At 51.6% G+C, this 64,926-nt stretch overlaps 2 protein-coding genes across 7 annotated transcripts; one reads left to right on the top strand and one right to left on the bottom strand.

Moving 5' to 3' along the window:
• Positions 1 to 21,151: 21,151 nt before the first annotated feature.
• Smarcd3 (SWI/SNF related, matrix associated, actin dependent regulator of chromatin, subfamily d, member 3) lies at positions 21,152 to 53,269 on the top strand. Of its 6 annotated transcripts, none has more exons than XM_028879536.2 (14): positions 21,152 to 21,239; positions 22,955 to 23,095; positions 47,063 to 47,274; positions 49,086 to 49,128; positions 49,767 to 49,889; positions 50,007 to 50,129; positions 50,368 to 50,463; positions 50,586 to 50,687; positions 50,811 to 50,972; positions 51,843 to 51,940; positions 52,080 to 52,215; positions 52,489 to 52,611; positions 52,720 to 52,821; positions 53,046 to 53,269. In XM_028879536.2, exons 2-14 carry the CDS (start codon positions 23,057 to 23,059, stop codon positions 53,097 to 53,099), a joined length of 1,413 nt encoding a protein of 470 aa, XP_028735369.1. In that variant the 5' UTR covers positions 21,152 to 21,239; positions 22,955 to 23,056; the 3' UTR covers positions 53,100 to 53,269. The 6 variants fall into 6 exon arrangements, with proteins under 6 accessions (XP_028735369.1, XP_028735367.1, XP_028735368.1 ...); XM_028879534.2 differs by having other exon boundaries at positions 50,007 to 50,165; XM_028879535.2 differs by lacking the exons at positions 21,152 to 21,239; positions 22,955 to 23,095 and adding an exon at positions 39,433 to 39,531 and having other exon boundaries at positions 50,007 to 50,165.
• Positions 53,270 to 53,372: 103 nt separating this feature from the next.
• Positions 53,373 to 59,009, bottom strand: Chpf2 (chondroitin polymerizing factor 2). The gene is made up of 4 exons (XM_028879529.2): positions 57,408 to 59,009; positions 56,419 to 56,983; positions 55,624 to 55,806; positions 53,373 to 54,798 (listed from the first exon to the last, which is right to left on the bottom strand). Exons 1-4 carry the CDS (start codon positions 57,668 to 57,670, stop codon positions 53,497 to 53,499), a joined length of 2,313 nt encoding a protein of 770 aa, XP_028735362.1. The 5' UTR covers positions 57,671 to 59,009; the 3' UTR covers positions 53,373 to 53,496.
• Between the last annotated feature and the right edge of the window lie 5,917 nt (positions 59,010 to 64,926).

Below are 64,926 nucleotides of genomic sequence, written 5' to 3'. Positions count from 1 at the left end.
TAGACATACCAAAAAGTGAATTAAATCAATTAATAAACAAAAATATAATAACTGAAATTGACTCTAGAAAGAGAGATGCATAATGGACTAGAGGCACAAATAAGAGAATTTGTTCACCAACAGTAGGTCAGTATGAAACTCCTAGTCACTCCAAAGATGCAGAGAAGATGGCTGTTGAAGTTGGGTGGTGGTGGTGCACGCCTTTAATCCCAGCACTCGGGAGGCAGAGCCAGGTGGATCTCTGTGAGTTCAAGGCCAGCTTGTCTACAGAGCAAGATCCAGAGAAACCCTGTTTCAAAAAAGCAAAAAAGAAAGAAAGAAAGAAAGAAAGAAAGAAAGAAAGAAAGAAAGAAAGAAAGAAAGAAAGAAAGAAAGATGGGTGTCGAGCTGTCTGAGCAGGTGGAAAGCCCTCCCTAATGCAAGGCTGATGTCCTGAGCTCCATCTCTAGTATCACACGGCAGAGGATCAGCTCCTGAGAGTTGTCGCCTGACCTCCACATGACTGTGTAAGCACATGCATGTATTCACACATATGCAATAAATAAATAAATAATATGCAGAAAAGGGCTCAAGAGATGGATGGAGCCCACGGAAGTCTGGTCTCATGGCGTTGGTGTCCCTGACAGAGCAGAAGGGCAATGAAGGGGTGATACATAAAGAGAGAGTGGCCAAGGATCTTCAAAACATGGGGCTGGGAAGACAACGGCTCAGCTGGTCAAGGGCCTGCCATGCAAGCCTGAGGACCTGAGGGTGGATTGCCGGTGTCCACATAAAAGCTGGCTGGAGAGGTATGCATCGGGACCCCCTGTAAGTGCTGGGGAGCAGACATGGAGTCCCTGGAGCCCACTGGCCAGCAAGTCTACCCAGTCACTGAGCCTGGGTTCAGCGAGAGACTCTGTTTTCAAAAACCAAGGTAGTGATGACTGAGAAAGACAGCCAAAATTGATCTCTAACATCTACACACATGCACCTGAGTGTGCACACACACACACACACACACACACACACGCACGCACGCACGCACGCACGCACGCACACACACACACACCTACCTTTGCACACTCACAGTAAGAGAGGGAGAGAACTTTTTTTTTTTTTTTTGGTTTTTTTTTTTTTTTTTTTTACATTTTTTTTTCCATCACAGGCAATTTATTTTGTTCTATTCATTCACAGTTAATACAGAAAATACTTGGAAACATTTCCATATAATGTTTGACACAGAAATCATCAAATAGAAGTATACAATGTTGACAGGAGGCAGTACATTTATAATTTATAACCCCAAATGTATTTATAAATTAGAAATGGAAAGATCTACAAATGAAATTATGAAGGTTCACCAAAGTCATTTAATCTGTCAATTTCTCATTCATTTTTATGTCTTAATAATATTCTATTGTATGAATAAGCCACATTTTATTTCTCTCCAGTATTTGATAGCTATTTGAGTTGTTTTAACTTTTTTACTATTAGCAACACACTGCTGTAAACCTTCATGTACATGTTTCATAGGTGCACATTTTCAGTAGTTTGAGGATATATTCCTAAGGGTAGAATTGTTGAGTAACAGAGTAACAATGTTTTGCATTTTGACCAGCCACCAAACTGTTTTGCCAAAGTGGCACACCATTTTACAATCTCACCAAATCCTTGTTTTTAAGGCTCTGATTTTTGTACAAAAGCATTCAATCATTCTGTCAGACCAAACCAGGAAAAGTAAGCTATAGTTCAGAGCTGTTCTATTCCATTTACTATGCAAAGCCATTCTTGGCGTTTGCAACTCTCAGCCCTTTTGAGTATTCTTGCAGTGTTCACCTTTTCCTCCACCACTTTTTTTTCTTCTTTTTTTCTAGTTTATTCCTATCTATTACAAATGTATAAAAAATCCTCCATCAACGTTGCTGATAGCAGCAGAACCTTGAGAAATATACCTTTGGTTTGCCTCAGAAAAGGAACACATATTGTACTGTAAAGTTTATAAAATTGGCGCAAAACATTGTAATAATGTTACAATACCAGTTTTAAGAGTTCAGTGACTAATGGGGAGCCGATGGGATACATGCAGAACTGTGAAAGCGATCTCACTTAGCCAGCTGTACACGTAGACTGTAAATCTACATTCAGATCATTTCTGATCTAAGACTATCATCTCAGTTTATCTGTTGAGGTCAACCAGGAAACCCTAGAATATACCTTGATTTTTGCAAAAAACAAAATAGGGGGAGGGGTTTCTTCAGCATTTCAGTCCACGAGTAACAGTATCCTAACAGGCAAAGTGTTCTCTCACTGTCAACATAGAATGAACTGCTGCTGGAGGTCAACTTGGGCTTTAATTTGCATTAGCACTTACATGCATAGTAGTCCAAGTTGTTGACCTCATGACTTTAAAAAGTAACTCTAAAAAAGTAAAATGGCCCTTCTTGGAAGACTAAAGAAAGACATCCAGCCATAGTTGTAAAAAGTCTCATCAAAACAATATACCCTTTTATGAATTATGCCCCAATTAAAAAAAAAAAAGTAGCCCCAAATAAGAAGCAGTTCTGAAAAAGAAAATATAACTTAAGATATTTGAAAAAAACAAGGTGAATACATGTTCAGAAATAATTAAGATACATTTTCTTAAGGCTACCTAGAATTAGGCTTTAAGGAATTCTACCATTTCAAGTTTACCACTAGTTACTAGATACCTATTTACAAACAAGATGTTCACCTTTTTTGTTCCTTTATCAAAAGAAAAATCTACCTTCAGATTATGAGGGTGGTGATGGGGAGGGACTAGAAAACAAGATTCAAACAATCCCATGTAAATATCACATTTTTCAAATGGAAGAACTCCAAACTGCACTAGAAGATCCAATCACTAAGACACTTTCCATTGAAATGATTTAAGTACAACTACATGGCACCAAGGTTTAGGCCTAATATAGGCCTGACAACCAAGTCCTTGTTTTCTGGAAGAAAGGCCTCAAAAGTCCCACTCAATTCCACATAACAATACTTCAAAGATCAATTAAGTTTTCCTTTCCTTAATATTTTTGTTTTTGACTTCTAATCTTAAAGACTAGATTAAAACTTAGCTCATTTCCCAGAAGGCATTGCTTCCCTTTGCTCTATGAAAGAGTCCACCAAGACCTCTTCCTCAAAACCATCTAGCCCCCAGCCTCCAGCCTGTGCTTTCTCAACATCCTGAAAAAGTAATGTAGGTAAAATATGCTCATGAACATTAAAACTAGTTGTTAGAAAGACGTAACTAGCTTTATAATTTAAGTTTTAGAACATAAATACTTGCAGCTTAATCTGCACTGACAATGATTGTCGAAGCCTAGAATTCAACATTTACAAATTCTCATTCACACACACACAAACCACACTATTATCACACAACTTATGTCTTGAGAGAATCTTCTGCTTTTTAAATCTTTGGCCTCCCAGTCAATCCCAAGTTCAACCAACTTTTCCGAGTTCTGGTAGTTACCTGGACCACTGAGGCATTGCCACAAGACTTCTTCTCTTTTGAAACATCCTTTTTCTCTAGATATTAGGATAGCTACGCCAGCTTGTTTCTTCTGTGGTGTATGTTGGTGTGGGATTATCTATTGCTTGATTTTTCATGGATGTGTTTAGCTTCTTTGGGTTGAATTTTCCCTTCTAGTGCTTTCTGTAGGGCTGGGTTTGTAGACAGGTATTGATTAAATCTGGTTTTATCCTGGAATATTTTGTTTATTCCGCCTATGGTGATTAAGAGTTTTGATGGGTATAATAGTCTGGGTTGGCATCCGTGGTCTCTTAGTGTCTGCATGAGATTTGTCCATGATCTTCTCGCTTTCATAGTCTCTATTGAGTAGTCTGGTGTTATTCTGATGGGTTTACCTTTATATGTTACTTGGTCTTTTTCCTTTGCGGCTCTTAATATTTTTTCTTTGTTCTGTGTGTTTAGTGTTTTGATTATTATGTGGCGAGAGGACTTTTTTTTTGGATCCAGCCTATTTGGTGTTCTGTAAGCTTCTTGTATCTTCATAGGTATTTCTTTCTTTAGGTTAGGAAAGTTTTCTTCTATGATTTTGTTGAATATATTTTCTGTGCCTTTGAGTTGGTATTCTTCTCCTTCTTCTATCCCTATTATTCTTAGGTTTGGTCTTTTCATGGTGTCCCAAATTTCCTGGACGTTTTGTGTTACGACTTTTTTGTCTTTAGTATTTTCTTTGACTGACGAATCTATTTTCTCTATCGTGTCTTCAGTGTCAGAGATTCTCTGTTCCATCTCTTGCAATCGGTTGGTTATGCTTGTTTCTGTAGTTCCTGTTCGTTTAGTCAGGATTTCTATTTGCAGCATTCCCTCAGCATGTGTTTTCTTTATTGTCTCAAATTCATTTTTCAGATCTTGGAATGTTTCTTTCATCTGTTTAATTGCTTTTTCTTGGCTTTCTTTGATTTCTTCCCATTTTTTGTTCGTTTTTTCTTTCATTTCTTTAAGGGAGTTTTTTATTTCCTCTTTAATGGAGTTTTTCATTTCCTCTTTAAGGGAAGTTCTTATTTCCTCTTTAAGAGAGTGTTTCATTTCCTCTTTAAGGAAAGTTTTTATTTCCTCTTTAAGGTAGTTTTTCATTTCCTCTTTAAGGAAAGTTTTTATTTCCTCATTGAGGGAATGTTTTATTTCTTCTTTAAGGGCCTCTATCATCTTCTTAAAGTCATTTTTAGGGTTGATCTCTTCTGTTTCTTCTGTCATGGTATGTTTAGGTCTTGCAGGTGTAGAATCACTAGGTTCTGATGTTGCCATATAGGTCTTTATGTTGTTGCCTGTATTTTTGCACTGGCGTCTACTCATCTTTTCCTCTGTGCAGTGCAGGTGGTGTCTGTGTCTGAGAGTGCCTCTCTTGTTCTAATTTTTAGTCTTGGTTTAGTAGGGGTTCTTGGTTAAATTGGTGCTATTGGGCTGTTTCTTCAGGGACAGCTGATTTCAGTCGGTGAATTATATACTTATTGTTCTGGTGATCTGGTTTAGTGGCTGGGTAGCGCCTTCTTCTGTGTTCCCAGGTCACGTTTTGTTCATTTGTCAACTCCTCAGCTGATCTTGTTTCTTCAGACTTCAAACTGTAGGCATCTGAATCCTCTCCCAGATGGGTTTCAGCTGAGCAGGGTAGCCTCACCAACACCTCCAAGTTGTTGGGTTTCACAGGATCAGCAGTTGGGCCCTGGGTTGTCCCCAAACGGAGTGCCCAGACTCGCCCTGGTTCTGACCCACGGAGATAACCTCTTCCCCAGGTGTTGGGGCTAGGGGCGTCCCCGTTCCAAGCTGCGTCCGCCCCTCTCCATCCCCGGGCCTGTCCACCCCTGTGGCCCGCGGCCACAGGCCCACCTGTGTCCACTTGTCTCCGCCGCCGGGCCTGTATGTCCCTGTCAGCTGTCGCTGGGTCTGTCTGCCTCTGCGGGTGGCCAACGGGCCTGTATGTCTCTGCCGGCTGCCACCGCGGGCCTACCTACCCCTGCCCGTCACTGCTGCCGGGCCCATCCACCTCTGCGAACTGCCACCAGGCGAGTATGTCTCTGCCGGTTGCCGCTGGGCCTGTATGTCCCTGTCGGCCGCTGCCACCGGGCCCTTCCACCTCCGCGCGGCCCTTCCACCTCCGCGAGTCGCCGCCGCGGACCCACCTGCGTCTGCCCGTTTCCGCCCAGTGGCCTGTCTACTTCTGTGGGCCGCTGCCGCCAGGCCTGAATGTCTCTGTAGGCCGCTGCCGCCGGTCCTGTCCACCTCTGTCTGCTTATTTCCTGCAGGGCCTGTCCACCTCTGTGGGCCGCCGCTGGACCTGAATGTCTCGGCCGGCTACCGCCGGGCCTAAATGTCCCTGTCGGCCGCTGCCACCTGACCCATCTACCTCCGCGGGCCGCTGCCACAGGCCTACCTGCGTCTGCTTGTCTCCGCCATCTTGAATCTCTCCAAAGTGTCTTTTTTTTGGTTTTTTGAGACAGGGTTTCTCTGTGTAGTTTTGGAGCCCGTCCTGGATCTCGATCTGTAGATCATGATGACCTCGAATTCACAGAGATCCACCTGCCTCTGCCTCTCAGGTGCTGGGATTAAAGGTGTGTGCCAATGCCGCCCGCCTTTGGAAAGAACTTTTAAATCAAAGAAAGATACGAAGCCACAGAGAGATAGAAGTCCTACATGACCTCTAAGTAGAATACATACAGTGGAAGCCACGCCTGTTGCTCTGTAGCATACAGTCAAGAGGCAAAGTCAAAGAGATCTTAACACAGCCCGAGGAGAGGAAACACGGGCATGCAAAAATAAAAGGTAAGTCAAAAATGAAAATACATAAATAAAAAAGACCAGATATGGTGGCCCTAATTCCAGCACACTCTGATCTCTGTGAGTTCAAGGCCAGTCTGGCCTACATAACAAGCTCTCGGTCAACCAGGGATACATGGTGAGACCCTGTAGCAATAATTAAATTAACTAATTTAAGAAATTTTTAAGAGAAAATCTCATTATATTGTTCCCAATGGCCTCAGACTCTTGGGCTCAGACAATCTTCCTGCCTCAGCCTCCAGAGTTACTAAGAGTATAGACTGGTGCCACCATACCCATGAAGATTTTAAATAAAAACAAACAGGCCAGGAGGTGGTAGTACACGTTTTTAATCCCAGCACTTGGGAGGCAGAGGCAAGAGGATCTCTGTGAGTTTGAGGCCAGCCTGGTCAACAGAGCAAAATCCAGGATGGGCTCCAAAACTACACAGAGAAACCCTGTCTCAGAAAAAACCAAAACCAAAACCAAAAAAAACCCAGAATTTTTACAAACAAATCAGTATCCAAGAAGATAATGGGGTAGTTTGTTTGGGGGAAGGGAAAGTGGAGCCTTGGAAAGGCTAAATCAGTGGGGGAAATCTGAGCCCAGACCCCATAAGAGCGAAGGGTTTTGGGGGTTACAAGTACCAGCAGGGCAGGACTGCCCGACAAGCACCAACAGTCTATCTGGTCCTCTGAACCACAGAGTGGGATGGGCACAGTTTTCACGGCCTCGGTGGAGGCAACTGTTCCAGGGAGAACAAATGCAAGAGAGTCTAAAAGGCACAGAGAAATGGCCTGGGACAGTGGTTCCGACTCTGACGATGCCTGCCTCTTCCTCCACTCACAGCCAGGCTTCTTGGGGAGTTCCCACTCAGCGGAGGAGGAAACCCAACAGTTTCGCAGCGGACAATCACTGGATGGAGCTGCACGCCCGCAGGGAAGGGCTCCCCGGAAACTGCGGTGACGAACCTGCCGCAACTGTGATAGTTTGCTTTAGGGACAAGAAGGCTTGGGGAGTAACTCCACGCTGATGAGTAGTGGGCAGCGGTTTGCCATGATGGCCAGGAACTTTGAGGCCAGATGGCTGCAGACAGCGAGGGGTGGGCATGGCATGTCAACAGAGATGTCCTATGGAAGCACCTGGATGCTATGTCAGTTTCCATGGGGGCACCCATTTGCAGGAAAGATCTCTGAAGCCGGTAGTCAGGCTCATGAGAACACAGTTTTGTCCTGTGGCTGTTCTCTGTCACCGGGAGCTTTCCAGGCGTGGCCCTTTCACTAAGGTTTACGGAGGCATCACTGTTAAGTTCTCAGATTGCTACAGGTGAGCAGAGGTCAGCACCGAGCCCTGATGTTGCATCTTCTACATGGGGAGAGGCTAGCTCGCCACCCAGGACAGGCTGATTGGGACGGCATCGTTCCCTCATGAAGGCAGCTGGCATCCTCACCCTCCCTACTTATACAGTTTCTGCCAGCACCACCATCTGAAGATTTTCAGATGCCCTATATGTTGTCATGGTAACCCACACATCGTTTCCAACTCCTGATGGGAAAATGCATGTGGCAATGAGACCCATGGAATCCACTGGTCTTACACTGCCCATCTACTAGGGGATGAATAGAAACCTTAGGGCAGTGGTCAAGGAGCTTGGCTGCTTCTCCCACAGCAGAGTTCCCAGTCTGTTCATGGACAGGGTTTCCCAGGAGACATGCATTCCATTGCTCTGAGATTAAGCACGGGTAGAGATGTTAGTGATTAGAAGAGGGGAGGCCAGAAGCATCCAGAGGGAGCCAAGGGTTGAGGCTAGACGTAGGAACGCCTCATTTCAGCATTTCTACATTATAACCGTCTTACGAATGCTTGCCCCCTCCCCAGAACTAGGGCTCTGCTTGTTGGACGAGAGGGGCACTTTCCCAGAAAATGCAGCCTCTTGTGTGAGTGCGCATGCCAGTGGTCTGTCCTATTGTGCTGTAGAATAGTCTCCACGGCACAGCAGGCCAGTGTCATCCTCTCTCCTGTCCAGGGATGTCCGGGCTAAAAAACACACTGTTGCTTCCTACCTTGCCGGCTGTCACAACTTCTGTGTCCAACTGGGCAGTTCTGTGTCAATTTCTGTGTCGAATGGGCAGATCTCCACTTCTGAACAGATTCAAGGATCCCCCAACTAAACTCACTTGACACTGTGTCCTGGTTAGATTTTTGTCAACTTGACTCAAGCTGAGTCATCTGAGAAATGGGAACTTCAATGACATGGGCCTTTAAACAAGCCTCTGGGGCATTTTCTTGATAGATGATTGATGTGTCAGGGCCCAGCCCACAGTGGACAGTGCCAGCCCCAGTCAGGGATCCTGGACGGCAAACTGAGCAAGACCGGAGGAACAGACCAGCGGGCAGCACTCTTCCATGGCCTCGGCATCAGATCGTGCCCCAGGTTCCTACCTGAAGTTCCTGCCCTGATTTCTTCCCATGATGGACTATAAACTGTAAATTGAAATAGACTCTTTCCTCCTCCAGGTTGCTCTCTGTTTTTATCATAGCAACAGGAAGCAAATACACACTATCTGCCAGGAGACAGTGTCAGAGGTCGCAGCTGGAGGGGTCAGTCCCACGAGACTGTCCTACTTTAGCGGCTGACCGGAAGTTCCAGGCCGTCACTTTCTTCTGAGCTCAACTGACCAGCTACAGATCATCCTTCCTCTGCCCTGCCCCATTGGGGATTTTCTAGGACAGCTTACAGAACTCGGGGGAAATTCTCTGCTTACACCTGCCTATTTGTACAAGAGACCTGGCTGAAACTGGCATCCTAGTCCTTGGCAGTAAGGTGATGAGTTCAAGGCTAACCTGAACTATATAGCAAGACCCTGACTCGAATCAACAAACAAAGATGGATATGGATGGATAGCCAGGAAAAGAGCTGATCACTACAAGGGCTGGGAGAGGTCTGGAGGGGCTTGCACACTCCTGTGCATACCACACCTCCAACACCTAGAAGCTTCAGGATCTCTGGGTTCCAGAGTTTGGCCTCCAGTCCCCTGCCTCTTGAAGGCAGGAGCATCAGGCAGGCAGGCTGGAAGCGCTGACCTTGGACTCCTCCAGTTCTTTGGGCTTTCTGGCGAGTGGCCTATGCTGAGGCGTCTCAGTCGTCTCAGTGAAAATGCAGGCGCTGTGGAAGAGGCCCATAGGAGTGACGGAAGACACAGTTCCCACTCAGGAACTCAGGACAGCGAGCGCTCCAGTGTATTTCTCGGGCGATAGAGCTCTTCCTATGCTGTGTTTCTACAGAGTTTTGTAGGCACATTCCCTGAGGGGTCTTGGTAAATACCCAGGGGTAGGAATGCCTGTGTCATGAGTCAGAGGCAGGTGCCTGCTGTGAGGTTGCCTGACTATTTTCTAAAGATGCTGATCCCTTCTGCTTCCCATCAGCTGTGTGCAGGGCTGTACTAACCCATCCTCCATTGGAACTCTTGTTCTGACTTTCTATTGTTAGTCCATATATGAGGTAGAGCTGTGGTGTTTTTTCCAGATTTTATTGTGTGATGATGTAGGTAAAATACATTCATTTACTATCTTTCTCTCTCTCTCTCTCTCTCCTTTCTTTTCTCTGACAGAATTTCATGTAGCCCAGGCTGGTCTGGGATTTCCTAAAGCAGTCAAGGATGGCCTTGATCTTTTGACTGTTCTGCCTCTTTGGTGGTGTGATTATGAGTGTACTCTCCCATGCCTGGTTTATTCGGTGCTTGGAACCAAACCCAAATACACGTGTTAAGCATTTTAACGATGCTCTAGAGTGAACACACTCTTGGCCTCATCTGATTGACAGGTCTTCTACTGGCCAAATCAGACTTTTCCTGCAGCTAGAATAGTCACAGCCTAGACATTCCTTGGACTGGCAGGTTGATGGGTCCCAATTTCTTTTTATTTTTTATTTTTTTGATTTTTCAAGACAAGGTTTCTCTGTGTAGCTTTGCACCTTCCCTGGAACTCACTTGATAGCCCAGGCTGGCCTCGAACTCACAGAGATCCACCTGACTCCCGAGTGCTGGGATTAAAGGCGTGCACCACCACTGCCCGGCTTCTTTTTTTTTTTTTTCTTTTCTTTTTTTGGGGGGAGGGGTTGTAGGGGGGGGTCCCAATTTCAGAGGAATGGCTTCTGAAGCTGAATAGGGGTTGGAAGACTCGTGTTCTCCTTTTCCAATAACAATGGCCAGGAAGAAAATGTGGTAGATCCCAAAAGGACAGGACCGTCAACAGCTTGTGAACATGAAGACCTGGGCTGCTATGGAGGTACAGGCAAACTGTGGACTCTGACGAAAGAGTGGAGAAGCCAGCTAGGTGGCCAGCAGCACTAACATTTCCTAATAAATTCTCCACAGCGACATTGCTCACTAATGTCAATCCTCACAGAGGGAAGGGCTGGGGAAATGACTCACAGGGGTCCAAAGGCTGAGGGGACATGGTGTTTGTTCCTTGCCACTCTCTCTCATTATTGTCCTCTCCCTTCCCCCTCCTCCCCTGCCTGTCACCTCCCCATGGTCCACACCCACACCCCAGCCTTCTCCTGCTGTGTGCTGCCGGAAGTAGACCTCCACAGGTCCCATCTTGCCTTGCTTGGCCACTCCTGTTTTCTGGCTTCTAGTTGGATTTGGCCAATGACAACATCATCAGGAGACAGGAGATAGGGAAGAAAGGTGTGTCTGGGAACATATGGTGACCTTGGCTGTGGCCACATGCTCCTGCTGGGTATATCTTACCCCAGGTCCTGACCCTAATTTGGCCAGCCAAAGTTACATGATGAGACCCTGTCTAAAAAGGAGGAGAAAGATCCTCCTCTCCCTTCCTCACTCTATAAATTATTTGCCCCTTCTTACCTTTTAAACAGACTGATTGATGTAGATGTGCGTGTGTGTACAGGTATGGGGGCAGAGATGGTGTCACGCGCCTTCTCTGCCACTTCCCACCTATTCCTTTGAGGCAAGGTCTCTCCCTAAACCCGAGGCTCCTCCCATTTCTCCTCTAGACAGGAAGCCCGTCTACCCTGTCTACTCAGCTGTCCTGTCTCTGTCACCGTGGAGCTGAGGTTTCAGGCATATATGGGATGCCCAATTTGTTACATTAGTGTTGGGATCTGGACTCTAGTACTTACGATTGTACAGAAAGTGCTCTTAACTGTTGAGCCAGCTTCCAACTCTTTGTCTATTTATTTATTTGTTTGTTCTTTTTCCCGAGACAGGGTTTCTCTGTGTAGTTTTGGTGCCTGTCCTGGATCTCACTCTGTAGACCAGGCTGGCCTCACAGAGATCCGTCTGGCTCTGTCTCCCGAGTGCTGGGATTAAAGGCATGCGCCACTGCTGCCCCCTATTTATTTTTTGATACAGAGTTTCAGATAGTTTAGGGTGGCCTTGACTTTGAACTCGCAGTAGTCCAGGATAACCTTGAACTTCTGATTCTCCTGTCTTTATCTCCCGAGTGCTGGGATTGCAGGTGTGTAAGATCATGTTGATTTTTACAGTGCTGGGGATACAAGGCTTCATGTATAGAGGCAAGCACTCTCCCAACTAAGCTACACCCCCAAGTCCCCTGGCTCATTTTCTGTTGGATGTTTTATTTTGAAATAATTGTGGATTCTCGTGCAACTATGAAAGAGAACACGAGCGGATCCTGTGTGTCTTTACCCATTGCCCCCCCAGTGGTAACACCTTGCAAACCTACTGTAGCACATTTCAGCCAGGATGCTGACAATATTCTCCAGTTAGTTCCCTGTGGCTGCTGTAATGGCCATGAACTAGGGAGCTGGATGCCAGAGTCCTAAGTTGAGGTATAGACGAAGCTGTGCTCCGTGCAGAGGCTCACGGGCAGGACCGGTCTGTCCCTTGCCTCTTTTACCTTCAGGCCTAATCCACCTCTGTGCTCTGCTTTCATTCTCTCTCTCTCTCTCTCTCTCTCTCTCTCTCTCTCTCTCTCTCTCTCTCTCTCTCTCTGTGTGTGTGTGTGTGTGTGTGTGTGTGTGTGTGTGTGTGTGTGTGTGTGTGTGAGAGAGAGGGGGGGGGAGAGAGACACGGAGAGAGAGACACAGAGAGAGAAACAGAGAAAGACAGATATCTCCCTGTGCCTCACTCTGTGTGTGCATGCATGCACATGCATGTTCATGTTGGTGTGCATGTGAGTACCAGTGTGTGGAAGCTGTTGGGTCCATTTCTCAGGCACCTTCCTCCACCTGTTGTTTGAAACAAGGTCTAGGCTCACTGGCCAGCAAGCCTCGAGGGATCCCCTTCTCTTTGCCTTCCCTGGGATCACAGGTGTGTGGCACACATTTGATCTTTTATGTGGATTCTGGGGGTCCGACTCAGGTCCCCATACTTGTGAGGCAAGCACTTTACCAAACCTGTGTCAGCTCCTCAGCCCTCTGCTCACTCTGTAATGACACATGACGGCATTTAGGGCTCACCCAGGTAAACCAGGATCCTCTTTTCTCCAGAGTTTAGCATAGTAACAAGTCAGAGACCTTTCTAGAATAGATGACACAGGTTCTGGGCAGTGGGACGTGGGCAAGGCTTCCGGGGCCATCGTTGGCCGAGCTCAACAGTGCAGAGGACAGGCATTTCTTCCCCGGTATTCCTCCTGTCTTCCTTCCACCCATCCCCCTCCTAACTCCTGGCAGCCACTAACCTGCTTTCCATCTATAATTTTACCATCTCAAGAATGCTATATAAACGGAATCATGCAGTGTGTAACTTTTTTTACTCACTTGCGGGTTTTTTTTTTTTTTTTTTTTTTTTTTCACGTTCCAATAACTCAAAAGATCGAAACAAACTTACAGTTATCCTGAAATTCCCCTGTGGAGCTATGTGTATCAATAGAATGTTCCTTTTTATTGCTGAGTAATGTTCCCCAGTCTGGAAGTCCAACCATTTAGCTATTCTTCCGATGAAGGGTGCTTGGCTCCTTACCAGTTTGGAGCTATCCTGGAGAAAGCTGTTGGGAACATGTTCATAGCTGCAGGTTTTGGGGTGAACGTGAGATTTCGTTTCTCTGTGGGGAATGCCCAGGATTGCACTCACTGGGTTAACAAATATTTAGTCATGAGAAACAGCCAGACTCTCTCCTGAAGTGCTCTGCCCGCTTTCAGCCCACCTGGAGGACTTGGGGGCGTGGCTTTTCCACAGCCAATCAGCACCAGGAGGTGTCCAGGTGCGAGTCTGGCTGCTCTGCCAGGTGTGAAGGGCTGTGGTCACCATTTGTCCTCACAGGAGCTGCTCCCCTGCTGGGAAGGGACTCTGTCTCTCTTGCTCATTTTCTAAGTTAGACTATTTGTGTGTTTCCCCCCTCTGAATTCTGAATTCAGAGTTCTTCATGTATCCTAAATACAATCTCCTGCCTGATGCATGACCTCTATTTTCCCTTCTATTTTGTAGCAAACTTTGAATGAAAATCAATCTGCAAAGTAAGGAGTCGAGTCTGGGAATTCTTCACTGAGCCCTGATCTCCAAGGTGCTGTTGATAGAATGACTGTGTCTAAGAGTCTTACGCTTTTCTCTTTTGCACTAGCTTGTGACCTGCCGAGCTCAGGGTTTACAGAGGCTTTGGGTGCCTGCTCATTCGTCTCCCCACCGATCACTTTTGGACCCTTGTTAAGCTCAGGTGGGCAATGTCACTGGTCAGTCTCTAGGCTCTCTGCTCTGTTCCAGCCATCTGTGTCCACCGCCCTGCCCATCACCCAGGATTCTGACGATGCTTGAGCAATAAGCATTAGCATGGGGTAGCATGAGCCCTCCAACTTCATTCCTTTAGATTTTTATTTAGTGTGTGTGTGTGTATACATGATACATGCATGTGGACATGCCAGGTGCACATGTGGAGGTCAGAGGCCAACTTTATGGAGTTGGTTCTCTCCTTCCACCTTGACCTAGATCACGGGAACCAATTCAGGTCACCAAACTTGCAGGGTGAGTGCCTTTACCCACTGAGCCGTCTCACTGGTTACCCCTTTACCCTTTATCTCAGAAACATACCCGGTGTGATAGTCCCCTCGTCTTTCTTGTTTTTTCTTAAGATTTACTATTTTTATTTTATGTACACGGGTGTTTTGCCTACATGTATGTCTGTCCACCATGTGCGTTCCTGGTGCCCACGGAAGCCAGAAGAGAACATCAGATACCCTGGAACTAGAGTTGTAGATGGTTATGAGCCACTATGTAGGGCTGGGAATTGAACCCGGATCCCCTGGAGGAGCAACCAGTGCTCTTAACTGTGGAGCCGTGTTCCCCTTCGCTGTCTTTCCATGCACATTTGAGAGTAATTTTCTCTGCCTCTACGAAAGCACTCACTGCGATTTTGACAGGAGTTGTGTTAAGCTAGGTGTGCTGGTACATGCCTGTTGTCCCAGAACCTGGGAGGTAGAAGAACCAAGGAGTTCAAAATTATCCTTTGCTACATAGTGCACTGGGAGCTAGCCTGGGTTACATGAGACCCAGTCTTTAAAAAAAAAAAAAAAAAAAAAAAAAAAATCCTGTGAATCAGTGTCAATCAGTATCATCAGATTCAACAGTCAATGTTTTCCCTATACTAAGTCTCCCAAACCAACTTGCTCCACACTCCACAGGTTTTCTTTGCTTCCTTTCAACCCTGCTGCAGAGCTGCCAAGGGACAAGCCCTGTGTGCGTTCTGTCAGACTCGCCTCAAACTTGCAACTGAGCAATTAGAGGTGGAGCTACCATTTCAATTCCAGGACCCACTCGGTCCTTCCTAGGGTACAGAACTGCATGCAAGTGGGTTTCGCATGCTTTTATGTCCTGGCCTTGCTGAGTTTCTGTAGACCTGTTGGGCTGCCCTCGGTGCCCCTGCCCTCTGCAGACAGGGACATTCTGTTTCTTCCTGGTCCAGTCTTTCTCTCCTCTCCCATCTTGTATTGTGCTCACTGGCAATGGTAGAGGTAACACTCATCCGTGCTCCCCCAGTTTGGGGGGGAAAGCACTCAGTGTGGTGTCAGCTCCTGGGGCTTGTAGATGCCCTTCATCAAGTTGATGAAGTTGTCGTCTTGCATTTTTCTGAGTGTTCTTGCTGAAAATGTGTTGACTCTGTCTCCTGCATTGGTTGATGTAATCTCACCTTTTTCTTCTTTAGCTCATTAATGTGATAGATCAAACTGACTGCGTCCTTAGAATATTTTTTATTTGTTCTTTGACAATTTCATACATGTATACAATGCACCAATCTATCTCCAGCCCCCCTCTCCACACCACTGGCACTTCCCGACATGTCCTCACATCCTCTTCTCGCTCTCTCTCAGTTCAGCTAGTGCTGCCTGCTGGAATATTGACTGATCTCCTGGCTTGTGTGGGCAACAATGGCTTCAGCAAGTTCATGATGCAGTGGCATGGCATGTCCAGAAGACAGAACTTCACAGGTCTCCCCCTCCTCCTCCTCTGGCTTCTGCATTCTTTCCACGCCCTCTTCTGTAGGGTCACATGAGCCATGGGTAGTGGTGGTCCACACCTCAAACTTAACGCTGAGCCCTCAACAGGCACTTACTGTCAGCTCTTTTTCACCAGTTATGACTTCCTACACTGACTGCTGCCCATTGCAGAGAGAAGCTTCTCTGACTGAGATTGAGGGCAGCATTAATACAGGGGTATAAACATAAATACTGATACGGTAGCTTGATCCTGTGTCCATTTAACAGAACAACGGTAGGTTCTCCTCTTAGGACCCATGAGCTCTCTAGCCATGAGCTTTTTTAAAAAAAATAATAATTTATTTATTCTTATCTTATGTACATTGGTATTTTGCCTGCATGTACGTCAGATCTTGGAGTTACAGACAGTTGTTAGCTGCCACATGGGTGCTGGGAATTGAACCTGGGTCATCTGGAAGAGCATTCAGTGCTCTTAACCACTGAGCCATCTCTCCAGCCCCTAGCCATGAGCTTTTGACCAGGTTTACTGTACCAGGTGTGAATTCCCTCCAGTGTAGCAAGCTGCACCTCCAATTAGGAAGTCACTGGTTGCCTCCATGTTCCCCATGCCTCCCCTGGATATGCATCTTGCCTGGCAGTCAGTGTTGGAGCATTCAGGATTCATGGCTATGTAAGACTAGATGACTTTTCTCCCCCCGTGGCTTGCATATCACCTCCCAGCATTGGGAAAGCCAGCTAGCAGGCAAGATTTTCAGGTCAGTTCTAGCTTGATTTCTCCATGTCCTTCATTTAAATGTGTAGTATCCTCAGAAACAGGGTCTTCCCATCTCTTTCTAGTGAGTAACCAAGAGTAACAGCGATAGCTTGTTATGGGGAGTGGTGTTCTGGGACCTCTCTGACCAGTAACTCATTGGGAGGTGTCCCATGCCTGACACTGACATTTTCATTTAATAACCTATGTCTTTTGGGGGAAGCATTCTCCATCCATGCAGGGTACCTGTGTTTAAGCCACTTTTTATTTTATATATGTATATTTTTCCTTTGTTTGTTTGTTTTTTGAGTAGCCCTGGCCATCCTAGAACTCGCTCTGCAGATCAGGCTCACCTTGAACTCACAGAGATCCGCCTGTCTCTGCCTCCCAAGTGCTGGGATTAAAGGCATGTGCCACCACCGCCCGGCTGAATTACACTTTTAAATTAGCTTACGAAGTAGTGGCTTTCCCGAAGGGCCTCACTACACCTGTAGCTTTGGTTAACTTATCCCCTGGACTGAGCTTTGAATGCTGAACCAATCTTGCATGGCCACGGTGGACAAGTCACGTGTGTTTCTTGCCTCTTATCCCTCTCTCATCTGCTAAATTCCAAGTGGGAGGAAACGCTTCGGTCCATTTTGTTCATGGTGTACCTCAGTGCCTGACTCTAAAGCAATGCCTGATGCTTGATAAGAACACCACGCTCCTTTATTGAATGGACAGAAGAGAGGTAAAGGTACTTCCCGAGATGGTGGTGAAGAGTCATTCTGATGAGAACAGGTTCGAAGGCCACAGGAGAGCCTGGTGAGCCTGAATGCCTTCAGAGGGGATCCTGATAGTCAGCCAGGACTTTGGAACTTGATAGGAATCACACAGAAAACTAAGTAAACAAACTTGTTTCTTGTTGTCCTTTTATTATTTTTCTATTATCAGCTTGATGCAGTACAAATTCTTATCCTAATAGTGAATGTTTCACTGAAGCTTGCCCAGTGATTGGGTAAAACCAAAACTTATTATTAGCCACAGTCATCCTAGGGTCCTCCCTGTTGGGTAGCCTCCCTGGTTCTGGGGGTTGCAGTCTGATTGTTCTTTGCTTTATATCTAGAACCCACTTATGAGTGAGTACATACCATGTTTGTCCTTCTGGGTTTGGATTACCTCACTCAGGATGATATTTTCTAGTTCCATCCATTTGCCTGCAAATGTCATGCTGTCATTGTTTTTCTCTGTTGAGTAGTACTCCATTGTGTATATGTACCACATTTTCTTAACCCATTCTTCATTTGACTGGCATCTAGGTTGTTTCCAGGTTCTGGCTATTACAAACAATGTTGCTATGCATATGTATGCACAGCAAACAACATAGCTGAGCATATATCTTTGTGGTAAGATTGAGCATTCCTTGGGTATATGCCCAAGAGTGGTATAGCTGGGTCTTGAAGTAGATCGATTCCCAATTTTCTGAGAAACAGCCATACTGATTTCCACAGTGGTTGTACAAGTTAGCACTCCCACCAACAGTGGAGGAGTGTTCCCTTTGCTCCGCATCCTCTCCAACATAGACTGTCATTAGTGTTTTTGATCATAGCCATTCTGACAGGTGTAAGGTGGTATCTCAGAGTCGGTAAACAAACTTTTTAAAATTAATTATTTCAGAGGCAGGTGAGATGGAATCTTGGAAACTTATTCCAATTAAAAAACAAATAAACAAACAAAATATACAATTGAAACTTAATTGTGACATGAAAGAGCACAGGAGTGCACTGTACTATAAAATTCCAACCAGGGGCTTCTGGGAAAGTAAAAGATCAGCAGTTGCCAGGGGCTTGGGGTGGGAGAGAGGGATGAATATATGGAATGGGGAGCGGGCTTTGAGCCAGTGAAGCCACTCTATAGGATACCACAGTGGTGAGTGCACATCATTGCACAGTGGCCAAAGCTTGTAGAATGTACAACACTGAGAGTGAGACCCTGACTGAGACTGGGGATGTGGCTCAGCTGGGAGAGTGTCACCATGTGAGACCCTGGGTTTGACCCTTAGCACTACATAAACCAGTTTTGGTGATGTATGCCATGATCGCTCGGGAGACAGAGGCCGAGGATTAGGAGTTCAAGGTTATCTTCTATTACACAGCAAGTCTGAGTTCAGCCTAGGCTACATAGGACCCTGTTTCAGTAAGAAAGAAAGAGAGAAAGAAAGAAAGAAAGAAAGAAAGAAAGAAAGAAAGAAAGAGAGAGAGAGAGAGAGGGAGGGAGGGAGGGAAGAAGGAAGGAAGGAAGGAAGGAAGGAAGGAAGGAAGGAAGGAAGGAAGAAAGAAGAGAAGAGGCAAGATGGCCCAGAGGGTGAATACCCCTGCTGTCCAGGCTGATGACCTGAGTTTGAGCCTCGTGACTGACGTTATAGAAGGAGAGCAATTGATTCACAAAAGTTGTTATCTCACCTCTACATCTCTACACCATGGCATAAATAAATAAATAAATAAATAAATAAATAAATAAATAAAATATAATTAAAAGATTATTTAAAAAAGAAAAAGGAAGTGAGAAACTCATCTTTCGGGAACAGTGCTTTAGATACAGACAGCCTGTATGTGATACATACATACACACACACACACATTTACATAGCACACAAGTCACATGTACCTGCTTACACACACAACACGTGCTTGCTCATGTTCACATTCACAGATGCTGGTATTCTTTACACACTTACCTGTATGCATTGCTTTTTTCCCCTTGACTTGCAGTTGAGATCCTTCTAGATATATATAGATATAGATATAGATATAGATATAGATATAGATATAGATATAGATATATCTTTTTATCTAAATGTCATTAGAGACTACTAAGTAATTTACCTTCTAGGCACCTGCTAATGCCTGCCACTCAGTTGACCTCATCTGTTATGTGTTGACAAAATTCAGATTGTTTCCAAATTCTGACTATAAAAGTAGTGCTTCAGGGTACAATTACACCCCAACTGTAGCCTAGTCCAACACTGGCCTGGTCCTGCTTAGCTGCCTCAACCCAGCACAGGTGTCTCAGGGCCCTGTCCCCGAATCTTCCTCTTACTTGGTGTCAGGTGTTAGGTGTGGCCAAGAAGCCCGGACTGACGTGCCTCCCTGGTCCCATCACAGAGTCCCTATCCAGAGTGGCAGAGACTCAGGAAGAGTCATTTTCAGTCAAGGTTTTGAGCATTGTGGTAATCTCACTGACTTCTCTGACATTGTTCTCTGCTGACCCACTCAGAAATGTCAGGGTGCCAGATTCATTCTCCATCATCTTGGGTGGCTTCCCTACCAGCTCTGAGTAGGGGGACAGAAAGGGGTGCCACAGCCTATAGTCAATGTCAGAGGGATAGGGTGCCTGTACTGTGACCTCAGGCAAAGGCAGGAGGAACAGGAGTTCGAGAGCACCCTCTGCTACGTAGCAAGTAAGAGGCCAGTCTGGGATAGATGCCATCCTGTCCAGCTCCGCAGTTACGTTATGTACTGCTCTTGCAGAAGACCAGAGTGATGTTCCCAGGACTCTTGCTAGGCAGCTCAGAAGTGCCTGGAATTCCAGCACCAGGGGGTCCAACACTCTCTGCCTTTGCAGGCGCCTTCACACATCTGCACATACCCACACACATACACATAATTTCAAATAAAAGTAAATCTTTTAAAAAGATGTTATATTTTTGATTATGTCCATTTTTTCATGATTAAAGTTTGAAGACAAAAGAGAGAAAGAAAGAAAGAGAGAAGGAGAGAAAGAGAGGAAAGGAAGATGTAGACAGCTCTGCCCATGCCTGTGAGATCCGTGGACTCCAGGGACAGCACAGCCAGGCAGGGATCAGGGCTTAGATTCTGAACTGTCCATCACGTGCGTGGCCTCTAGGGCGGAGGGAAAAGTAAGGCAGCAGGGCAGGGCCTTGACCTCAGCCTCTTCCACAGCTCCCTACTGTCTGCCATGTCCTTGGGGGAGGCGGGCACTGTCCTCCGGGCCTGGCCACCCAGCAGGCTTTCTCTCCCTGTCTGTGTCCTCTTCACTGGCTCCCTTCCCACACACGCAGGCCCTTGCCCAGCTCTTTGAACCCATTTGCTCTGCAGGTCCGAGTGAAGCCCTGCAGTGTCCGATACTCTGCTAGTTGGGGTCTGGTGACTGGAGGGGGGACTCTGGGAAGACCTCACAGGTGACCAGAACCAGGCTTGGCTGGCCCTGTGCTCTGAGTGGCCTTCTTGAGGTCTGTGTCAACTGGCCACGCTACAAGAGAGATCTCAGTTGGATCTCAAACGCTGCAAGGGTATACCAAAGCCTTCCTCCCATAGTATGCACGGGAACACTGCGTTAGGGGAGGGAATCTCCTTGGCAGGTAACATCTGCAGCACTTAGGATGCTCCCACTGTATGTGAGCACACAGCTGTGTGTATATATGCCCACAGGGTGGACTGTTAGTGTGGAGCTGTGAGAAGCTACGCAGTGTTTTGAGCGTATTGTGAAAGCTGGGTGCACAGGTGCATTTACAAGATATCTGTGCACCGGCTTGAAGTTCACCACGGGTGGGCCTAGGTCTGGCAAGGGCTCAGTCGCAGGGCTCAGAGCTGAAGAACACACACACACACGGCTGGATGGGGCAAAGCGTCTTACTCCGATCCCTAACTCATTATTAAGTGCCTAGCTCTTTGCAGACGCTCCCTGCGCCTCCCCCGCTCCAGGCTGCAGCAGCGCAGGCGCCAAGTCGAGCAGGAGCTCGGAGCCGAGGGCGGGCAGCCGCGCTCCCGGCCGGGGTCCCGAGGGAGCAGGTGAGCGACCCGCACCGCGCGGCCCCCACGGCCCTAGGCAAACACGCCGCCCAGCCGCGCTGCGCCAGCGCCCCCGCCTTCCCTGCTGGCAGAACTGCCTCGCCTCTGCTGGCATCCCCCTCCTCCCTCTGCCTGGCATCCCTTCTCTTCCCCGCCTGGCATCCCTCCTTCTGCTCCCTGGCATCCCTCCTCCCCTTGCCTGGCATCCCTCTTCCTCCTGCCTGGCATTCCTTTTCCTCTCTCTGCCTGGCATTCCTCTTCCCGCTGCCTGGCATCCTTCCTCCCTCTACCTGGCATCCCTCCTCCCTCTACCTGGCATCCCTGATCCTCTCTCTGCCTGGCATCCTTCTCTTTGCCTGGCATCCTTCTTCCCCTTAACTGGCATCCCCTTCCTCTACCCGCCTGGCATTTCCCTGCTTTCTCTTGCCTGGCATCTTCCCTTTACCTGGCCAGTGCCCTCCTCCCTATCTGGCACCCTCCTTCTTCCTTGCTGTCCTCTTCCCTCTTTCCTGGTGTTGCCCACCACCCTGACTCCCTTCGTTCCCCCTCCCTGGCACGCTCCCTGACCGAGAACCTCTTTCTCCTACCTCTTCTAGCCAACTCCCATCCAGCCCCATCTCTGACACCTCATCCCTACCTGGTACCCTCTCTTCCCACCCCTACTTGGTACCTTCCTACCCTGCTTCCACCTGCATCCCCTCCCCCTGCCCTTGTCTGGCACCCTGCTGCCTGGCACCTTCCCTTCCCTGTCTGGCACCACCCTCCTCCCCACTGCCTGGCACCTCCCTCTTGCCTACCCCTTTCCCCACCTGCTCCTCCTGGCAGCCTCTCCCTCCCTCCCTACCTGGCACCTTCCTTCCTGCCCACTGCCTGGCACCTCCCCAGACTCCGCTTGCTACTCTCCTGACTGGACAGCCCTCTCCCATTCAAGTTATTTCTCTGTCCTCACCTGCCTGTGGCCTCCCGCCCCCCAGCTTCAGACTGTGGCCTTTTTCCTCCTCACACCTGTCTACCTCAGACCCTCTTGGCCCTCCTACCACATGCCCCACATCCCACCCCAGCATCCTCAGCTGGGTCCCGCTCCATCTTCCACCTTGGCCAACATATCTCCTCCCATATGCTCTGTGTGTTCCTGGATCACTCTCAAACCTGCCCTCTCCCCCTCCACCCCCTACCCCTGCCTTGGCACTGTACTCTCTTGCCCCACACCTGAGGCCTTTCTGCTCTTCCCAGGAGGGAAAGGCCACCGGACCGGGGTGGACCCAGAAGGCAGTGCATACAGGAGAGCCTGGAACAAGTTGTTGATTGAGTGCAGGGGACCACCTACCTACCTGCCCACCCTGGTGCTAAGTGTAATCCTGGCCAGAAGGTCTCTTCTAGCTTCAAAGCTCCGTTCACACCCCTAAGACCTGCCTTCCCTTGTTGGGGAACAGGTCTCCGTCTGGGGTCTCAGCTCCTGGCTGACGTTCTCTGTCCTGGTCCCGCATCCATGTGCATTAGGCACACACTGTTCCCACTTTTGCTCTTCCTTGAGTTTCCCTGGCCTCAGGTTGGCTTGGGCTGGCCCCCGGGCCTGGCCCCTTCTGCACGATTTCCAGTATTCTTCCTCGGACCTTTGAAAGCAGGCCTGGAACTCAGCCTCCCTCCAGGCCCTTCAGAGCCTGCCCTAGGGGATCAGGGCCCAGGCCACGCCTCCCACCGCCCTCTCCTTTCAGATCCTCCTCAGCATGGCCCCTGGTGCTACAGGCGTGGCAGGCTCTGGGCCGGGGCACCAAGGGGGCACTGGATGACTTCTCAATTGCAGGACCCTGCCATCTATGACTCCAGGTCTTCAGCACCTACCCACCGTGGTACAGGTAGGTGCTTCCTTCCCTGGCAGCCTAGGAGCAGGAGCTTTGGCCAAAGTCTGCCAGCTCTAGGCTCTGGCCATGCCTTGCTCCCCACCCCCAACTGTCTGCCTACCTCCCCACTGGTCCCAAGTGTCCACACGGTGCCTCTATGTATCCCTCCCAGCATGATGACATCTGTCATTTAGTACCTTCCGCCACATCCGTGTTACCTCTTATAAGTGTCCCTTCATCTCCGGAGGAGTCCCTAGGCCCTGCCTCTCAAAGCCACTCTGATCCAGGAACAAGTTAATCTGAAACCGAGTTCATATGAAAAGGGTTTATGGATCTGGTTTCTTCTGAATCTTCACTATCTACAGACCCTTGGACGCATACCATCTCTCCATTCACACAAATGCCTCCTAATGATCCCAATGCCTCCCTCTCACCCAACGATCCCTATTATCTGGAAGGATTCTGCAGGTCCTTGACACATCTTTGGGTCAGCAACCTACAGACAGGCTGAGCAGACTTCTCAAAGCCCCCCAGAGGCCCCAGATGGGGTTGTTCACGATGGAACGTGGTGGTGGTGGCTCTTCTTTGCCACCACGCAGGCTTCAAGCTTGGATAGACTGTCATGCTGGTACTCAGGAGCTGGATGGACCCTCCTCTCCAGCGGAAGAGGAGGTGGCTTTGGGCAGTCTCACCCCCATACCGGCTTGTCTAGAGGGACATACTAGGGTGTGGGAAAGAAAGGCCACTTTTCAAGAACCTTCCTGGATATGGGAAGGGGCTAAAAGACGTGCCACAGGTAGTGTGGACCTCTGAGGAGGGGGACATCAGGAGAGGCCTGGATGGATGCAGCTCGAAAGGGTTCTTGGAAGACAGGGCTTCGGAAAGCCTGGTGCTGTGGAGCATGTGTAGGCAGTGAGGCCTCTCTCAGCCTCTACTTCCTCAGAGTGGATCAAGAAGAAGCCCAAGGCCAGCTGCTGTACCTAACACTCTTCCCCCACCACACACACACACACACACACACACACACACACACACACACACACACACACCACTGGGCCCAGCTCAGGGAAAAATAGTCTAGGGCTTTGCCTGCCGGGTAGGTCCAGCCTAGCTCAGAGTGGTAGAGCCACGTGGTGACTGCGTGCCAGTCACCTGGTATCCATAGCCCCGAAACAAGCATGGGATGGGCATGCCCATTCCCACACTGGGAGTCTCAGACTTTTGTCGCCCACAGAAATGTCAGGACTCCCACCTCTATCCTCTCAACCCCATCAGCACCTCAGGCGACAGGGGGACCTCCGCCTAAGTCCGCGGGATCTGTCGCAGTGAAGATTCCCAAAGTAAACGGGTGTGCAGGTGGATCCAGCTGGCTTGTCCTGGAGCAAACCCGGGCTCCACATCAGAACGTTCTAGTTAGTCATAGGAGACTGCACTGAAGCAGGGGGTGGTGAGGAGACGGCCGAGGGCTTTAGCAGGCGCCCAGAAGCTGTCCATCCTGGGATAAGCTTCATCAAGCGCAGCTCATTTGGGGTGTACTGAATTAAGCCTCCAGGGGCTCTCAGCAGCCACAGGTGGCTGCTACCTGAAGGACATGATCTCACTCACTGTAGGGCCGGGCCGTGGGGGGGAAGAAAGGAAGCCTGAGAAGACTGGGGTTTGGGGCAGTGATAACTGGTCCTAGCATGGCCCTGGGTCACTAGGTGGTTCCTGGGGAGCCAGAAGCCCCTGCCCACTCACGCCCTCCCCCCATCTGCCAGAGATGAGTTAGCAAAGCATGGGACTTGTTTGGTATTTGGTTTGAGAGTCACATGAACATGAAATCAACCCTCACATGTCTCGGTGGCAGGCTTTTGCTGGCCGGGGCACATGTACAAGCATTTGGATGCTCACGAGCCCCTCTGTGTCTCGATGGTGGGCCGCACAGTGGCTGGGTCTGCAGCTGCTGCAGGACACTGACCCCCAAGGACTGGCTGTGCCATTGCAGGTGTTAGTGAGAATTAAGTGGCACAGGTAATGAGTTGAAGATGTCACTGGGAGGTGGGTGAGTAAAGGGCTCCGGGCTTTGGATTCCGGAGCCTCAGGAATAAACATTGGCCAACCTGGGGCTCCTGTTTGCCTGCTGCTGGTGGACGCTGACCCTAGGGACATCTAGGGACTGCGGCTCTTGTTCCCAGTATCCTTTGACGGTGAGGGATGTGAGAAACCTGGGGAACTCACAAGGAACCCTGGGGGAGAGCTGCTGCTCACTTGAGCTGGGCTGCCATTTGGGATAATACACACTCTGTTCCCTTCTTTCCCAGCTGTGAAACCAGTTTCCTTGTGACCTAAACTTACTTCTAGGGAATTTGAGAATGTGCCTCCCAAGCATGGTTCCGCACATGCCTTTGCTGGAATTTACAAACTTGGATTGACTCCCATTTGAACCATTTCTCCAGACTAAAGAACATTCTGGGGCCCGGAGGGAGGAACAGCGTGCTCCCGGGGAGGGTAGAGAAGCAGAGAGAAGGTGCCACAGGCAGATGTCCCTCCAGTCTACTGTGTTCCAGAGAGGCCTTGGGGCCCTTGCAAAATCAGTGATGCAGGGAAAATTGGGACAGAGGGTAGATGGGAAGGGAAACGCGCTGTGGCCTGGGGTGAGGCTAGTGTAAGCAGAACCCCGTGGTTCTGTGGACCTGCTCACCGGTCCTTAAGCTCGAACCCAACTACTTGATCAAATTGCTGTTATTCTGGCCTGTCCCTTGTTGGGTTATATAAAGAACACAGTGTGAAGAGCAGAGCAAGGTCCCCAACAATGTCCTAGCAGTTTCCCCGGGCTGGCGTACCGACTGAGTGTCATGCTGCTGTGTGGCCGTATAGATCTTTCTGCAGCGTGCCTAACCTGAAGAGAAAATGTAGAGTGACTCGGGGCTGGCGCGGTGGCTCAGAGGGGAAGAGCACTTGTGGCTTTTGCAGAGGACCCAGGCTCGGTTCTAGGACTCCAGGGCCAGGAGATCCCCTGCCTTCTTCTGACCTCCACAGGCACCAGGCATGAATGTGGTGTGCACATACACATGCAGGCAGGCAAAAAAAACATGTACACATTAGAATCAAATCTATTTTTTTTTAATTTAGAGCAACTAGCAGAAGGGATTGCTACTTTCAAGAAATATTACGTTAATATTTGTGACTATTTGTTAATATTATGACACAATGTATCTGATACACATTGTGCAGAGGAAGGTTAGTCTAAAGCTGAGGGAAAGTCCAGAGACAATCTCCTGGTTGGGGTGAGACAGCCTCCTAGAAAATTAAGAACATCGCATGTCTAGCAGGTAAGTTGAGGCACAAGGAGGACCAGGCAGCCACACTCTTTTATAGAACCCAGACCCTCTAAGACCTGGAGTCCAGGGACTCATTAACTGAGAGAAACTAGACCAATGGAGCAGATTAGACCATTAGGCCACCCCTCCTGACTGAGGCTCAGGTACCTGGAGCATGGGAACAGGAGCAAATGGACTATCCCATATGGGTTCCCCAAAAGAGCAGGGCTGACCCTGGGGAAAGCTGCCCTAACCTCCCCGTGACGGCCTTGCCAATGAGCCTTATACCCTCCCCTCCTCAGATAGGAAAGAGGGGTACAGAGCAGGGTGAGAGGGTTAACCCAGGCTCATCTCCTGAGGAACAGAATGGAAATTCCCTTGTGAAATATGAAGAGGGGAGGGTCCCCTTGGCCGTGGTAGTGGGGCCATTCATGCTGCTGGACATGGGAATGACCTTTGTCATACCATCCCCTTATCTGTCCTTTAGGACAGTCACTATGCCCTTTTATTGGCTTTAAAAACATTTTTTTTAGATTTATTTTTATGTGTATGAATGTTTTGCTTGCATGTATGTGTGTATGTATGTAAGTATAAACACTCTGTGCATGCCTGGTACACACGGAGGCCAGAAGAGTATGTTGGAACCCCTGGGACTGGAGTTATAGATGGTTGTGACCCACCAGGTGGACACTGGAGACTGAACCCAGGTCCTCTGCAAGAGCAACAGTAATAACTGCTGAGCCAGCTCTTTAGCAACCCCCACCCCCTTTTCGTTTTGTTTTTTTGAGACAGGGTTTCTTTGTAGTTTTGGAGCCTGTCCTGGATCTTGCTCTGTAGCCCAGGCTGGCCTCGAACTCACAGAGATCTCCTGGCTCTGCCTCCCGAGTGCTGGGACTTAAGGCGTGCGCCACCGCCGCCCAGCCTCTCTAGCCCCTTTTGTTGACTTTTATTTTCCACTTATATCCCCGTTTCAGCTGCTTCTTTTTGCCCCTTGGGGCAGGGTCCACATAGCCCAGGATGACCTCAGATTGCCATTCCCTGCTATTCCTTCCGCCTCTGTGGCCTTCCTCGATCTCTTGCCCTGGTCAATTAATTGCATTCGGTTGCCTATCACTCTGAGAGAGACTTACTCCCATCCCTGATTAGGAGGGAAGTCCTACTTAAGTCTCATAGCACCTGCTAAAACTTCAGTATTTAGCTGTAGTGCTCCTAAGAGATGTGCTCTACGGTGTGTATTTGCGAGGTTTGTTTGTGTTTTGTTGCTTCAGTTTTCCCTGTAACCCCTACTTTATCACCACCCTTGTCTCACTCAGACTCTGCAGAGCTCCACTTAGCATGGTGCTCTTCTGCAGAGTAGGAAAAGCATTCCTGGGATGAGGAGCAGATGAATGGGACAGTGGGGGGGTGAGGCAGAGGAGGCCTTGACTCAGAGGAGCTGTGTGAGGTCCCTCTGGGTACAGGCGGCCTCATAGCGGCCCTGCCTTGCCTGGTGACCCCCCCACTGCCCATTCATGTGCTCTTGGCTCTAAGAACCGGTCTGCCTCCTGCAGCTCCCACCATCAGATGGCTCTCCACAGTCAGACTCATGTTCAAGTGTTACTGTGGGGATGGAGGGTTTCCTTCCCTCTGACTTTGGCCTGGACCTCCAGGATTGCAGAGTAGACCTTTTCGGCTCCCAGGCCCTGCGCACAGCTCTCCTCCGCACCGTCTCCTCTGAGGAACAAATGGTTCTGCCCTTCTGGAGAGGCCCCTGAGGGCTGGACAGACTTGTGGCAGAAGATGACTATTGCCTCCTGAGCTGGGCATGGTGATGCATACCTTCAGCCCATACATGGGGAGCTGAGGCAGGAGGATTGTCTTGAGTGCAAGGCTAGCATATACTATATAGTAAGTTAAACACACACACACACACACACACACACACACACACACACGGGGGGGGGGGGGGCATTAGTTCTCCAAATGCAAGTGTCTGCAAAATTGACCACAAAGCCTTTCTTTCTGTAAGGGCTCAGTGCATGAGTGCAGAACACGCTGCATGAAACTAGAGCTGGGAGCACCCGGTAACCACGTGGGTTAGAATAAATATTCAGCCATGCTTTCTGAAGGTGTCGTCTGTAAGCCCTGGAGCACCAGCTCCCTTGCTTCCAGGTGCCAACATCTGTTCATGGTATCTTCATTGCACCACTGGTCAGCTTGGCGTCTCCCTTGTCCGGTACCTGAGCTCTCGTAGGGTTTGATCTTAGTGTAGTCTATCTCCATAGCCAACACCTCCCAGTCTATTCGCTCTGCGCATTGGAGAGGACTCCTTTCTTGCCTTTCATAGAGGTTTTCTTTGTCCTGTTTGTGGTCCTAGGAATTGGAGCTGGGGTCTTGAGCATACTACAGACAAGCACTCTACCACTGAGTCACATCCCTAGTCCCCAGATAGTTTTCCTTTTAACTTACTCCAGTCTTTCAGGGAACATCACTGTGATTTTTGGCCCTCTCTTGACTCAGTTTCCCCTCTTTACCACTGTCCTATTAGGACTCTTAATTCAGAAGAAAATGCTGAGATATCATTTTTGAACCAGGGTTTCACGTAGCCTAAGCTGGCCTCAGCTTGATGTGTAGCTGAGAACGGCATTGAACTTCTGATCGGCTGGCCTCTACCTCCTGAATGCTGGCATTACGGTCACGCTTTATGCAGCTCGGATTTGAACCCAGAGCCTTGTGCATATTGTGCAAGCACTCTACCAACTACGTTATGGCCCCAGGCACCTGGGACACTTGAAAGCAACCCCTCCAGGGGGCAGTGGCCCAGCTTTGGAGATGCCCCAGCGCCTGCCTGTTTCCTTGGCAGCACACAGACCCTGGGAGCTGGGCACCGAGGCACATGCAGGAAGTAGAGCTCAGGGGGCGGGTGGGCAACAGCAGCCGCTGTTGCTTGACTTCCTTGGTGGTTTTAAAAATGTTTCCTGGTTTAATTGAGCCTCCAAACACTATGGTGTGAATGTGGTGAGAATGGCCATCCCTTTTAAGACAATTACACCGAGGCTCAGAAATCTAAGTCATTTTCCCAGGGGCCAGGGCAAGAGTCCCAGCTAGGGTGTCTCCACCACATCCGGCCCTCAGAGCCATGCTATGCCCAAACCCTGCTGGTCCTCAAAAGGGCAAACAGCCACCCTTTGTATAGCCCCTCTCCACCCCAGCCCTTCCTCTTTACGGCACTGAGGCTCAAGGCCAAACGTTATTTATCGTCTCACTTTACAAAGCCCATGCCACTCTCTTACAATCAAGCTGGGCCCCTAGGGCCATTTGGGTTGCAATCCCTAAAATGAGGAATGTGGAGGCAATATGGAGACTTGAGAATGTGTCCCTTGAGAAGGACCAGCCCCTCTGAAAGGGACAGCTCTTCCTCGGCTCCCTCTGGTTGTTTCCATGTGGACTGGTTGCCTTCGGGGACCAGGTCACTAAATTTGTAAGAGACTCTAGAGACCTAACTTTTCCCATAAACTCTCCCAGACTTTGGGGGTGGCACCAAAGAGAAGTATAGGACATAGTGTGAGATCTGGAGAGATGGCTCAGCAGTTGAGAGTTTCTGCTGCTCGGCCATGAGGACCCGACTCAGATCCCAGTACTCACATAAGCCCATGAATGCCTGTACTCCCAGCTCTGAGAGAGGGAGACAAGGGGATCACTGGAGCTGACTAGCTTCCAGCCTAGCCAAGACAAATCAAGTCCCAGGTTCAGGGAGAGATCCTGCCTCAAAAGAGTAGATGGAGAGGGCTGGAGAGATGGCTCAGTGGTTAAGAACACTGGCTGTTCTTCCAGAGGTCCTGAGTTCAATTCCTATCTCCCACATGGTGGCTCACTACCATCTGTAATGAGATCTGGTGCCCTCTTCTGGCCTGTGGGGATACATGAAAAACAGAACATTGTATACATAATAAATAAATAAATCTTAAAAAAAAAAAAAAAAAAAAAAAAAGAATAGATGGAGAGTAATGGAGGACACCTGATGCCCCCTTCTGATCTCTGTGTATACACTTGCACACATATGCCCATGCATTCACGTAGATACACACAGATGCACATGCATGCATACATATATACAAAAATATTTTTTTTTGAAAGACGTTGTGTGGCCAGAGCAACACTCACCCCCTGGCCCTGCCACCTGCCTTCTCTCTCTCAGCCCAGAACCCAAACCAGCTGTCTCAGAGGCTACCCTCCACCCAGAAGTGCATGTCCATTTGGTGGTTGACAAGCATCTCTCAGTTAGTTAGGGTATGATACATAAGGAGGGCTGGGTGGATGCGGTGGTGGACTAGAGACTATGTAACCATTGGCCCTAAGCAGAGAAGGGGGGTCATTGAGCCTGCTCTGTGTCCTTTGCTGGTTACAGCGGCACAAATAGTCCCAACAGAGCTGAGACAGGACTCAAGCATGACACTGGCTGGATGTTACTATTATCAGTATGTTTGCTAAGAATTAAGATGATCTGGCCTTGGTGGCACATACCTGTAATTCTATTTGGGGAAACTAATGCAGGAAGATCAAGAGTTCAAGGCTAACTCCCAGAACTAAGGAGGCACAGGCATGCAGATCTCTGTTAGTTCCGGGTCAACCTGGTGTACATAGTGAGTCCCATGCTAGGACTACACAGGGAGACCCTGTCTAAAAAAACAAAACAAAAAAAGTTCAAGGTTAGCCTGGACTACAAAATAAGACCCTGTTTAAATCACATGTTTATATTAAAAAAATACTTGAAAACGAAGCCCAGTAGGCATAGAGAAGTCTGTAAAGAGGCTTTCTCCAACTTCTGGCCCTTTTCAATACCAAGTGTAAAGATTTAGATGGGCAAAGAGTTAGATGAAGACAATGGCCACATTCCCCAGACTTCTGAACGCCACACAGCTGGAGATGGTGACTGTTAGTTATCAATCCTGGAACCCAGAGGCTCCCAGCCAGTCTAGCAATGAGCTGATTCTCCCAAGATACATATTGGCAGGAATAACCAAAAGTTTCTATCTCTCAGTGCGAGGGACTGCTTCACAAGCATGGACTGGGCGTGTGTTTAGGCACAGTGGAAGGAGGAAGGGTGTGAGGTGTCAAGGCATGTGGGGTTATGGGATTCGTGAGTACCAGGCATGAAAAGCTGCCACGGTGATGTCCCTGTGGCCTGCAGACAATGTTCTCATGCCATCTCAGGCCCTTGTGCTGTTCACACTGACCCAGGCAAAGTGGTGGTATGCCCATTCCCAAGCTGAAGAAATCCAAGCTTAGAGAGAGTCATGTGATTCCACACTTCTGTGGAATACTCAGATTCAGTGTGTACGTTGAAGTGCTACCACAGGATGCACTTTTGGAAGGCACATGTCTAAGGCGTCCACATTCAATGCCTTCCAGAGAATAGACACCATGCTCAGGTCCAGGTCAGGGTCACACATGGACTGGCAGTGTGTCTCAGGAGCTAGCCACAGAAGTGCCAAAGGACAGTGTGAGTGAACTGGTGTGCCGCAGCTGCTGGGCCTGCACCAGACTGCCAGCTTGAGAGCAGATGAGGCTCCAGGCCACTTCCCCCTGTGTCTCTTCACTCTGCTCTGTGCACATTGCCCTGAGCCTGTTTCCCTTTCCTGGAGCACACTGGTCACAGTGGGCCAAGGCCTCACCTGTGACCCGTGGTTACTCCATAGAGTCTCTTCCTTTCTTTCTTCTTAAAATTATTTTATTCACATTGATGTTCCACCTTTCTACCTGCATGTATGTCTGTGTGAGGGTGTTAGGTCTCCTGGAACTGGAGTTACAGTAAGCTACCATGTGGGTGCTGGGAATTGAACCCAGATCTTCTGGAAGAGCAACCAGTGCTCTTAATGGCTGAGCCATCTCTCCAGTCCCGTAGAATCTCTTTCTAAGTTCACATTCTGATGTACTGGACATGTCCAGAAGGAGGGGTTCACCATTCAACCCACACAGGGGAGGGGACTGCAATGGCTGCCTTCAGTGTTTGGGGCTGTGCCTGCAGAAAGAAGATCTTGAGGTGGCTGCTACCTTGGGGGAGGTGATTGGGGCTCAAATCTCTGGGAACCAAGGCCCCGGGGGACAGGTGAACACACTGCTCTTACTGAGGTGCTGGAGGATGAGCCCCTGGCCGCCTGCCTGGCTCCAGGCCTCCTCATAGGGGAACATACAGAGCCTCAGGTGACACCAGTTACCCTGGCATTCCGTGCTGTCCTGCCTGGTGAGTCCCCTGCTCAGACACTGCAGCCAACCATACTGCTGCCTCCAGGAGAGCTGGGGACACAGCTCCATGTACTCGGGCCACCCCCTGGTCACGGGGGCTGGGAGGGTTGGCTCACTGAGGGCCACTTAGGGGATGACAGTTTCATTGTACCCTAGGAGCTCCCAGTGTTTCGAGCCCAGGCTGTGGGCCGTCCTGGAAACTCCATTGCAGACCCCCCTCACCCTCACATGCCTTGGGCTTTGGGACAGGCTGTACAGGTACGCTCCTCCACCCTCCCTGGTGGCCACCACTGCTGCCCTTCTGGGGCACTGCCTCAAGGCCGGAGCTGATGATACCAGCTCCGCTGTGCAGGAACTAAATTTGTCTTCAGGAGTGTGGCTTCCAACCCAAAAGAGCTGATCATGCATGTGCAAAGGCCCTGGGGTAATGGGGCTCAATGAGTTTGAGAACAGGACAAGGAATTTGGATTTTGTTAGTGTGATGGAAACCATTGTCAGGTCTTAAAAAGGATATACTGTGTTCCTAGACACACCTTTTACAATATTGATCTGGCCATGGGGTAGGAAAGAAGCTGAAGAGAGATGGGGTTAAGAACTGGGTCCAGGGGAGAGATGGGGGGTGCCCAAGCCAAGACTGGTAGTAGGCAGATGATGCAGATGGGCTTGGAGGGTCATGAAGAGACAGAACCCTGACTCTAACCCTGCAGTGGGTGTGAGGGTGGCAGAGAAGAGGACGTTAATGACGACAGAAAAACACGGGAAACGCTGGGCCCTGGTGCTGGCCTGGCGATGTAGCTACAAGGGAGGGGAGCCTCGATCTTCTTGGAGGTAGTACTTGGGAAACAGACACACGGCTTCGTGGGACATGGAATGTTTGTGAGCTGCTGCAGTGGCCGGGGTGGGGAGAGGGCTGTGTGAATGCAGGGACGCGTGGCTTCTTGTCTCAGGCTCTCACTCAGGTTTGAAACTGCAGTTATGAAGCTGGGTCTCATGTAGCCCAGTCATAGAACTTGCTCTATAGCCGAGGTTAGCGTTGTACCCCTGATTTTCCTACCTTTACCCCCTGAGTTTGTTTTCTTTCTTTCTTTTTTCTTTTTTTTTTTTTTTTGGTTTTTCGAGACAGGGTTTCTCTGTGTAGCTTTGCACCTTTCCTGGAACTCACTCTGTAGCCAGGCTGGCCTTGAACTCACAGAGATCTGCCTGGCTCTGCTTCCCAAGGGCTGGGATTAAAGGCGTGCGCCACCACCGCCAGGCCTGAGTTTGTTTTCTAATTGAATACTTGAGGACATCTTCACTCCCTCCTCCCACTCCTAACTGCCTGTAGCCTAGGGCTGCAAGGCAGACGGGAGGCAGAGGAGGCCTCCAGCTCGGCTGGTACAGTACTTACCTAGCAGCAACAAAGCCCCAGACTCAAGCCCCCGCACTGTAAAAACAGGCTCGGTGGCGCACACCTGTAATCCCAGCACTCAGGAGGTAGAGGCAGGAAAATCAGAAGTTCAAGGTCAGTCTCAGCCTCATAGAGATGTCTCAGCCTGCTGGGGTCACCTGAAACAAAAACAAATGAGAGGCGGGCTCCATTCCTGACTCAGCAGATGCCCAAGTGTCAGCTGTAATTCTTACTAGTTTAGTCCTGACCAAGCTCTCTGGACACCTGCCATCTGTTCCCATCCCATCGTTCCTAAGACCCTCAGCAAGATAAAGCCTGAGCCCCAAGGTGCCTCTCCCAAAGAAGGCTACCTCTCTTTGTGCCCCAGAACTATGGCACCCATGCTTACCTTATCCAAAGGAGGCTTTTTCCACATCTAGTTCATGGCTCTGCACAGATCACCCAAGATGCCTTCTGTGCCTCACCTCTCTGGGTGCTGCCTCCCTGTTCCCTCTGCAGAGTCTGAACAGGCTCCTGGCATTAAGCTCCCCACCTGTCTTGTCTATTCAAGGACTTTGGGGGTCCCCAGGGGCATGGCGGGGGGATGTGCTTCTACAGCACGGACGCTTGCTCACCGTGTGTCTGCCCCCACTCAGATCTTGGCCAGTTGGTCTTGTGGGTTTGTCTGAGGTTCATGCCCAGGGCACACACTTCTGTGTAGCTCCTGAGAGTCCCTCTCCTCCCTGCAGCCCGTAGGCACAGCCTCTCCTCAAGTTGTAGGCTGCAGGCTTCCCATGTTGTGACCCATCTGCACACTGGTGTAGCCCTAGGCTGTTCTCTGCTGGGATGTGTCCAAGGATTTGGGAAGAGTCCAAACTCCCCAGGGATCACAGAGCCTAGCGTAATTAGTCATTCTGAGTAATTGCCTGGCTGTTTTCTAGGGGCCCTGGCCAATGTCTCACATGCTCCCTCCAGGGCATTTGCGTAGCCTTCCCACTCTCCTCCCCAACAGCTGGAGGGCTCTGGGGGTCTTTTGCTGCCACTGTGCCCTAGCAGGGATCAGCCAGCAGCAGGATCGGCTGGGCCTGCAGTGTGAGGTAGAGGCAGCCCAGGAGGGCAGTGACACTGGGGGACCAGGAGAGTAGCTATGCGTGGGGTAAAGCATTGGACCTCTCTGTGACCTCAGCCCCTGTGAGTCAAGACAGGGCTCCCTGTGTTGCAGATAAGGAAAACGAGGCTCAGGGGTGTCAAAGAACTCAGTGCTGAGCCAGATGTGACCCCAAGACATGACTGTAGAGCTGAGGTTCTCACCCTGGGGCAGCCCCTCCTTCCAGAGACAGGGGACAGTGTCTGGCTGTGTTTGTTGATCTTCCCAGAGAAAGAGGAGAAAGAGTCTAGTAGAAGATGCTGTAGACCAGGGATGCTTCAAACATCCTGCAGTGCGTAGGAGAGCCACCACAGTAAGTCACTCCGGAGCAGGAGGTAGAGCTCAGTACTAAAGAGGCCATGCCTGTCCCCCTGCCCCAAATGTCAATGGTACCAAAGTCGAGAAAACATGTTGTACAGCCTCAGCTCAGAACATCACACCATGTTACCTGCAGGGACTTCAACCAGGGCAGTGGATGGGCCATAAAGGAGGACAGGACAGGGCAGGGCAGTGGGGACAGGCTGTCAAAGCCCTGCCCCCCAAACAGTTGATTGCCAGATCAGAGTAGCCAAGGCAAGGGCCAGGTCTAGGAGCAAGGCTGCCAGCATCTCATAGAGAAGGGCACTCTGCCCTTCTCTAAGGAGAACAGCTGCCACTTACAAAGGTTTGCAAAAGTCTGGGGTGGGATACCAAGCCGGTCTAGGCACTGAAGACGGGTCTAGCCTGTTTCCTCCCTCTGCCCACAGGAAGACTGCTTAGCTGCCACCAAAGCCTTTGACCCCAGGAACACTTATTTCTGCTCACTCATAGACTGTACTGTGTGGAGATACAAGGAGATGCAGAACCCAGCTTTGACTATGAGACCCTTGGTCATGGACATGCCATACAGTCCCTATTGCTTTTCGCCCCTATATACTTTTGCAGGATCCACAAGAAATCTAGGAAACCATGGCGAGAGCTTATTTGGTAAAGTGCTTACTACAGTGCCTGCCTGAGGGTCCCAAACTGATCCCTAGCTCATGTAAAAAGCCTGGACATCATAGCACACACACAATCCTGGGAGAGAGGTAGACCCCTCTCTGGGGCTTGCTAGCCTCCCAGCTTAGACTAATCAGTAAGCTCCAGATGATTAAAAAAAATCAAGATACACAGGTCCTGAGGAATGACACCTGAGGTTGGCTTCTGGCCTCCACAGGCATGCACACCTGCATAGACATATATACCCATGCACATGAATATGCAGTACACACACACACACACACACACACACACACACACACACACACACACACACACACGGAGGGGGAGAGGGGGAGAGGGAAGGAGGGAGGGAGAGAAAGAGAGAGAGATCCATAGTCTGTTCCACATAGCCAGCCTCTTGCCATGCACATCACTTCTTGAGGGCCAGGGTAGAGCCTCTGAGTTTCCCAAGCTCATGATTACCAAGTGGTGCTGGGAAGACAGGATGAGGTGGTGTGCCCTGAGGGCAATGAACTTCTGAGGCATAGCAGCCCTAAGGTGAGGGGCAGGGAGATGTGTGACCATGATGATTCACGCACATGCTTCCTCATGTTACACAGATGCACACATATGTCCAGTCATAATCCAGGAAGAGCCACAGAGCAAGGGGCTTGTTCCAAATGTAACCGAGATTTTTACACAGGAACTAAGGAGACCGCCATAAGTGCATTGACATTTATCTTAGACACTTACTCGGTGGTAACTCTTTGAAGATTTATATTCCCAATGTTTGAAACAATGTGCTTGAGTTTGGGGGTAGTGTTTAAGAGATAATTGGAGGTAAATCAGCTGTAACACACAGGCTTCCAGGAGTCTTGATTTCTTTCATGCACGATTGTGCACTTTGTGTGTGTGTGTGTAGGGTTTGCATGTCTATGTGTTTTGTGTGCATGTATGTTTGTGGTGTGCTCTGGTTGTACAAGTAACGGAACTCACCTGTTCATGCGTGTGTGGAGGCAGAGGTTGAAGTCGGGTGTCTTTCTCTATTGTTCCCCACTTATGATTGAGACTGAGTCTCTCCGTGAACAAGGAGCTCACTGATTGCCTAGACTAGCTGGCCAGCTAGCTCAAGGAATCTGTCCATCTCTGCTTCCCGAATGCTGGGGTTACAGATGTACTTTACTGGGCCCAGGTTTTTTATGCATGTTCTGGGGATCCGAACCCAGATCTTCGTATTTGCTTAGGAAGTATTGTACTTATTAAGCCATCTCCCAGCCCTCTGGCATCCTTCATTAACAAGGCAGTGTGTGGAAAGGTGGGAATACCAGTGTGTGACTCTGTGACTCCTGGACAGATGTGTCTCCACAGGAGATTCTGGGGAGGCAGCTTGGGATGAGGGGGAGACCCAAGGACCTCCATATCAGATCTGATGTGCAGGCCCAGTCTGTAACCACACAGTGACTTTGGTAAGTCACCATTCTCCTTATCTTTAGATTAGAAATCCTCTCAGACAGGCGCCTGAGGTATCTGTGAGGACCCTGCAGGTCAACAGAGAAGATGGTTCCATGCAAATGGAAGGTGTGTTGTTATCACTGAGATAAGACTGAGATAACTCAGATAGGAGCCTTACCCAGCGGGAATGCTGAGTCAACAATTAGATATAGCAGTCTGAAGTCTGGGGGAGAGGCCTGGGTTATGGGAAAACTTCTGAGGTCAACACCTGGTACCTAGTAAGAACAGACCTTCAGGAGGTAGTGGTACCAGTAGGTGAGACCTGATGGAGGACTCTAGGAGCTGAGCCCTTCCTCTCTCGGTTCCCCAATACTGAGATGGACCGGGAGGAGCAGGACAGAGGAGGAGCCTGAGGAAGAGCATCCTGGAGGCAGGAGGACAGCAGAGGAGGAGGCAGTTTGTACCTTGGTCAAACGCTGTAGTGTGCTAAGCAAGACACGCCTGGGGATCGATGGTAGCGTTGGACAGTGTGGAGGCCGCTGGTGTCCCTGATGGACACTCTCAGTGGGATGTGCATCCACTGGGATTTGAGTTCAAGGAGAAGTAAAGACGGCAAATGCAGATATACTCTTGAGAAGTTTGTACAACTTCGAGAAGTAGGGTGAGGAGAGCCCTTTACAGATGGGGAAACACTACTGCTGTGTGCCGGCAGGAAGGGTTCGGCAGAGACAGGAACGTGGATGGTGGGATGAGGAGGGAAGATAGCCGAGGAGCAGAGCCAAGGAAGCTTAAAATGGTACGTGTTCCAGAATAAAGTTGACCGGCAGCGTGGCATGCCACGTGGGAGAGAATTGTTTTAACATACACGAGGCCCTGGGTTCCGTTCCCATCACTCTGCATCTCCTCCCCTGCATTCCCAGAGTTCAGCAGGGGAGAGTGGGACACCCGATGGCATCCTGGCCAGAGATGAGGACAGGCCTTTCTCCAGGGAGGACAAGGGCATTCCTAGGGACACAGTTAGGATTGAGGACATGAGCAAACCTCCAGGAAGCCAAGGGGCTTCTTCCTGAATCTGGGCCCTCAGCTTCTCAGCAACCCTGAGGACTGCACTAGCTCCTGCAGACCGGTCAAACAGCCCAGAAGTCTGGGACATGAAGCGGTGACCCCCTTAGAGCATCAGGCATTCGGATAGTTTGTGAGGCCGACAGAGGGAGGCTTCAGAGGGTGAGAGAGGCTGTAGTGGGGATGATGGGCTGCCCTGCCCCACTAAAGGGGCCCAGGGTGCCTCCATTGGCTCCAAGCTACAGAAGAGAAGAGGAGAAAGCTTGCAGCTTTGTGTGTCCAAATCCAGGCCATGCCCCCCACCTCCCCTGCAATTTGGTCCCAAGTCTTCTATCTAAGCCCTAGACTAGCCAAACCTGTGAGGTGTTGATCAAGGCAGAGGTGGGGTGACTCTGTTTGACATATCCTTTCTTCCCAGGGTACTGCCTAATTCAATCACTAATGCAGTCCCGCCTACAGGCAGAGCCACACTGGGGTGCCGTGGGCTAGCACCCCACAGAAACAAGCCCCCCCCCAACACCTGCCAGATCCTCAGAGAAATGGGCATCTAGCCTGGGTGGTTCCTTTTTATTTTTTATTTTTTACAGTGCCTTAAGCTATTCAGAGTGACCTGCTCCAAGAGACCACCTAATTAATGGAGGCCTTGAGGGGGGATGAAAGAAACCTGGCTGTGAATCCAAAGCGCGCCTTCCCCCTGGGCCAGCGGGATGCTCGGAGCCCCAGAGGCCGGCTCGCGCTCCTCCTGCGACCAGCAGCAGCAGCCTCAGCTCCCCGTGTTTGCAGATCATTGTGTGTGCGGTGTGTGTGGGGGTGGGAGGGGTGTCAAGGAGCATCCCATTAGACCGAACAAATCCACGCAGGCAGAGAGGAAGGAGGACTGTGCGTTCAGCTAACCTTTATCATGTACCTGCCCACGGCGCAGGACCCTGGGGACCCCACGGTAAGGTCTTTCCCTCATGGCAGGGGGCCCGTGGCGTGGTGGTCCGTGGTGTTGAGGGCCCAGATGAGGTGTGGCAAGGGGCAGAGAGTGACTCTGAGGAAAGGAAGGAGGGAGGCCGGTGTCCCCGAGGACGTCACCGAGGGGTGGCCGACAGCAGCTCAGGCCTCTCTGAGAGCAGCACCCACTGGCTGTGGATGCGTCTCCGTGTCTCTCTGCCCCCTTCCTCCGCACCCTTCCCTCTCCTCTGCCTCAGTTCTTTTCTGTCTGTGGAATCTCTGGGTCTCTGAGCAGGAAAGGCCCTGGACTCCCTGGGTCAAGTGTCTCCTGTTACTTCTGAGGAAGCAGGAGCAGGCAGATAACAGCAACTCATCCAAGGTCACAAAACTATTTTGGTGTCCTATTTTTTTCTTTGTTTTTTTTTTTGTTGTTGTTGTTCGTTCATATTTGCCGTGCGAGTGTGTGTGTGTGTGTGTGTGTGTGTGTGTGTGTGTGTGTACATGCATGCAAAACACAGAAAGGCGAAGTTACACAGAGACAGCCCCCTTCATAGCAGCAGGCTGTGTGCTGGCCCAGATGCGTCCTGACACTAACAGGGAGGCACACAGCTCCTCAGGCAGGGGGACCCCTGTGAGGGATCCCCCAGGACTGTATCGGAGTCTCTCAGGTGGGGTAGGAATGGAGGCTTTTGGGGTCTCAGAGGCCTCTCCTATCATTTCTAGAGACTGGGCCTGGCTCTAAGTTCTAGCCAGAGTTCCCAGGGGACTTGGAGCTTAGTCATCAGACTCTGGGTCCCCTGACATGTCCCAGGATCTAGTGACCAAAGGAGAAGGGTGTGGGCTTAGGTTAGGGATGGGCCAGGTCACAAAAATCAGGAGGAGTCCTAGCCCTGAGAACTCCAAACGATCCCTCTTTACACTGCAACCCCCCTCCCCGCGCCCCGATAAAATCAGGGTGATTGTATTCCTCTGAGGGAAGTTTTACTGCTGGGATGTAGGGAAAGCTCACAAGAGAAAGGGGTCTCTCTGGCAAGCTGTCCTTTCTCCCTCTTCTCTCCTTTGTTCCTCCCCCCCTCCCTCCCTTCCTCTCCCAGCCAGCTTCCCTTCTCTTCCTCCAGCCTTCCATTCCCCCTTCCCCACCCTCTCCTCAACTCCCCCCCTCTTCCTTGTCCCCAATCGGGACCTCCACCGAGGGAGGGAGCACAAGACTCTGAGCTCGGGCTGGGGCTAGGTGGCCATCTTCCCGCAGAGAAGGAGTTAAGTCTCTTTCCCGCATCCCTCCTCCCTTCTCCGCCTCCCCTGGCCGCCGTGGAGTCCTGCAGCTGGGCCCTGGGCTGACCTTCACCGGGAGGGAGGCCGCAGCGCGCATGCTCGGGCTGGGGACCGGTGCGGGCGGAGGGAGGGCGGTGCAGGCCGGCGGTCCGGGCCCCCAGTGCACCGGCTGCGGCCCGCTCGCTCCGCACGGTGGGGGGCGAGGCGGCCGGTCCGTCCCGCGGGCCGCGGCGTAGCGCTCCCTGCGCGGGGAGCGGCGCTTTGCCATTTGGTGCTGGTCGTGCTTCTGCGAGGGAAGGAGAGATGGGGGGACGACAGGGGGGACTCCGGCTCCGGGCCGCCGGGCAAGCCGCCCTCCCCTGGCCCCAGACTCGCTCTAGGCCTGCCCGGGTGTGGCCTGCGCCCTGTCGGGGTTGGAAGAAGTCCGGGCTCTCTGCAGGCACTGTGGGCGGCATGTCGCTGCCCAGCGCCCTGGTGGCACTGAGCTGGTGGGAATCCTGGCCTTTGTGAGAAGGGCTCCCTGACCACGAGCCCCCCCCCCACCGGACCTGTTAGAAGAGCATGCTAATGTGTCTGCTAGCTTTTGAATCCAGCATCTCGGTGGGGGAGGTCAAGATGTGCCTGTATGTGCAAATCCGTGTGGCTCCTTGTCCCTGTGGCGGTTTGATAGATGTGTGCCCTTAGGTGTGTGTTTGGGATTGTGTACCCATAGCTGCCGTCTGTGCAGCGTAATGATACCCCTAAAGGGGTGGCTCCAGAGGGGCCGTATCTATGGACCTGACTGGTGCTCTCCATCTCCCTAGCACTGGTATCACTCAGCCCTTGGTGAAATCACCTCCCACAATCCTCCTTCACCACCAAGACCACCGCTGCAATCTCTCAGCTACCTCACAGATCTGGTACTCCCCACTTTGGTCTTCCCAGACCCCCAAAGCTGAGATGCCAGCCCACCTACTATCGTCTTCTCCCAAGAGGTAGCTCTAAAAGTCGAGGGCACCCAGCTTTTCCTAAAACTTAGAGGTGTCTACCCGACTCCTAGGGTTCCCAGTCCCTGCTAGAAGTAGAGCTAGGGGTAGCTGTGATGATTGAGACCTTCAGGTAAATGGCAGAGCACCAGCTGCATCCATTGGCCTGTTGCATTTTGCAGGTGTCCTCAGCTTTTGATGTTGTAGAGTCCCTGTCCCCAGGCCTGTGGGAGACATGGGCCCAAGGCCTGGTACTGCCCTCAGGGAGTCACAGCCTCCTTGGGATACCAAACCCCACACACCTGAAGCAAAGAGCATACGAGGCATTATTAGTCCAGCCCAGTTTATGGACAAAACAGATGCAACTGGACATTTGGAGAAGATCAAGACGTGTTCCCAGGAGTGAGGCCAGGGAAGACTCTTTGCAGGAACCAGGGTCTGACCTGGGCCTTAAAGGATGAGTGTGCTGGGACAGGTAGAGGGCAGGCATTACACAGTGGCAGAAGAGCCTCCGACGAGAGGATGCGTGGTGGGTTGGAGGTGAGCAGCTGGACCCAAGCAGATCATGGCTCCAACTATCAGCAGCCGCTTTTATAGCCCATGGCTGCTGGAGTCAGCCCACCCTGAAACCAGTGTCTCCCACAGCATCTGAACAAGATGTGCTCTCTAGTCTTTCACGGTGACAGTGGGCACCTGAAAGGACAATGACAGCTAGACATACTACCAGGAACTGCAGGAAAACTATACGGTGCTGGCTGAAAAGCCTCCTGGGAGAACATTCCCTCTGTTTCTTGTCCTGACCAATGGAGGCATTCTGAAGGGCCAAAGCTTAGGACCCCCTGGTGCAATGGTGGTCTGGAGGCCTCACACTTGAATGTGTTCCCACAAATTCCCTCAGGCACTGTCCCTCCCTCTTCTGTATTCTGACAGCTGCAGCCCTAGCAAGCCCATAAATGTGACCCTTGCTTGTCCCAAAGCCCGCGGGCTCCTCCTCCAGAAGGTGGGAAGAGGCGTGGCTTCTGGCGTGGGCGGGGCCTGGGCTCAGCCTGGGGATCTCACGAACGGCCCCTCCTGTCTGTTCTTCCCGCACACCGGGGTCGGCCCGTTCTCTCCACACGATCTCTTTTGGGGCTCCCTCATCTTCCCACTCCACACTCCTGCTTTCTCTTCGGTCCTGGGGCGGACCTCACCATCCCCAGCCTCCCTGGGTCTCCATGCCAAAGCCATCAAGCCCTGTTTGCCTCTCTCTTCCCCCCTTAAACCACCCAAGTACCCATCCTGGCCCGGCACCATTCCCCACATTCACGTTTCCTGTCCTCCTGAGCCCCATCCATGCCCCCTTTTCGGAAATACTTCCCCTGTTGCCCTCACTTTCTCACACAGAGACAAACAAAGACTCACAAGCCCAGAAATAGACTCCCACAGAGCTGAAAGACACAGGCCGTGTCCTGGCCCGCACGCACGCGCGCAGGCACGGCGGCTCTGGTGGAGGGAAGCACACAGACCCGGCGTTTGTCAGTGCACGCACATAAACATCCACACCCACAGCCACTGCGCCGTGCCACAAAAGGGTGCAGGCACACGTTGGGCGAGACAAGGGCACACACATCTGCGGACGCCCAGGAGCCAGGCTGGCCCGGCACACCCACCGCGGCGGCCGGCCCTGGGACAGGAGCAAGGCCTCCTCCGGGCTCGGGCTCCCCCCTAGATTCCTTCCAGCAAATGTTTCCCTACTTGGCTTGTCTGGTCCCTGGGGAAAGGGCCTCAGAAATGCGGCAGGAGCCACTTGGGGGAAGAAAGTTGGAACTGCCTGTTCTCTGCCTGGCCCTGTCGGCGAATTCCCTAACCGAGAAACTATTTGTGGCGAAGGCAGGGTGGCCGGCGAGCCCCCTGGTCACCTCCCCTGGTGTTCCCTCCCCGTGCCGCCACCGGTGGGCCTCCGGCGGCGGCCTGGGCGCCACGCCGCTGCCCATCTCCCAGCCTCCGGGCGGCTCGGCTCGTCTTGCCGCTTCTCTGCGCCGTTTGGACCACGCGGGGTGCACGGGCGGGCTGCTCTGTCCCCGCCGCGTCGCAGGCAGACCCCGGGCCGCCGGACTATTTCTGTCTTATCAGTGCAGGAATGCGGCAGCCGCGGCGGCGGCGGCGGCGGTGGCGGCGGCGGGCGGGCGGCGGCGGCGTGGGCCGTGGGCCGTCAGGGCAGCCCTGAAGGGGCCCCCTCCCCACTCCGCTCGAGTAGAAGTGTGAGAGAGCCCAGCAGGACTCAGAGGGGAGAGTTGGAGGAAAAAAAAGGCAGAAAAGGGAAAGAAAGAGGAAGAGAGAGAGAGAGTGAGAGGAGCCGCTGAGCCCACCCCGATGGCCGCGGACGAAGTTGCCGGAGGGGCGCGCAAAGCCACGAAAAGCAAACTTTTTGAGTTTCTGGTCCATGGGGTGGTGAGTGGGGGAAAGTTAGCGGGGGAGGGTGAGCGAGCTGGCTCGGGCTGAATGGAGGGATGATCGGGAGGGGCCGCCGGCGCGCTCCCGCTCTCCCACCCCTTTGGTTGGGGGGCGCACGGTCACGGCCCAACCCTGGGACCTTGCCGGCGCCCTGGCATCCGAACACGTCGCCAAGCGGTCGGCTGGGGATGGGCGCGCGCGGCGGCCGGGAAGGGAGGCGTCGGCTTGGGCTCTTGTCAGGGAAAAGGGGTGGGATGTGGACACCGTGCCCCCCAAGAGGTGGGTCCCCTCTGTGGCTGACATGTCGTCCGTTCTTTTGCTGGTGGGCCCAGGTGTTACCCCTGCCCTGGGGTGGGGGTGGGGTGGCGACTGGAGCACACAGCTGGGGTTGGGCTGCCTGTTGTCCCTGATCATCCACTGGGACAGTGTCACTCTGACTGGGTCTGAGGAAGTAGGAGCAGGTGACCCAGGAGGCACCTGAGAGCAAAAAGCTCTCTGACTGAGCGACCTCTGCATCCCAGCAGGAGGGTCCTGAGGACTTGGCCCTGCTCTTAGAGCTGAGAGAGGCCTACTTGAGAGATGGACCCCAAGTTAAAGAGGTCAGAGGATCCCTTGGCAGACTCAGCCCCCAGAACTTGATGACCTTAACCCCTCAAAGGTGTGAAGGGCTGAAGTTGGGGTTACCAGGCCTAGAGACCAAAGGGATAACACTATAGTGTCCTGCCACAGACATGTGAAGACACGTGAGGATCTGACAGTATCCAGGGACCTACGGAGGTGGATGGTTGAGTTGAATCAGGGGGAGAGCCTGGCTGTAAGGGGCTCCAAGCCTGGGGATATGTGATGGAGGGAAGACTCAGTCAGATTTACTATGGCCAAAATTGGTTGTGACTCCAGGAAGCACCTTCTCAGTGAGAGAGGCAAGGGCCCCCCAAATCTTGACCTCTTGTGATGGTGGTTCTGGCGGCAGAGCCCCTTAGAGGCCCCTTCCCCTCAGGGCCTCTCAGTAAACCAGACAGTCTCAGTGGCCTTGATGAGTAAGAGAGCAGCTGATAGGGAAGAGGGTCTCCCCGAGGCAGCCTGTCCTCTGGCCGCAGGGATCTCTGGGGTGCAATTCCCAAGGCAGTCCTGGGGGTTAGCGGAGTTACCAGTCCTAACCTGGCTGCTTGGGGGAGTTGCTTTAAAGAGTCCTAGCCAGCGAAGAGGAGGCTCTACATATGGATTTTGAACATGGCCAACTTGGAGGTTCAGTTCTCCAGTGATCAAGGGCGCCTTAATAGCAGCGGGGAATGGCTAGGCCTGGGCTTCCACCCTGGAGGTATTGGTGGTGTGAGTGACAGAGGCAGGTGGAATCCGGGAAGCAAATTCAGGGACTGGCTGGTGTCACTGCAGAAGAGATGGGCAGGGACAGCTGCTGGCCGAGGGTGGAGACCTCAGGAATGAGCAGGGCAGGGGTTGGGGGGTGGGGAGCTGGGGGGAGGAAGAGGCCTGGGAGTTAGGGTTGGGGCTTCTCGGTCCTGGGGTGAGATGAGGGGTGCTTTGTATTTGTTTATTATATATAGAGGCAGGGTTTCCTGGAGCCTAGGCTGGCCTCGAACTCACTCTATAGGGGAGGATGGTCTTGATCTTTCTGCCTCCACCTTGAGACTGGGATTACCATGGTGTGTACCACCATGTGCAGTGTATTTGATGCTGGGGATCAAACCCTGGCCTTCACATGTATTGGGCAAGCAGTGTACCAAGCTACATCCCTAGTCTGAGATGGGGGTGTTTAAATAATAGGGTCCGCATCCCCCCATCACCTCCCTGTTCTTCTGAACCAATCCCACCTCCTGATTAGTCCCTAAACCTCAACTCCCTTCCCAGGCCTGGACAAGTGGACTCCGAACACTCCACTTGCGTCTGTACCTCATCTGTTTTGATTGACTGCCCAGTTGGCTAGGGAAATACAAGCTGCCTCATTTCTTTGCAGTTTCTACCTTCCTGGGATGGGATGGGGAATGGGTTATCTCTCTGGTGTAGGCGGATAGGAGGCAGAAATGGATGCTAGCACAGATGTGGTTTCCTTCGATCACCCCTGCCCCCTGGCAGCTCCCTTCTAGTCCAGTTCCCCACTTGTCACTCAGAAAAAACTCAGACCCTCAGGTGCCCTTGCCAAGCCTCTTCTATCACCTTGGGGAGAAATGAAATTAAGGAAGCAGGCTAAGTCAAGAGACCTGGAGTTCCCTGAAGGAGTTGTTTGAGATCAAGGGTCCAAAACCGGGGACGCTGAAAGGGAGACGGGGGGGGGGGGGGGGGGAGGCTCAAGTACAAAGCCCCAGAAGTGGGGTGTGGAAATGAGGGAATGGTAAATGAGCGCAGGAGATCAGCCCCTCGCCTCAGCGGAGCAGCGGGGAGCAGGGCCCGTCAGGTGCTGCCTTTGCCGGGAGGAGCGGGGGTGACCTTGGCGAGGTCGCTTTTCTCTTTGAGCCCCAGTTGCCCCATCTGTCAGTTGGGGATGAAAAGACCTGCTCGGACTGGCTTGCAGAGGACCGTGCGGATGTGAACATCCTTTGAAAGGTTGAAAGGCGCCATTAGTATTCATTTTTGCAGTACCTTGCACAGCTCCGAGGCTCGGCTATGCCCTGGGCAATTGCCTGGCTTCAGTTAGCTTCCTGCTAGGAGACGGCGAGCCCCCTCCTCCAGAGCGCCGCAGATTCCCGCGCCCCCGCCCCTCCCACCAATCACTCCCACTCCTCGTTCAGCGCAGGGTTACCAGCCCCGGGTCTTGGAGAGGGGCGGGACGCAGCACGCTGGCTTGGGGGTCGGGACCGAATCTGACCTGCTGGCGCCGGTTTCTGCTTCACCTCCCGCCCCACCCCCCAGCGCCCCGGGATGCCGTCTGGAGCCCGAATGCCCCACCAGGGGGCGCCCATGGGCCCCCCGGGCTCCCCGTACATGGGCAGCCCCGCCGTGCGACCCGGCCTGGCCCCCGCGGGCATGGAGCCCGCCCGCAAGCGAGCAGCGCCCCCGCCCGGGCAGAGCCAGCCACAGGGCCAGGGCCAGCCTGTGCCCACCGCCCCCGCGCGGAGCCGCAGGTGAGTGGGGAGGGGGGGGTGGCGTGGAAGGGCGGGCAGGGGCGGGCAGGCAGAAGCCTCAGGGACCAGGTGGGTGAGTGATGGGTATGGGAAGCTGAGGAAGGATGCTAGCAGCGACCAAGTCATTCTGGCTTGGATACTCTCTGGGGAGGGCTTAGGGGGCACTGGTCTGGTTCTTTTGTGTGCCCACAGTGGAGACAGGCTGCGATAGTCAGCTGCTAGTGTCCCTTCTCTGCACGCACCCCTCGCTCTTCTGCTTGTCACCTGCTAAATCCTTTTTCCCGTCCTTTACCCCAAGTTCTGGGTGATGCTTCAGTCTTTGGGGAGAGGCAGGGCTGGCAATAGACTGAAGGCGAAGCTTTAGCTGTGTTTTCTAAAGTGTGGTCCTCCGGTACCTCCCGGCCAGTCCTGAATCCCAGGCTGCGTCAGAGTCCCTCTAGACCTCCACGGTCCCCATCCTGGCAGTGGGTGTGAAGAGGTGTTATAATCCCTCTGAGGGACCAGCTCTGCCCCCAGGCCACCACACCAGCTTATTTCCTTGTCTGAGAAGTTGGTGGCACTCCCATGGCCCCTGCTGACTGTTGGCAAGATCCCTGTGGGCATCAGTATTTAGCCAAACATACATGCTTCCTTTTGCACAACAGATGGATTTTTATACAAGGTGTAATATTAATTTTACCTCATTATTAAGTAGTTTTTACACATCAGGGAAAAACATTTATAGGCATTCCATGATAAATTCTTTTATAAAGTGAATGATTATCTTGTATAGCAAATAGCTCTTCGATTTGTTGTGTGTAAGTTAAGTTTTGTGTGGACAATTTATTTGAAATACTTTTATGAGAGGTTTGCCCAGCCTAAGAATGGGCTGGGTTTTTTATTTTTTATTATTATTATTAATTTTTTTTTTTTTTTTTTTTCTTTTTTTCCTTAATGAGTTGCTTGCCTGGCCATAGAATGGATTTCTGGATAGAGAGGGGGCAGTGAGTGGGACTGCCACATGGGGGCAGTGTAGAGCTATCCTCTAGGCTGTGTGCACTCTTGGCCAGCCAAGGGTTTTCTGGGTTGCTTTTAAAACTGAGAAGCATCCAGATTCTAGGGGCTATCTCCCATAGGCCCAGCCACTTTGGTTCCAGTGTTGAGTCACACCCACACAGAACACTCCTGCACATTTCCAGGGTCCCTGTGAATGTGGTGTGTCCCTTGGTTGGCAAATGGTCCAAGACCGCAAGCACCTCCTGCCCTTAAACAGTCCCTTCCAAGCCCAGAGCGGCGGGAGTGCCAAGTCCCACCAGCTTCACACCACGACGGCTCCAGGAGCCAGGTGGAAGAGCCATCTCTCCCCTTCTTGGAGCTCAGGCTCTCTTGGGCATGTGTCTCCTGCTTGGCAGGAGAAGAAGGTCTTCAGAAGCTGTCTTCTCTCCCCTGTCTTCCCCACCTCCCCGCTTTTTGCAGGCATCTTTTGCCAGCCTCTCCTCTTTCACTAGTTTCTCCTAAGTCTGAATTCCTCTGGCTCTGAGGATATATGTGGTGAGGTATAAGGGGTGTGTGTGTGTGTGTGTGTGTGTGTGTGTGTGTGTGTGTGTGTGTTGGGGGAGGAGGAGACCCAGGCCAGAGAAAGGATCAGTCATCCTGCTTTCCAAGAGAAGTACCAGCTCCACATCGCAGTTATAGCCCTCAGACGGGCAGACAAGCAGGCTGTGGGAACCCCAGCCAGGCGGGCGGAGATGTCGGGATAATTTAGCAGGTGGCCTCGTTACTCCCAGATCTGTCGCCATGGTAACCTGGTTTTTTCTTTTAAAAATGTACAGTGCCAAGAGGAGGAAGATGGCTGACAAAATCCTCCCTCAAAGGGTGAGTGCCTTTCACAGAAGCCCCCAGCCAGCCCCCACCCTCTTCTGCTCCGCCCTCCCCTCCTCCCTCAGGAGCAATGCTTTGGGCTCAGCGTCATAGTCACTTTCTCTTTTTGTTTTAAAAGCTCATTAAGAAGTGAGGCTCCCTCTGGGAGAGGGCAGGGTGGGACTGAGGGAAGGAGCTGGAGAGCCTTGGAGGGAGGAGGGCCAGAACACAGGGCCTGAGGCTGAGGGGGCTGAATGTCAGTGGTCCAAAGGCATAAAGGCACGGGACAAAGAAGGGAACAGAAGATGGCAGGAAGTCCTGGACATGGGAGAGGGCAGCAGGTGTACCTTCCAACTATCTTAGGGAGGTGACAGGATGAGGCACTTGCACCTGCTGGGCAGCCCATTGCTGTCTCCTTCCCTGGTGATGAGATGCATGGATTTTCCTGGAGGGAGAAGCAATCTTTATCCGCACACAATGAGGCTATATAATAGAGTCCCGGGCACAAGTCCTATCCACACTCAGAATTCCACACCCTGAAATCAATCAGACAGCTCCCCTACATGCCCTTTGTGTCCTGCGATCACAGAACGGGCACGCATTCCGCCCTGCAAGACTGACTGAGCCCTGCTTCCACTCTGCTCCCCCTCCAGATTCGGGAGCTGGTCCCTGAGTCCCAGGCGTACATGGACCTCCTAGCATTTGAGAGGAAACTGGATCAAACCATCATGCGGAAGCGGGTGGACATCCAGGAGGCCCTGAAGAGGCCCATGAAGGTGCCTTAGTGTGGGGGTAGGAAGAGGGCTCTGAGTGCCCTGTCCAGGAGGAGGAAGCAGGGTACCCCTGGGTAGGGGCACACAGCCCTGGTCCTGTGCTACACTTTATCTCTACAGCAAAAGCGAAAGCTGCGCCTTTATATCTCCAATACTTTTAACCCTGCGAAGCCCGATGCTGAAGACTCCGACGGCAGCATTGCCTCCTGGGAGCTGCGGGTGGAGGGGAAGCTCTTGGATGATGTACGTCCTGGCCCAGGTCTCTCCAGGTGTCCTGGGGTGGGTATGGGCTGAGTCAAGGACAGAACCAAATGTCTGCACTGGGAGTTGGGTAGTCAACCCTGGCAGGGGTGGGTGGGCCTGGGAACAGTCTGGGTACAGAGGATTGCCTCTGAGCATACCACTTGCCTGCTGCCAACTTGGCCCATTCTGTGTCCATGGTCCCTGTTCTGCACCCACAGTCCCTGTCCCTTTCCCACAGCCCAGTAAGCAGAAGCGGAAGTTCTCTTCCTTCTTCAAGAGTTTGGTCATTGAGTTGGACAAAGACCTTTATGGCCCCGACAACCACCTCGTTGAGGTAAGACAGATTGCTTCTGCCCTTCCGGCTGACCCAAGGCCCTGAAGAGGCTGCAGACCTGGACTGAGGACCATCCTAAAACCCTAGGGTCTGTGGGTGACCTAGCTCTTCCCCCTGGACAGTGGCACCGGACACCCACAACCCAGGAGACAGATGGGTTCCAAGTGAAGAGACCAGGGGACCTGAGTGTGCGCTGTACCCTGCTCCTTATGCTGGACTATCAGGTTGGTTTCATCCTTCACTCAAAGACCCCGATTTCCTTCCTATCCATCTTTCCCAGGAGCACACTGCCAAGGACCACAAGCCCCATGCCCTTTGATCTAACTGTCCTGGTAACCTTTTCCCAGCCTCCCCAGTTCAAACTGGACCCCCGATTAGCCCGGCTGCTGGGGTTACATACACAGAGCCGCTCAGCCATTGTCCAGGCGCTATGGCAGTACGTGAAGACCAACCGGCTGCAGGATTCCCATGACAAGGAGTACATCAATGGAGACAAGTATTTCCAGCAGGTAATGGGTGTCCTAGGCCCCAGGATCTGGGGAGCAGGCATAGTGACCTAGCAGCAGCACCCCTCAAAGGTAGCCAGCTCTCTTGCTGAATTCCTGAATACCTGGAACTGTCAGGGTCGTGGCCTTGGAGCTCGTCCAGGCTCTTCCACGGTCTATTTAGCTGTTCCCCAAGGGAAGCATATCTGGGACCCTCTTGGTGGGAGACAGCACCCTGTAATATAATCTTCTTGGTACTTGGAGTTGGGATCCCTGGGGTCCCAGTCCTGGATCTAGACTTGGGGTACCTTACTTTGCTATTCTCTCTGCCTCTGGTTCTGTCTTTGATGTGGGGGTGGAGAAAACTGTGCCATCACGTGTATCTGGCAGCTAAGGAAAACCAGATTGTTACAAAAATGATCTGGCAAAATTCTGCCACAGTAGAGTGTTACTATTAATGTATTTTAAAATAAACACAGCAGATAAACCCGAGTAGAAATAGTAGTTGGAATTTATTGACCACTTACCATATACCATTCCAAACACTTATTTTGTATTCTAATTCATCTAATCTCCGTGACAACCCATGAGATGGGGATTGTTAATATCTCCATTCTAGAGATGAAGGCACGGAGAGCCAAGGTAGTAAGTAGCTTGTTCACGGGATGTGGCAGAAGGACTAACGGCCAAACAGGCACACTTAGGGCCCCACACCGGCCTCCCTATTAGCCATGCCTGTTTCTCCACCTTCAGCCCGGATCATTGCTCTGAGCACCCAGTAATCTGACTTGCTGTCAGCTTCTTGTGGTCTTTTCAGAATGGAAGGATCCGAATTAGTTACCGTCTCTTTACCCCCACGCCCCAAATGACCCCCTCTCAACAATCCTGCCTCAGATCTTTGACTGTCCTCGCCTGAAGTTCTCCGAGATCCCCCAGCGCCTCACAGCCCTGCTGCTGCCCCCTGATCCGATTGTTATCAACCATGTCATCAGGTGAGGTGGCCTGCCTTCTTCCACAGACCGGGGACAGCCCTCCCTGCCTTCTCCACCCCGCTCCTGTGCCCACCCCTGCCCTATCCCTGGCCTTCTGTGGGGTGTACCATGGACATCAAAGGCTGGGCTTCTCTGGCAGCGTGGACCCATCAGACCAGAAGAAGACAGCATGCTATGACATTGATGTGGAGGTAGAGGAGCCACTGAAGGGGCAGATGAGCAGCTTTCTCCTGTCCACGGCCAACCAGCAGGAGATCAGTGCTCTGGACAGTAAGGTGCGGCCTGAGCCCAGAGCTAGAGTGGGACATTAACCAAGAGAAAGGACAAAACACTCAGACCCCAGCATGGACCTAGGCCGTGAGGAACACACAGACAGCCCTTCCCTGCTGTGAGAAGCTGACTCCTCCAAGTTCAGCGCTGCCCGCCCCCTCCCCTCACTGCTCTGCGGAGCTGCCCTTCACCAGCAGCGAGGCCCCCCCAGCCTTCTTCCTCTTGCATTCCTCTCCCACATCACAGTCGGGCGGAAACCATTGTCTTTCTACCTGTAGATCCACGAGACGATCGAGTCCATAAACCAGCTCAAGATCCAGAGGGACTTCATGCTAAGCTTCTCCAGAGACCCCAAAGGCTACGTCCAAGACCTGCTCCGCTCTCAGAGCCGAGACCTCAAGGTGAAGAGAGGGCTGAGGGCGTTGACACCGAGACAAGGGGAAGATGGGCATGCAGTCCGGGCAGGTGAGGGACTGGGGAACTCACGACAGACCCGCGCCCCCTCCCAGGTGATGACGGACGTGGCTGGTAACCCTGAAGAGGAACGCCGGGCAGAGTTCTACCACCAGCCCTGGTCCCAGGAAGCCGTCAGCCGCTACTTCTACTGTAAGGTAATGGAGGCTCCCCTCTCCTCCAATGCTAGTGAACCCTTGCTCCTCACCTGCTAATGGTCTTTGCTGCTGCCTATGCTTGACCCCTGTCCACCACCCTACATCCCCATGCAGTAGTCTCCTGGCTCCCAGACTCTTCCAGGGAAGGGGTGCCAAGAAGGGGTCCCCCCTGGTCACTCACCAGGATCACTGTAACCCTGCCCCTGCTCACACTTCCTCTAAAGATCCAGCAGCGCAGGCAGGAGCTGGAGCAATCTCTGGTCGTGCGCAACACCTAGGAGCCCGTGAACAAACGCCACTGTGGACCAGGCAGCCACGCTGTCCAGCACAGGCCCTGGACTCTGGCCTCCCTCCCCTGCTGCTGTGGGGTTGGGGGGGGGGGGGAGTGGGGAGGACTGGATTAAAGGTCACTCATCAGACAGCAGTCTTGTGGTCATTGGGGACTGGGAAGGGAGGGAGGGAAAGAGGGGAAGGCAGTGGAATCCTGCAGACAAACTCTCCACAATCCTCCCATAGATTCTCCTCGCCCCTCTCCCTAGACCTAAAAACAGTTTGGCAGAAGATACTTTTTAATAACATTTTCTTAGTTTTTAAAAAAATACAGTGACAAGCCCTCCATCTGTCCATCACCTTGCCTTGCCCTTCCTGGGGCTATGGCAGACACCGGTAGGGAAGCTAAGTGCTGTTGGCCTGCTCCTGTTCAAACAGAGCCATGGCCAGCTGGGTCCGGCCTCCCAGCCCCTCCAGGTTGCTGAGGCGACAGCGGTGGTACAGTTCCTCACTGAGCCTGGGGCTGCAGTCCCGCAGAGAGAACTTCTGCACCAGCCCTGGCTCTACGGCTCGAAAGAGGTGGAGCCCTGAGAACCGGAGGAAAACATCCATCACCTCCAGCCCCTCCAGGGCTTCCTCCTCTTCCTGGCCTGCCAGTTCGCCAGCCAGCCGGGCCCGGGCGGCCAGGTAGTCAGCATTGTAGAAGCAGCCCTCTGCCGATGCCTGCCGGTCAAATCTGCCCCCGACGGGAGCCCCCCGAGAAGGGTCCACACCAGGGGATGGGGGATCGGGGCCAGCCCCGGGGCCCCCTTGGGGGGATCTCTGTGGTGACAGGACAGGGTTGAACTCTTGAAAGTGGACCGGGAAGAAGGCCTGCCAGCCAGAGATGGCATTCATACGGCAGCGGTTAAGGACTTCCGACCCAGGTCTTGTCCACACGGTGGTAAGGAAGAACAGTGTGTCCACGGGGTGTTTTTTGGAGATGACATCCATCAGCCGCACCTGGGAAGGGGCCTCTGCTCGCACAGCAAGCCAGGCCAGCCTCGCCCCAGGGTACCGTCGTTCTAACTCAGCTGCTGCCGCCTTCACCCCAAGAAAAGGGTCGGGGCCCCCGCGGCCTTCCCGGGGTCCATATACCAACAACAGGGTGAGCAACGCATGTTCTCGGGGCTCCAGAACACTGGCAGCAAAGGCCTCGAGAAAAGCCAGGGCAGCCGGAGCCTCGGCCACCAGGAGCGGCAGCACCAGCTGCACCCGGGTAGCCTCGGTGACATAGGGCATAGGCAGGATCTCCACCCTGCTCAGCGGCCGCAGTAGGCTGACTCTGCGGGCCAGGGAGCGTCGGTGCCCTCGCTGAGTTACGGCTTCGAGAAGCAAATCGAGGGTGTACTCCATGCCCCTGGCGGGGTCAAAGCGCCGGTAACCATTGAGCAGTCGCTGCTTCTGGAAGCGCAGGCGGGGCTGATAGCGCCGATTGAGCTGCTCCAGAGCAGTGTCCACAGCGTCGCCTACGTCGGCTCTGCTGGCCCCCTGCAGCGGGCATTTGGGAGCGCCGTCTGGACAAGCGAAGGTGTGCTGCTCTGTGAAGTAGTCCCAGCCCAGCACCTCGAAGCGGGAGTGTGGCGTGAACGGGGCTGGCAGCCCGACCGGCCAGCTCAGCCCTGCCTCGCCCTCGGGGGTCAGCACTGTCAGGTTCCGGATCTGAGCCTACGGTAGAGGAGATGCACCCAACATTAGTGCTGCTTTTCTTTTCTTTTCTTTCTTTTCTTTTCTTTTTTTTTTTTTTTTTTTTTGGTTTTTCAAGACAGGGTTTCTCTGTGTAGCTTTGCGCCTTTCCTGGAACTCTCTTTGGAGACCAGGCTGGCCTCAGACTCACAGAGATCCGCCTGGCTCTGCCTCCCAAGTGCTGGGATTAAAGGCGTGCACCACCACTGCCTGGCTAGTGCTGCTTTTAAGATCCCACCCGGCTCCAGGTGCCCAGGCAGCAGAGTCCCGGCTGACCACCTAGTCCCTTGCCCAGAACAGTCTTCATCTAACGTGCAGAAGGGGGATGGGTAATACCCCCTACACAGCTGCTGCCAGGACTGTGCTTTGCAGAGGAAGGAGATCTCAACACACTTCCACTCTCATGCCCACGGGACTCACATACATCCTCGTCATGATCAGACCTTTGTTTCTATCTCTACCCCACCTCTGGAGACCCTCACACCACAGAATCCCCCTCTTCTACCTTTTGGACCTTTTAGGACAATTCTAGAAGCTTGGGACTTCGTGGGTTGCTGTCTCAGAGGAAAGCACTACTGTAGAGGCGTTTAAGTGAGCTCTTGGGAGTTTACCTACGCATTTGGTGGGAGTCAGCCCAGAGCCTACTTTACAATGTCCTGGACCCTAGGGTCCCTTGCCCTGTGGTTGTTTTAAATTTAGGAAGTTAGCCTCTTTCTACCCCACTAGCCCAGCCCCCCAACTCCCCCGCCAGCCCGGCTCCTCAGGCTCCCTGTGCACTCCCAGCCACGGCCCTCAGGCACAGCTCACCTGCAGTTGCTCTATCTCAATGTAAGCCCGCTCCAACTCCAGAGCACTGAAGCGTTTGTGGAGCCGGTACATGAGGGTACCCTCGGAGACCGGGTGAACGGCGAAGGCACTCAGGAAAGCAGGGCTCCCTTCCTTCTCGGGGTCCCTATTCTTGGCCAGTTCGAAGGAGCGATACTGTTGCCCCTAGAGGGACCAATCAGACAATCAATGCTGCACATAGAAGCTGTTACACCCACAGCCCCCACGGCCCTCCTTAGCATTCACACCTATCACTGCTGCTACTTTGGAATGACAGAAATGCAAGGCTCCCCAGCCTCCATTCCTAGTTCCAATGCCCACATTTTGGAAATGAGAAAGCAAACGGACAACCACGTCCTCTTCCCCCAAGAACCCCACTGCTCAATGAGAATACAGTCAGAGAAGAACCTCCCAGAGGGCCTGCTGCTGGGATGCTCCACCTTCTCTAGGGCAGTAGAGGGACCTCTGGGCTTTCCACTTTGGGGATGGCCAACTCTAGAACATTTTCACATTGTCCTGAACTGTGATGCGCACCGGATGTGGAAAACGGGGGTGGGGGTGGGCCTGGTGAGTTTAGGCACCTTTCTGGCTTTAGGGGTCCCTAAGGATACGCACTTTTGATGGCCCCAGTGCTGTAAGGTGAGCAAGGGAGAGCTGAAGGGGCAGGCTGGCGTCTGGGAAGGACAAGAGGATGGTCTCGAGAATTCAGTTTGGACAGCAATCATTCAGTCACTGCCAACCTTTGGGGGACGGGGACTGCCTTGAAGGGGCTGTCACCTGGTGCTGTGAGACACAGCCGATGCCCAGGGTGTCGATGAGGCAGCGGCCAAGCCATTCATCGGGCCGGGCACTGAGAATGTCTCCCCTGCAGCCATCCAGATGTGGCCGCAAGCGCAACAGGAGACTCCGTGACAGCAGGTAGCCAAAGCCCCCATGGCAGTACCGGGCCTGCTCGCCTGCACCAATGAATTCCTCGGCACGGCCAAAGTACAGGTCTTGGTTGATGCTAAGGTGGCCAGCCAGAGCTGCCAATCGGGGGGCCTGCACATATGTGTCATCCTGCATGATGAAGAACCAGTCATAGTCGGCCCCAAAGTGTGTGTGGAGGTGGCGCAGGGTCTCTGACATGAGCCAGGCAGGCCGCTCGTCTCCGTGAGACACCACCTGCATCCCTGCCGGAGCCCGGGCCCCTCGCTGCCCGGTGTAGTAGAGTAACCGAGGGAAGTGATGTGCCACTGTACGGTTAACAGCGACGGCCAGGGTGGACAGTGTGGCGCGGGAAGTCAGGACAGCGACCAGCAAGCGCTCACGAGAGCCCAGCTCTGTCTGAATATAGCGAGTCCTGTGGAGAGATCAGAGGAGAAGGGGTCACCTCCTGAGCCACTAAGGGAGCATCACCAGCTTGCCCAGAACATATATCCCTAGGAATGAAAGAGCTGGGGCTGAGAAAGGCAAGAGAACTCTCTCATCGCTACTGAGCAGCTACTGTGTGAGTGTCCACCAAGCAGGTGATGCTGGACTAGTGGGGGGGGGCAGGGTCTGCTCAGGTCTATTCAGGGGTTGGTGGAAGCACAGCTCTGCTCAAGGACAGTGGACATTAACACCAATGGGTGAGGCTCTCAGATCTGGGGGGGGGATGAACTAGGAGCAAACCAAAACAAGGGCTTCTGGGAAAGCACCACTGAGCAGCAATGCAAACCCAGCAGCAAACAGCTCTGGAACCAGCGCCAGTGCTGGGGGGGGTGGTATGCACACATCACCCTCACCTGAGCACCTTCTTGTAGGGCTTGTTAGGATCCCTGTAGTAGGGGACGATCCTGGGTTTGAAGTCTTCATCGCTGTGGTCCAGCCCAGTTTTTGAGTCTGGATTCTGTGGCCCTCCTGGCTTCCCCACAGCCTCCACACAGGGATCTTCTCCCTCACCCTGGATCCAGGAAACCCGCAGAAGGCTCAGGCTGCATCCCAGAGACAGCCCCAAGATGAGGGGGAGTGCTGGCCGCAGCAGAGCCAACAGGGAGCTCAGTCGCATGGTGGCAGGCCCTGACGTGGGGGTGCCCCGGGGCACGGTCTCAAGGATCAATAGGTTGATGGGCACCAGGCCAGCAACAGCCCCACAGTTTTAACCAGGGAACCTGAGGTCAATGAGGTCAGCAACACAGAGAGGAGCAAAGTGTGCTGGCTTCCAGGCCCAGCATCCCCCACAGAGTCTCCCCAACTCCCTACGCCTGGTCTTCAGTGGCCATGGTGCTGATACACCCCTCAACAAAATACTAATGTCTATGTGAACCGTGCCACTCACTGCTGGGATTGCGGTCTGTAGTCCAGTAGAAAGAGGAAAGGAAGTGCGATACTGCCAAACCGAACCCCAAAAGGGGTTACATCCATCTGAAGCATGGGCCTAATTCAAAAGTCAGAAGCACCTGATGAAGCTGGGGTTAGGGAAAAGCGCATGCACCATCCAAACAACAGCCCAACCAAAGGGCCCCACCTCAGCCACCCTGTCCTGTCCTGTAGGTATCACGGCCCACCATGTCTGCTCAGGCCCAAGAAGGGACTCTTGACTACTGCTGCAGGCTAGCCCTAGAGGAAGGGGTCAGAGCCTGCTTCCACCCTGGGCCTGAGGGTCATAGAAGCCCACAGGTTCTAGTAACCCCCTCCTTGTCACATACGATCATTAGCCATGCACGGTGCACACCCATCTGCCCACCTAAATGAGGTGGACAGCCACAGTGACTCAGCACAGCTGGCCTCTCAGAGGAGCGCAATGGCTGACGGAGCCATTTTGCAGGCCAGCCCACTCAGCCCACTGCTGTCCACCTTCCTAAGAGCAACAAGACACAAATTATAGGCACTCCTGATGTAACTACGTTACAAAAATAAAGCAACCCGGGAGAACAGCAGCGGTCCGAGAAACACTGGGGTCTGGGAAGGCCAGCAGGGGCTCACCACCTTCCAACAGGACCCGCGCCTGCGCCAGCCAGTGCCCTACTAGGTCCCTTGGCAACCACAGCCCTGTGCCAGCCCGCGGAAGAAGACCCAAAGCGTATCCTAGCCGGTCGTCTGGAGTCAGAAATGAATCGCCTACGTCTCGCGACTGCAGAGGAGGCCCGGCGTCCAGCTGGTTTGCTCTGGGAGCCCCGGCGGCGGAAGGAGGTCTGGGCGGAGAGCAGGACCAAGCGGGTGCTCAGGCCGATCAGGCCGTCAGGGACACCCGATCCCCACGGCGAGCCGGGGCGGAGATGGGGCCGCCTCGCGGGTGACGAGACCAAGAGCCCACCCCGTTGCGGGCCGAGGAGCTCAGCTCTGCAGTCGCTGCCACCTCACAGCCTAGCCTTCCCTGGGCTTCCTCTTCCGCTGCCTGTCAGTCACCCGTCTCTATGGTGACCACATCCGGGCCCCTCGCTCCCGCCTCGTGCTCTCTATGGTTGCTGCTGCACCGCTCGTTTGGGAGGCTGTGGCTCCTAACACCAAGGCGGCTGAATCCCGACTGGACCAGAGATGATCCCTCACTTCAGCTCAACCCTGATCGCTTTAAAGAAAGATGCCTCAGACTCACGCTGTAGCTCTAAGGTGGTGAGAATTGCTGGAGACAGGCCGTAGACACTAACACAAATACGGTGAGTCTCAAGGCAGAAAAGTACGGACTTAAGAACCAGTCAGATGTCTCACCGCGTGAAGGTGCTTGCCACCAGGACTGACGACCTGAGTTCCATGCCTGCTCAAAGAAGAGAACGGACTCTATCAAGCTGTCCTCTGACATCCACACGATTGTGACTTGTTGCGCGCGCACACACACGCGTGCGTGTGTGTTTACACCCACACAAACACAAATTTATTTATTTTAAAAATTTATTTATTTATTTTTTCAAGGTGTGAAAAGATTTATTTGGCTTGCAACTCTATGTTAGAGGCTGTTGCTGAGAAGTCAACGAAGCCACTCAGGAAGCTATTTACACCACATCTACAGTCAAGAGCAAAACAGAACAAATGGGCCCTTACTTTGTTGCTCTCATCTAGCTTTCTCCTGTTTTACAAATTTATTTTTTTCCCTTTTATTGTATTTTACAACACCATTCAGTTCTATATATCAGCCACGGATTCCCTTGTTCTCGCCCCTCCTACCCCCTCCCCTTCCCCCCAGCACACCTCCCATTCCCACTTCCTCCAGGGCAAAGCCTCCCCCGACCTGGAAGACTCAGTCCAGGCAGGTCCACTCCCCTCCTCCCAGACTGAGCCAAGTGTCCCTACATAAGCCCCAGGTTTCAAACAGCCAACTCATGCAATAAGCACAGGACTCGGTCCTACTGCCTGGATGCCTCCCAAACAGATCAAGCCAATTAACTGTCTCACCTATTCAGAGGGCCTGATCCAGTTGGGGGCCCCACAAATTTATTTTTTAAGTATAGAATTAAGAGGGAAAACAAAGCAGGAAGAATTAAATTAGATTGGGATATGGACGTACTGAGATCCCAAGTTACAGCAAGATTCATCCAGACATAAAGCAGAGTTTTCCAGGCAAAGAAGAGAGCACAGGAAGGCCCTGAGAAAGGAAGGAGATTGACAAGGCCTGGGCAGCTGGAGCCAAGTGCAGAACAGCCCAGAGTGAGTTAGCAGGGAAGGACAGCAGTGGCCTCCCAAGAACAGCACCACACCTGGAGAGCGGCTTGGAAACGTGCAGGGACAAGTTTGTTACCAAATGACACCGGGTACCGGGTATGTGTGTATGTGTCATGTTTTGTACATTGTAAGAAGGTGTCTAATATTTAAAGCCGTCCTGATCCCACATAGCCTTAAATGTCTTAAACATTCTTGTGAGGAAAAAACAGTCTGACCATATGTCATGACCTTGAACTCACAGAGATCCACTCGCCCATCTCTTCAATGCTAGGATCACAGTCGTGTACCATCATACCTGGCCATTGCCACAGTCACTAAAAGTAAAAGGAACAGGTGGAATTAACTTTAATATTTTATTGTATTAGATATGTCTTAGGGCTTTTATTGTTCTGAAGAGACACCATGACCACAGCATCTCTTATAAAACAAACATTTAATTGGGGTGGCTCGTTTACAGTTTCAGAGATTCAGTCCATTATCATGGTGGGGAGCATGGCAGCATGCGGTCAGATATGGTGCTGGAGCTGAGAATCCTACATCTTGCAGGCAACAGGAAGTTGACTGAGACACGGAGCAATATCCTGAGCCTAGGAGACCTCAAAGCCTGTCCTCACAGTGACACACGTCCTCCAACAAGGCCACACCCACTCGACACAGCCACACCTCCAAGTAGTGCCACTCCCTCTATGAGAGGCCATATGGGGCCAACCACATTCAAACTACTACAAGATATAACTATGATATCAGTTCAACATGTAATCAATGTGCAAAGACATTGAAGTGATATTCTACATTTTTCCACATGCAAACTTTGAAATCCTATCCATGTTTTGTTTCCTTGAGACCAGGCTGGTTTTGAAATCACAGCCCTCTTGTTACAAGTGCTGGGACCACTATCTGTACCTCCACAGTGAGCTCAGTTTATAGGCGGTCTTAATTCTGACTAGCTCTACTTCAGGGACCTTGCATCTCATGCATTAGTCACGTTTCCTGTTGCTGTCACAAATACTCAGAGCAAAGGCAACTTATGGGTAGAAACGGTTCCTTTGGTTCACTGTTCCAGTGTAGAGTCCGCTGTGGTGGCAGGAGCCCCAGGCCGCTGACCACATTGCACCTGCAGTCAGGAAGCAGCGGGGGTTGAATGCAGTCTTCAGCCAGCTTTCTCCTCTTCTGGCCTTCAGGACCCAAGCTCAAGGAACACGGCCACCTACTTTAGGGAAGGTCTTCCCACATCAATAAGCCTACCCCAAACAATCCCTCACAGTATGTTTGTCTCGTAGGTTATTCTAGATTCTGTCAAATTGATAACCAACATGAACCATCACAGCTACCTATAGATAGATACTAAGATATTTGGTGCTATAGTTCCAGACCCTTCCTTTTTTTTTTTTTTTTTCCCAGAGCTGAGGATTGAACCCAGGGCCTTGCACTTGCTAGGCAAGTGCTCTACCACTGAGCTAAATCCCCAACCCCCAGACCCTTCTTAGTTACTAACTTCTTAGGTAATACTGGACAGGACATTTCCTTCCTTGGGTCTCAGTTTCTTCATATTTTTCTATTAGTTTTTTATGTTTTTAGACAAGGGCTCACTCACTATATGGCCCATGCTGGCCTTGAATTTTGTGCTAACTTGCTTTCTGTTGCTGTGATAAAAACACTATGACCAAAAGCAACTTGGGAGAGGAAAGGGTTTATTTGGATTACAGGCCAAAGTCTATCATCAGTGGAAGCCAAGGCAGGAACCTGCAGGGAGGAGCTGATGGTCATGGAGGAAGGCTTACTGGCTTACTCCCGTGGCTTGCTCAGCCTGCTTTATGATACAACTCAGGATCACCTGCCTAAGGAATAGCACCGCCCACAGCGGGCTGGGATCTCCTACATCAACCACTAATCAAGAAAATGCCCCCACAGACTTACCTGCAGGCCAATATGATGGAGACATTTTCTTGCCTGAGGCTCCCTCTTTCCAGATAACCCCAGCTTGTGTCAAGTTGACAAAAAAAACTAACCAGGACAAATGTGAACCAATAATCAGTTCTCGCTGCACTGTGGCTGCCTGTGACTTTCATATTTAGCCTTCATTTCTCCTCTCATCCCCAGCACTTTTCCATGCACGTGATCTGAACTCTGGGTGGGAATGACAAAATATCCAAGTGGTTAGCAAGTTTTCTAAGACACTAGCTGTGCTGAAGAGGACTCTGCCTGTCAACTGTTTACTCATAGGTCATCACAACTGTGACTGGCTACACTGATGGTAGAGAACCAGAAGATTCCAGCCTTAAATTTCTTGTACTGGCTCTAAGTAGCTGTGGGTTTTTGTTTGTTTGTTTGTTTGTTTGTTTTGTTTTTGTTTTGTGTCTTTTCTAAAAAGCACAGTATCTGAGCTTGTGTGTAGAATGGTAACAGTGGTAACAACATCCACCTCAGAATTTGCTGGGGGAATTAAATATGATAAAAAATAGTGTAATAAATTAAATAAATATTATTCTCTTGGAACCTCTTACTTGCTTGTGACCACTATGTCAAGTAAGGCTGAGAGAGAGGAGATATGTTGTAGACAGGGCTGCCAGGAGGCTTAGGTTCCTGGGTGAGGGGTTGTGTATATGTGTGTAGTACGCATATGTGTGTGTGTGTCTATGCAGATGTGTGTACATAGTGCCTGTGCATGTGGAGGCCTGAGGTGGACATAGGGTGTCTTCCTCAATCAGTCTGCACTTCACTTTTAGAGACAGGGTCCCTTTATTAAGCTCAGGTAGACTGGCTGGCCAGGGAGTCCCAGATGTCTGTCTGTCTTCACTCCCCGCTCCTGGAGTTACACATGAGTACTACTGTCCCCAGCTTTTTACCTGAGTGTTAGGGATCCAGACACAGGGCCCTGTGTTTATGTGGCAGACGCTTCGCTGAGTGAGACGAGACATCTTCCCTGCTCCCTGGGTGAAATGATTTTGACCACAGTCATAAATAGCTCCTTTGCTTTATACAGAGGGTTCTTTTTAGTCACTTAGATTTGCTCATACTAGATGCTCTGTGTTTATTTATAACATTAAATAAATAGCAAAGCACATTATCCTTTTTTTTTTTTTTTTTTTTTGGTTTTTGGTTTTTGGTTTTTGGTTTTTCAAGACAGGGTTCCTCTGTGTAGTTTTGGTGCCTGTCATGGATCTCTCTCTGTAGACCAGGCTGGCCTCAAACTCACCTGGCTCTGCCTCCCCAGTGCCGGGATTAAAGGCGTGCGTCACTACCTCCTCACAGCACATTATCCTTAGACAAGTATTCTACAAGCCACCGGACAGCAGGACTAATGGAACTTAATTGGCCAACAGAAACCGAGGCATTTGACTAATTTCATCTTTCTAACCAACATGAGGTAAATACTGTACTGCCGTCATTCTCACTCCACAGAGGAAAGTATGCACTTTGCCCAAGGTCAAGCTCTGCATGGGAAAGCTGGGCTTGAATAAAAGCAGCCTGTTAGGAGTTATGTGCCTAATTATGTTGTGCCAAGTGACAGCCCGCCTCCTTGGTATTACAGTGGTGCACAGAAGTCACTTTTTTTTTTTTTTTTAAAGATTTATTTATTTACTATGTATACAGCATGTATGACTGCAGGCCAGAAGAGGGCACCAGATCTCATTACAGATGGTTGTGAGCCACCATGTGGTTGCTGGGAATTGAACTCAGGACCTCTGGAAGAGCAGTTAGTGCTCTTAACCTCTGAGCCATCTCTCCAGCCCAGAAGTCACTTCTTTTAAGGCACTTAGCACCTGGATGTCATGGTCTGCTTATTTTTTCAAAAGTTCTTTCTTCATAGCTCAGGAAACAGTGGCAAAAGCTAACAGGTGAGATCACACCACATTAAGACGCATCAGCACAGCAAAGGAAATCATTACCAGAACGAAGGGAGAGCCAGCAAAATGGGAGAGAACTTTTGCCATTATTTGTCTGACACAGGATGGAATATATAAAGAACTGAAATAATTAAACATCAAAGGAACAAATAGTCTTATCATGAATGGGCAAGTGCACTCAACAGACAGCCTCAAAGGAAGTACAAATGCCTAATAAATGAAAAAAATTGTGCATCTTCTCTAGCCCTCAGGGAAATGCAAACCAAACCACACTGAGATGAGATTCCATCCCACCACAGTCAGAGGAACTACCATCAAGAAAACAAAAATAGCTGGGCGGTGGCGCACGCCTTTAATCCCAGCAGCTTGGGAGGCAGAGACAGGCAGATCTCTGTGAGTTCAAGGCCAGCCTGGTCTACAGAGTGAGATGCAGGACAGGCACCAAAACTGCACAGAGAAACCCTGTCTCGAAAAACCAAAAAAACCCCAACCAAACAAAAAAACAAAAACAAAACAAAAATAGTCTACTGAGTGAGTTCCAGGACAGCTAGGGCTACACAGACCTTGTCTCAAAAAACAAACAAACAAAACAAAAAAAGAATGAAAACAAAAATAAAGCCAGGTAGTGATGACACTCACCTTTAATCTCAGCACTCAGGAGGAAGAGGCAGGTGATCTCTTGAGTTTGAAGCTAGCCTGGTCTACAGATTGAGTTCCAGGACAGCCAAGACTACATAGAGAAACCCTGTCCTGAAAATCCAAAAAGAAAGAATAAATGCCATCAAGGAAGGGGTGAGATGTATACAGGGTGAGACACCTT

Source organism: Peromyscus leucopus, chromosome 3 (assembly GCF_004664715.2).
Source record: "Peromyscus leucopus breed LL Stock chromosome 3, UCI_PerLeu_2.1, whole genome shotgun sequence".
Classification (NCBI taxonomy): Eukaryota; Metazoa; Chordata; class Mammalia; order Rodentia; family Cricetidae; genus Peromyscus; species Peromyscus leucopus.
Note: the sequence above shows the minus strand (reverse complement) of the source record. Positions and strands in the feature narration are given on the sequence as shown.

Coding starts and splice junctions, on each gene's coding strand:
- Smarcd3 (XM_028879532.2), top strand. CDS start 44,117: ATGGCCGCGGACGAAGTTGCCGGAGGGGCGCGCAAAGCCACGAAAAGC. Junction 50,973..51,842: donor GAGACAAGTATTTCCAGCAG/GTAATGGGTGTC, acceptor ATCCTGCCTCAG/ATCTTTGACTGTCCTCGCCT. Junction 52,612..52,719: donor CTCAGAGCCGAGACCTCAAG/GTGAAGAGAGGG, acceptor GCCCCCTCCCAG/GTGATGACGGACGTGGCTGG.
- Chpf2 (XM_028879529.2), bottom strand. CDS start 57,670: ATGCGACTGAGCTCCCTGTTGGCTCTGCTGCGGCCAGCACTCCCCCTC. Junction 56,984..57,407: donor CCCTACAAGAAGGTGCTCAG/GTGAGGGTGATG, acceptor ATCTCTCCACAG/GACTCGCTATATTCAGACAG. Junction 55,807..56,418: donor GCTGTGTCTCACAGCACCAG/GTGACAGCCCCT, acceptor TGGTCCCTCTAG/GGGCAACAGTATCGCTCCTT.